Here is a 53,496-nt window from a genome sequence, read left to right as displayed (position 1 = left end):
GTTACTTGAGAGCCAGCCCAAAGCATCCATGAAGTTGCTGTTCTAAACTTGCAATTCAAGCCTATCCAACGTACCACTGAGGTTTTAGGTCCCTTTTTGTATCCCTTTCTACAGAACATTAGCGCATAATGTCTGCAGTAGTTCTAAAGAACTAAAGAGATTTCATTTCACAACACGGCACCGACATGTTCCTGTTTCTGTTTAGTTTGTAAATACTGCAAATTATTAGACTGACGCAGAGAAAGGCTCTGTCTTACCCTCTAGCAGATCCGCTCCAACAAATTCTTACTGAGGAGTCCTGCAATAAATATGTGCTTAAAGTCCTATTTTTTGACACGTAATTGCAGAAGCCTCCAAGTTCCGAGAACCTTTAATACAGGTAAAGAAAACTGAATTTAGGATAAACTAGCTGGAAGTTCTTTTTCTCACCAACTTTTCAACAAGGTACTTGAGTCCATTTCTCAGTACTCGCACTAGCGCTCAGCAAAGACCACAGTATGAGTTATCAACCTCAGCAAAACCATGAACGGAAGACACACCAAGCAGAAAACTTTCATTAAAAAGAGACAGCAGGGGCCTCAAGGCTATCACTTGAAAAAAACGGTGAGGAAAAGAATTTTCGAAGATATTTATGCACCACAGTGCATTCAGCCATGCTATTACTAGGCTTGATCCCTGAAGCTTCATGTGAAACCCTAGCTAGACGAAAATTGTAGCACAATCTTATCCTGGCAAATTCATGCAAACTCATACAGGAAAACATTAGCGTCACTGAAATAGGAAGGGCTCGATAGTGCGATTAACAAGGACCGGGGACACTGTCCTGACTACCTGAGCGAAAAAGGAAAACAGGATCCAGAAAGAAGGTTTGCCTTCAGTCAGCTGTATTTATTAACCATGAAGAAAATTAAGGAACACCGAGGGATTCCGAAGTACTCTTAACTGTATTTGGCAAACATCAACTAGAGCTAAAAGTTCATGATAGTGGTTAAGCAAGACAATGGTTACTACACATGGAACTTAAAACAACCACCTTTATAAAACATTGATTTTACATGGTAAAAATCAGTAAATCTTCACGAAAAAAGAAATATATCCTGGAGTGGCTATTTCCCCACCACCATTACTAGTTCTTCCATGCCACTTATCTTGTGCAATACTGAAAGCTGCAGAGCACTCTGCTGTCTTAGAAAAGTTGAAGGCCACTTTTTATTTTATGGAAGTCATTCTGGGTCCATAACAATCCTCCTGTCACAGGACTATTCAATTCTGCAGAGCTGTGAGAGGAAGAGAAATAAAACACATAAGCACTGAGCTGATTCAGAAGCTCACATCACCAAAGTAGTTTTGATAGCACTTTAAACTTGTTAACAAGTTCTATTTCCAAAACAAAATGTCATTTCTCATTCTTAGCTCTGAACATTTAGCTGCTGGAACATCCTTAGTTTTTTAATCAGTTCGTTCAAGAGAGGCAACAGTGCCAAAGGTACCAAAGCACAAACCAAAGGTTACCAGTCACGAACAATTGCGAGGGAGACATGACTTCAGAAGCAGCCACACAACAATTTTGATCGGAACCTTCGTCTGTCCTTTGCAGCTCGGAATACAAGCTGATCAGGTGAAATGCTAACACAGCAAGTAGTCGACGTGAAAACAGTCTGTCACAAGTTACAAATATTACAGTGCCTACACATTCTGCACACAGAAACTGGCCCTTCCTATGGCTTTACAACGAAGTCACAGGAACGAGTGCATTTACAGAGACTTTAAAGGAAGGTGTTTGGTGACACCCGCAGCACGCTAAGCGAGTTCTAATTTTAGAAGGTGGCTCACTCAAACAGGCGTAAAATCCCTTTTCATTGCAGAAGTTACCCAGCTAGGGCCGAGTCCCAGAAGTCCCCCGAACGATGACCCATTTACACAACTTGCTAACACAGCATACAAAGGAGCAATAAGATCTTATACAGTGCTCCCAGACACAAGGCACTGTGAAACACAAGGCTGAAAGAACAGTTGGAGAACATACGTAAACCTTTCCCTACCCAAAGTTTTACTATGTGAAGGAACTTAAATCACTACCGTGTTGTTAAGTAGGTTGGATAAGGGTTTGGTTTATCATTTTTATTCATTTTATGAGAATGGTGGAGGTGAAAGCTAAATCTTTAAAGGATCCGCTTGAAACCTGGTATCTGACAACGTGAAGGAGAAAAAGGGAAAATCTGGTTGTCTTGTGCATGTTTTTCACTTTCTCTATTCCTTATGCCCAAGGAGAGCCCAGGCACTCCTAGCTACAACCTACTATCCCCCAGGATAAGAATATACTCCCGGCCTAGTCACTGTCTTTACCTTCAGTGCATATTAACCACCCCTCTCACCTACCTGCTTATGCATCTCATCCTTAGGACAACAAAATCCAGTCATTATCCATGACCATTAAATGATGAATCCCATTTTTGAAATGTCAGTGCAGTCACTTGATGCAATCCCTAAAGCAACTGCATGTCAGCAACTCCACCCTCAGAAAACTCTCCAAGTAGTCATTATTGGCCAAATTCGCCCCTGCTGTCAGGTAAAGCTGACACTGGGAGTAAACAAAAAGCACATATGCTTATCACAAAAACCCAAACATCTGCCTGAGGGTGACAGCAGCTATTCAAAGCTTCAGAGGTTGCCACAGCAACGCTAAACACAAACTTTGACAACACACAGGCACAGCATACACCAGAAAACCCACCAAAACCATGGTCTTTTGGGACCACGGAGGAAGGAACTGCAAGCTTCTCCAAAGTATCCAAGCATCACAGGAACTTCTGTCTCATGTTAAAACAAAACCAAAAACCTCTGAAGACAGAAAATAATTTTTGCAAACAAGACTGAGATGTTTGGAAAGGTTTATTTACACAGCAACTTCAGGCTATACACCGAAAAACTCCATGCCTTTTCCAGATGTTCAGTACTGGAATAACTGGCTACCTAGCAGAGGCTGCTGCTCAGAGCTCCTCAGAGACAGATAATTTCTCCTTTAAGGTCAAAACACCTCTCAGACACTCCCTGTTCAGATGAAATACTGCCAGAGGCCTTGCAGACAAAGCCAACACAGAAACACTACAGCTGTCACACCCAGTGTTATGACCCCCACGGTCTTCCTCTGGCTGTTGGAAACTATCCTGAATTCAGCCTGCTAATGGGATAATTTCTCCTCCCTTGCGATGTGTAGTCATCATTCCTGACTTCACGGGCCTGCTGTCATTCCCAGGACAGGGACTCAAGGGACAGACACTGACATCATTCTCTGCCTAACTGTACTGCACGAAGGTTGCCAAGAGCAAGCTCATCACAGCAGATCAACAGCTTTTCAGGAGGGATGAAACTGGAGTATCACCAAGCAGAGTAATAGCACTTTATTACTTGGGATTCCAGGGAGAAAGTGCCTTTTCCATAATCAGTGCTACTTTGTCCCCCAGCCACTTGGTTGCCACTAGTTTTTTTCCAATAGTACATCTGCAAAGACAGCTAGATACGTGACAATGGAGCGCTGCCTCAAAATTCACTGGTTTTGTCTGGATTCAGCTCTTTTTGAACTATTTTGCTTCTCTGAGATTCAGGCTATTCTGTTTTGGAAACAGCATGCTTGTCTTCGGGAAGATCTGATGGCAAACCAGAGAAACTGTGTGTAAAGGGTTCCACAAGAGGCCAAACTGTGTGCTAAGTGGCAAGCAGAAAAACAGGAGCAGGGAAAGAATAAAAAATGACTTATCCAGCAGCCTTGTGGGGGAAAACTTTGTGGATAGCTAGGCTGCTGCTTTCAGCATAGGGAAGGCACATTCTCCAATTTTCCAAACCTCCAGAAACAGCAACAGAAGCAGAAAAAGAAGTGAAACACAGCAATTGAGATGGGCTCTTGATTTTCTCTCAGGACTGAGTTACTCTTTAAAAGGGAAGCGAGGTTGTCAGCTGAAACCTATTTTTCCTGGTATGTAATCAAGTTTTGCTACAGATTCATAGGAACTATTTAGTAAGAAGCACAGACCTGAAACAAGGCAGGCAGAATTCAGGCAGATGTTAAACAACATAGATTAAACGCATGATAAGATCACCAAGTGCTCCATTCTCATCTGTGGACCTGGTCAATTAGGGCTGCAGCAAGAGGTTCTGCTTCTGTTACATGACTTGTCCAAAGCCCTTTTTCCAAATTAATGTCAAACTCCATGCTCCAGGAAACCCTTTCTGCAGTTCATTACCTTCATTTGCTTCAAGTCTGTGGAGCCAGAGAGAAAGACAAAGGTGGCCACAGCTTTTAGAAAGGGCATGTCCCATGGCATATGCTGCAGATGCTTTTTCCAAGCATCTTATGGATATTTTCAAAGTAAAGCATCAGATTTTCACAATCTCTCATACCATACTGCGGTACGCCTATAGTGAGCCTGGCAGAAAGCTCTCTGCAGATGGAGAAGTTGGAGGTCAGTATCAAAGAAGAAGTAAACAGCAAACACCCCTTCTGGAATAGCCCATACAAACCCCTTTTGAAGGGGAAGCAGAAAACCCACGTAGCTGCAATAGAGCGGACAAAGTTTCTACATAGAAGAATACGTGAGAAGTAGCCAAGAAAACCTGTTCCCTTCTGCCGTGGGGCAAGTCAGACGACCTCCCCAGTGCTACATGGCCTTTGGCAAACAGAGAAGCTGCTATGTAAGGGAAATAAGAATGCACAAGCTGCTGTTGTAACACTCCTGTCGAAGCTTGGATTGTTTCCAGGCACAGCTACAGGAATAAATCAGGTTCTGCTCCTTTTTTTTTTTTGTGGTAACAACAGGTTTTCCTCATGTTTCTTTCTGAGTTTTCCTTGGCCTCCTGCCAGGCTGTGATCTGAGTGGCAGAAACCACCTGCCCCTTTCACCCACACAGAGAGATGCAGAAATATGTGTTGCTTTCGGCCTGGTATGTGCTCTTTCATTTTCTACATGGGCATTTTCTAGTAATACAAGCTGCACGACACATTACACTGTTGAAAAAACAGCCAACCGACGCAGCACATGAGGAGAAAAAGAAAACCGCCTCCTTGGCTGAATATATATGAAGCTCTTGCAATTGCTCCTCTCTGTATCTTAGGCCACAGGGAAAACAATTATTGGGGGCAGAGGGGAAAGCAACACCTGCTGGCTTTTTTCAGAGTCTGCACAATGAAGCACTGAAATCTATATATCTGGATCGCAACTTTTTAGTCTGCAATCAATATACAATCAGTCCTGACCACGACTAAACCATATTTCAAAATGCAGTCCAGGCATTCCTTCCTCCGAAGGAACCTAGTGCTACTACTGACAAGGGAAGGAAACGTTAACTGGTCAATTAACTTGATCTAGACTGTTGGAGAATTTGATTTGCCAACACGGGAGACACTTTCCTTTTGACAGATTATTTGCTACTTGTGACCCACTTGCTGAAATGGTTTACTGGCAGCCCTATAAAGAACTCCCAGTCACAGAGGCGAAAGGATAGCATAATACTTGCTAACCTATGAGAACTCTACCATTTAATGAAAATAAAAGATATTTAAAGACTTTGTTTCCCCTGGCCAATCACAGATCAAAAGATCTTCAATTCTGATGCCAGTAATGATTATCCTTTCAAAAATGAGAAGAAAAAAAAAAAAAAAGACATATCTGTTTCTTTTGCAGGATATAAGACTCCAAATACTGTTAGATGAACAGAAGTTGGACAATGAAATCAAATCCACAACCTAAACACGCTCATGTTTGCTCTCTGAGCAGCCAGAACTAGGTGCTTCAGAAGAGAGCACAAAACCAAACAGACGCAATAAAATATATGTATCGCAAAGTTTCTTTTTCCTAATCCCAGGCCCTTTGTGGTTAATTCATATGTCCTCAAATATCCTGCTCCTGAAGACAAGTACTAACTAGATTCCACAGTATAATCTTACTGTTCCTACAAACACCTCAAATTAGTTTTCATTCTGGACAGAAGTGGTTACATGTGGTGGCATCTTTTCAGTTAGTTTTTAGGTTATTACTAAAAGTACTTCAGCAGTTTATTGCTATTATCCATTTTCATTGAGGAAGTAGGAAGAGAAACGAGCAGAGATACCTTCACAGAATCACCGAGGTTGGAAGAAACCTCTTAAGATTGTCTCACCCAATCTCCCCACTTGGGTCGTCTGGAACAGGCTGCCCAGGCCCACGTCCAGCTGGGTTTTGAACGTCTGCAAGGATGAAAACTCTACCACCTCTCTGGGCAATATATTCCAGTATTAACTACCTTTAAAATTCAGAGTGACCCAGCTCAAACAATTTGCTGGCAGCTATGCCTAGCATGCCCTTTTTCTTAAGGGTAAGAAATGTCACCTTTGTATGCTTGCTCCTGCTCTTTGAGGACTCCGCTTTCTGTAATTCAGATTTGTCCCAGGTCTTTCTACTACTGCACTGAGACTGAATTTCTAGAAAACAAACCCAGTATGCTACACCAGGTCACCGCATACTTCTGATGCCATTATATTATTTTTACTGTTTTTTTAAAAAAATCTTTAAATAAACCAATTGAGGTTGTTCTTCCACAGAAAGGTTTCCATGAAGTTGACCTCAGTGACTACCGTTAGCAGTGATCTTGAATACTTTCAAGCTAAGTGAGAGCCATTCCATGCCTATGAGTAGTTTAAATTGTGTCCAATGCTGCATTACAGTGCATTTATTCACGCTCATTTTCATCATCCAATTGCCTGGGTTTAAGGGAAGGGGGAGGGGAAATCACATGCAGCAACATTTAAGATACTACTTCTAACTGAAAAGCATTAATTAGGTGTCTTCAACTAAACGCCCTTTCTTCCATTTCAACAAAATAGTTCTCGATGGTACTGGGAAACCACAAGGCAAACAGTATCAGGCAGTTGGATATCAGAAAGTATCTACCATAAGAAGCAAGCAAAGTATGTCACACCGTTGGAATGTGTGCAGGCAACCAAATTCAGCTGCAAACACAGTCATAAAATACACCGGACTAGGGAAGACCAGATAAACTGGTCATCCTAATCCCCTTTGCAACAGACAAGTGATTTCCAGAATTGTATCTTCCACTTTACCTTGAAGCTGCCTCCATTCTCCTCTATTCCCTTGCTATCTTCTTGGATTCCAACTGTCTCCTTCTGTCACTTCCTAATAAATCCAGGAACCTCTCTCTCATCTCAGGAAGGGACAAAGCCTTCTCCAAAGAAAAAAAAACCCAAGCTTAACACTAATTGCTTCCATTCAAGGAAGGGCCCAACAGCTCTGTTCTGGTAGCACAACTTGGCTTTTGCAGTGCACCACAACACTACTCGCTTGAAAAGTCTGTATTAAACCTGTAATAGTACAGAACAGTGTAGGCAAAATACTGCTGTGGGCTCAAATCAATACGGACGTTAGAGAATGTTTTGAGCCTAATCAGACAGACAAAGCTTAACGTGGAAAACAAAACTTTCTCGCTCAATACAAGACAACCCAGGGCAGATAGAGCTGAGGTAGGATACACACCAGCAGAAGGGATAAAGAGGAATGAACATTTTTACACAACAGCTCAGTCCTATTTTTCTAATACAAAAATCACCTAGACTGGCATGCTAATACTTCACAGCATCAATGAGATTCTCTACTCTGGCAAAGGCTGCCTCTTTATTTCCAGCATTCAAAAGCAGGCTAGAGCCAGCTTCCTGCTCTGCTGGTGCAACCATGGTTTTCTTGAAATGAGCACAGGTCCTTACGTCTTTCAGATTCTGTCGTTAACTGCTCCAGCCCGCTCTCCATTCCCACATCTCCGGCAATAAGGTAACAGGTTTGTCATGAGAAATGGTTTGTCATCTCTGCCTGCTCCTGTTCATGCCTAAATACAATATGAGGAAACATGCCTCCAGCCATCAAACCATGCTCCTTTCCCACAGGTTTGCTTTTTCTCCAATATCAAAAGCAGCTAACAACAATAAATTAAAATTAATCCACCTTCTGGATTTGACAGTGGGTTTCGACTCCTCTTTTTCCTGTCTTTTAGGCTAGAAAAACTCTTTGAACCGCTACTGTCTTGTAGAGCTTTACAGTCATGACACCACCGGTGCCTTAAGGCACTGCAGTACCTTTGTGCCACAAATACAAGCAGCGCAGAAACCAAGGAGGTATGAACAGGAGGAATGGTATGACTCGAAGCAAAGCCTCAGGTTCTTTTGAGGCACCTTCTGGACAACAAGGTCCTGTGACTTAGACGAGAATCATGTAAGGGCAATTACAAATCTTGTAATTGACATTATTTAAAATGAGGTCTCTTCAAAGACGACAGCAGCAAATTCTGATTAAAGCAAGTTTCAAGACAATTTACAAATTCCTAGAAGCAATTAATTATATACCTCTACGGCGTTTTCACCATTGAATATACGATGAAATTGTTTCATATTAAAATATGAAGAAAAGGCATGCCGCAATTGATGCAGAAGACTATTTTCAAGACAATACAAAAAAAACAGCCTATAGTGAGCAGAAATTTCTAAGTGTGACCTGTGCTATTTTAAGTTTCCAGGATACTACTTTTCCAGCATACTTCTGCTATGCTCATCTTAACTGCTACCACGTTGCACCCAAGAAGTGGCTGAACTTTGGGGTCAGCAAGATGATTCTGAATGCACCTGCTTTGTAAATTGCTTTGGTTTTCTCTGCACTAAGAGTTCAAGAAGTACAAATAATTCTGCTACACAGAACAGGCAACAGACTGTGCAGGTCTGCAATGCAGCAGTTAGTAGGGACTCATTCTGCTTCTGCAACACAGTCATGGACTGCAGCAGAAATCAGCTCTTATGCGATTTCTTCAGGAAGTCAGCTACATCGTGTACATCGCTTTTCCTCTTCTTTTATTTCCATAGTATATGAGGAGAGCAGAATACTGCTAAAGTGAATGATACCCTCAACCTTAACTGCAGTAGCAGCTTACAAACAAGCCAGAACAGTCAACCACACTACTCCACACACGCTTCACTACAGCCTCCATAATGATGATTCCAGCTACCGTGCACAGAAAAATCAACTGAGCCCGTGAGGATCAGATTAAGAAACCCCCGCCCATCTCTCGTCAGAGCCTGCCGGCTAGAGGCCAAATGGTACTGATTACTGTAGCCAGTGAGAATTCTGCTGCAGCTCCTTATTCTTACCAGTGACCTCACCTACCCAAACATCAAGTCAAACAGCTTTATGTTTAAAGTCTCTGAGATCAAGTATTTTATCATTTGTGACTACAGTCAGAGTGCTGGCGCTCTGCAGACTAGAAGCAGATATGCAAATTCCAGGAATTTGCCTTATTCCCAACATGGAACCTGTTGCAAGAAAGATGATTCATGGCTGGCCGACGTCAAAGGGCTCTTCCGCTGAATCAAAAGGGTTTTTCTGCATCTAGTATAGACTTACTCTTCTTTTTGGGATGATGAACTATCAGAAGACAAATGGTTACTTGCTCTCTTCACAGTCTGAGAGGAAATTCATGCAGCACTCAAAGCACAGGTCTTGTCAGTGGTTAACATCATTCAAGAGGTCTCAAAAAGGATAACTTATTTAACGTCTCAATATAAAGAGAGGCAGGTTTGGTCCCGCCTCTCACAGAAGTGTTGGAATCAAGGACTTCATTAAGTATTTGAACCATCAGAAAGAGGAGATGTGTGCGTTAATTCCAAACACACACATTACTTGAAAAATCCACGCGAAGCACAGTTAGTAGGTATTAGAGATAGTAGCAGATATTTGGGTCAAACTATTTAGTCAAACAGAAGTAAAAAGGAAATCTCATCCTTAATTTTTCACATCGTATAGCACAAGGCACAGAGAGGCAAATGCGTTTCGTGGTGCAGGGGCAAAGTCCTGCCCACACCATTACTCACTGTGTATTGGGAGACTTCCACTCATCTCCCACTGGCTGGTCAAGCAGGGACATCATGGAATAGTTATCCAACATGAGACCATCAGGGTCATCTGTCTGACCTGGGAGTTTCCCAAGAGGAAAGTCTTTCCATCGTACTTCATCTGGGTAAAAACAGTACATAAACAAGACGTCTAAGCTCCCCAGAGAGATTTCCAGAAAGCAAGATCCCCCCCAAGCCCACAAATACTGTCTCACACAACTCAGCCATTCAACAAAAATGAACTATCTCAGGTATTCAGCAAAAATGTTTGAATTACAGTTTTAACTAATTTTATTTCTCACCTTATTATCTCTTCCAAAGAAAGTCACTCTGCTGTGTGGGACAATGTCCATTAAAAGAAACCCCACAGTATTCTAGAGCAACCCTTCATATTTACCTTCCTCTTTTAAGCATATTTTCGTTTGAAACACACACATTGACTTACATACGTTAATTTTTAAAATTTACTCTGCATACTTCCATAAATGGAAAGAGCCATTTGTACACATATAAAGATACAAAATAGCACCTTTGCATCCAGTAGCTCATTCCTCCGGTGAGACTAAGCATCAGCTTCTTAATGACTTGCTGAGATTAGCAGCTGCACAGCAACAGTGCAACAGTGACTAAAGAAGAACTGAAGCCACAAAAGTAGAAGAGTATAAGGCTGGGGAAGCCTAATTAACCAATAAAGCAATTCTGGACAGACAGGTGGGCTAGCATGAGATGGCAAAGAAAAAGAATATGACAATGTCTTGGAAATTCTGCTCTTTGTTTTTATGAGCACCTATTTCTGTTTCCTCTCCATGACTTCACATTTGTTAAATTTGGCTTCCAATGGGGGCCAGAAACCGCATGATGGGAAACCATCCATCACAACCGATAACATCAGCGAGTCCATTCCTTTATATTGTGGTGCCAAAATTTCAAAGGCAGTTCCCAATAGGGAAATCCCCCTGTAAATTTCATTCTTATTTCACACCTAACTAAATGAAAGATACAAAGTATTACCTGTCGTTGTCAAAACAATAAGATTTCTTAAGCCTATGTGCTTTCTTGATACCAGAACACTTATTTCTGGAATGCTTACTAGCAGCTCAGCAAAGAATAGCAGACAGAAGCCTTCAGAAGATAAGACACTCCACTCCAGAGAGCCAGCAATGATTACACAGACTAGCTGAGACCCCTGCTAATCATGTACAACTTGGCCATTTCCTCCTCTTCGTCTGAAACTGATTTGTTTTGTGTACCTGATATCTGCTCAAAAACCCAAGCACTGCCCTAAAGAACCAGCAGATGTGTTTGTTTTTCCTTTGATACCATTCTTGGGCATTTAATAGAACAAAACATCTTGACAGAGGACAGTGCTTTCTAAGTGTTATTATTTTACAATTAAAAATGGGGCAGAAATAGCATTTGGTAACATCCAATGCAGCTGTAAGGCAAATTACGGTTATATATATTTAACAGGATAAACCCCCTCTTTGGGGAACTACCTAATAAATAGTTGATATACCACATGTTGTCATGGGTTTGTACATCCCTACTGGCTATAGTTTCAAATTGTTTAAGGATGGTAACTACACACGTTATTCAAACAGAAATTAAGTTTACCCACAAACAACTACATAAACAGAATCTTCACAAAAATCAGGTGGTTCAGGACACACTGCGTGTTCCTTCAGCGAGAGCTTTGCTTGATCTGAACGGAAGTCACTGAAGTCACTGGACAATTTTGCTTCTGTTCTCAAAACATCCAGCTCTAACAAGCTGTTCACATCCACATAACTACGCCAAGCTGCTTAGGCAGATCTTTTTTTTTTTTTTTTTTTTTTTTTTGACTTGGGAAAATTTCCCTGTGGGTGGGGTACAAGAGTTCATTGTCTTCTAATGGCTGCTTTTCTTCTTCCTTTAAATATCACTTTACCTCCAAATCCTCTCCACCAACCTCCTCCTCCTGTCTTCAAGTCCCTCCATAAATCACTCATCCAAAATCTTCTTAGCTACAGAACCCTCCGCCCCAATGAGAAAGTATAGCTACCATAATAAAGCTAACAAAACACCAGATATACTGTTTATTCCCTTCAAAAACTTGCCTTGCTCCTTTCTTTTGCTTGCCACCACGTCGTAACAGCAATTTTCCTAGAGCATGGAACTTACGAGCATATGACTGGTGCTTTCCAGCACAGCCAAACTGTGCTTTCAAATACCCCCAACTCTGACAAACAGAAGTCCAAGAAACGTCCGTATTTTCTTTGCCATTCACAGCTGGCATATATGCTGCCCCATCAATTGGATGCACTGAAATTTTAAACAGTTTGGAAAAGCCTGATAAAAAATTGAATGAGGCAGTAACAACATGCTCCTGGAAAAAACACTCACAGTATTTTAAGAGTTTAAGAGAGATGACTCCTGCACATGAACCGAAGACTGGAAAAAAACCCAGTTTCCAGTGATTTGGTATTTAGATGATTTTGAAGTACACTTCAATTCTGGCCAGGCCCAGAGAGCTGAGATGCCTTTGCATTTCAATTAACATATGCCAGTGACGAAGATTGTCTAAGTCTTACAAAGTCATTTTTTACCTGCAGTGATCTGCCAGGCGGACCCTTGCAGTGCTGCCCTTTTCTCAGCAATAGCCACCACGTTACCAGAATGAGCAAGTCCTTCCAAAGGACTTGTTTCAGTTACCATCTCTTCTTCCTCCTCCTCCACCTCCTCTACACCATCATCTCTCTCCAGCTCATCTTCTTGTTTCTCTACAGTCTGCCCTTGATTTTTGACCTGATTTTCTTGCCTGGCCCTCCACTGTAAGCTCTCTATAGTGTAAATTGGCTGTTCGCTGCAGTCTGAAGAGAGGCCGGGACTGGACAAAAGGCCACCCCCTTCTGTGTAAACGGAAGCGAGATAGAGAAGGTTCTTCCGCGAAGAACGTGGCAAGCGAGGTCTCATGATTGTGAGGATCCTAGAAAGGAAAAGGGTAATGTAAAAGTCTTAAAAGCAAAAAAGATTCCAGGTGAAGGTTCATCAAGCTGAGCAGCCTTTTAAGTGTGAGTTTCCTCCAGGACAGCTCGCTCATATCCCTCCTCTAAGAGACCAATCTGATTATTCCCTGGTGGGTGGATGCTGGAATACTCCCTCTTTGTGATTAAAATTAACGACTTGGGATACTTCGAACAGAATTCCTGCTTTGCTGTTTTCATGTGAAAAAGTTACCACCTGTGCTAAACTTGTATCACCTGTGTAAGCAGTCACATCTCTGCTACCAAGTCACTTTTCTTCTGACTAGGTTGCTTCTTTAATACCTCCCCAGATAATATCCGCTTTCATTTTGAAGGTGCAATCCTTTTAAATTGTGCTCCTCCTTCTCTTTGTAGAATCAATGGGGAGATGAGCAGCAACAAGCAGGGCTTTATACGCACCTGCCACAATTTCTACTAGATGTACAGGAGAGGAAGGGAATGCAGCTATAACTCAGCTTACCGCAAGGCAGCTGGCCAAAGCTGTTACAGAGCACTGTTTGCTGTCCCTTTTCTAGGTCACAGGATCAAACTTACAGCTGAAGAAGGTGTGGGGTTGCCCAGCAGGGAGCTTCCAAGCAATTATCAGTCAGTCTTATCCACTGCAGAGGAACTTTATGGAGGAACAGCTCCTTCACGGACACCTGTTTGTTACAGTGCTGTCTTTTCTTCCCTTCAAAGAAGATAATGAAAACAAGGTGCTCAAAATTCATTATAAGTAAGCCCTTCATCCCTTTGCATTTTTACTGGAACACCATCCTCAAACAAGCTTGCACTCCAATCCAAGTCCAAGACCAGATGTACTGACCAAATACATCAAGGTTGTCACAAGGGACTTGCCAACGCACGGGCAGCCAGGTTAGCTCCACAAGACGTGACCACAGTGAGGTGCGGACGTTCCCAAGCTGGTTCTGTGCATGCCATCCCAGACAGGAAAGCCACAAGATGTGTTTGTACAGTACCGTCCCAAATAAATGCATTATACTGCTTCTGGGACCTGAGATCATTCCCGATAGCACTGCAATGAGTAGACTTAATAGCTGGGAACTACTACCATTCAGGGATCTTGGTACATAATAGATATGCTCAGCGCTCACTGAAAGCATCAAACACGAACCCATGACTGCCACAGATACTGGCAAAATCTTGGTGCAGACTGAGGCAGATCAGGAGATGACAGAAGAGGTGGCAAAAATAACCAGCTGGAAATCTCATCAGGGATACACTATATCGCAGTACAGAACTCCTGTTAACAGAATTCCTGTGACACGCTTCGAGTAATTAAAGCTCTTCTGTGCCCCTGTCTCTGGAGTGGAACATACAGTTTGCCAATTTAAACAGTTCTAAGCAGTTAAGAACAGAAAACAAAATATTACTTAGTACTTTTGTGTAAGTTTAGAAGGCATGAAAATCCTGTGATAGGATTAAAAAAGGACAGCAAGACTATATAAGTGTCTTGTAAAGGCAGGCTTCTGTTAAGTGAGGAAAGAACTGGGAACAGGGAACTCATAACAGGTGGCATGTAACGTCTTTATTTGTTATCTGCTATTGTTATTTCCTACAAGTACTAGTATCTGCACTTAAGGGCCTGATTTTTCATGGGAGAAATTGGCTTTTCCTATCTTGAGGAGGCTGCAGCAAAGTTGCCAATAACAATTGCAATTTTTTGCTAAGAAATGCATGATATACATAAGCTGCAGGCTGAAAAGTGCAAGAAATGCAACAATAAAAGCTCTACATTCACATGACAAAATGTAATAATTAGGTTATTGCAGTTTCCATCTAAAGGTCACACCACTCTTCCAGTTTTTGCAACAGTACAGAAGAGACTCTTACATTTTCTTACACCCAGAAATTCCAGACACACTCACCAGCGTTTACTTTGGCAATGCCAGTCAGCATCTCAGAAATCCAGTTGATCAAGAACTGAGGACGGAGTTCTGAAGAGTCAGAACATTCCTTCAACTCCATAAACATTTTCTCTATTAGGATCTGTGTAAAACTTCGGGAAAGGAGGCCTGTCAGCAAAGGCTGCCAAAAGCAGTAAAACGTCTGAGGAATTTTGAACTGCCATACCTCTTTGTTTGCTGCAATAAGAAGAAGAAAAAAGAGAAGCCAAAAATCACCGTTTTGTGATTTTTTGTGAACCGTGGCTGTGACACTTGTTCCAAACTAAAGTAGTTCGTTCTGAGATCACTGGTTCCAGGGTATTTCCTGGGATCCTCGCTGAACCTGGAACTATTATTTTCTTATGCTAGGGAAGTAAAATAAGCAGCAAATTGATAATTAACACAATAGCTCAATAAAAGCAAAAAATACAATGCCTGAACTAATCACATGGTAAACCACAGGAAAATCTACCTGTTTTGTTAATCCCTTTCCAGTTTCAGCTTATCTCACACATAACGAAGAGCTATTCTGTCTAAAAATATACTGCAAAGAGAAAGCACATTGAGCAAAGCAACATAGAATCAAAAAGCTCCTAAATTTTTACTACTGTAATACAGTCACAGAAATTTGAGGATCTTTCTTGGAAAGTTCTTTGGCTGGTGTTTCCAAGAGGTCCCAGGGAAACAGACAAATTATTAATTTTCATTGCCTCTAGGTACCTAATTCTCTTGCAGAAAATCCATGCAACTCCACACATGTGGGCAGCAACATGGAACTAAGATGCAACCGGCAAACGAGGCTCAAAAAAACCCATTTAGATTTGATTCAAACCTTCAATGTAGAAAAGAAACTAGTAGGATTTCATGAAATCAGTAACTATTGCAGATAAGGGCAGAGATGCAAGCTTCAACAGACATTTTGGCCAGGCAGCATTCAGCGCTGAAGAGCTATCCTTCCATGGTAAGAGATTTATGCAAAAGCAATAGCTAAGCATGGCCATAAAGGGGTCTGGAGAACAGATCAAAAGATGTTTAAGGACCCAGATACATGAAAAATATGCAGAGAGTTGTCAGATTTCAATATAATGAGAAAAAAAGAACAGACTTGGACATAACGCTAGCTATGGACTTTTTACTTATGTGGCGCCCAAAACACTAACCTTCATACTTGATATTTAGCATCTTCAGACACTCCATCTTTGGGATGAGAAAGCCATCACTGAGAAGAGCTTCAGCCACTGTCTCCCTAGAGCAATCAGAGAGCCTTATTAACGCCAGTTACTCCTTTACGTATCAAAACACCACTTGCACCAGTTCTGAAACAAGTGTGAGAGCCAAATACCTGGAACTAGGAGGAGGTGATGTAGCTTGTTGTAAGGCACTAAAATCGTATGCCAGTTTTGGGCTGGATATATCCCACTGGACTTGGAGGGAATGTGCAGTTGTGCAAACTGCAGCAGAACCAGAACCTTCAAGGAAACGTTTCTGCTCGAGTTGCAGAGGCAAATACCTTGGTATTTCAAAAGCACAGGAACATTGACCGTACTGAAATACCTATGGTTTGCAGTACGATCCAAGTCGTCTGCCAGCAGGCCAGCCAAGATTTGAGGACCTCTGACCCACAGAGCTAGGTTAAATTTCAGGGGAAAAGCCAAGCCTGTTGACTTGCTGGCAAGGCACACCTTAAGGTGCAGTTCACACAACTATTCAGGACGTAAGTTGCAGTAGGGTCACAACTGCTCTTCCCGACAGCACCTACAGCTCTTTTTTGGATGTCTCCTGCCCTTATAGCTATCCTGTGAACTTCAGTTAGTCTGACAGCACTGAATGGCCCAGCTCAAGGACCACTTCATCTCCTATCAGGCTGGCTTAATGCAAGTGGAAGACTGAGGGGACCCACATAGGTAGGCTGAACTGACACTTGAAGGTAAAATACAGCAAAAGCGACAGAAGTCAAACTCCCACAACTACCCCAATATCCAGCATGGGATTCTCTTGAGTTCTTCTGTTCACACTTCTATCCATGAGCTTCTCTATCCATGCAAAGATACAGCACTAAAATAAACACTCCTCAGAATAAAAATCAAGGTGGCCATTTTCAATCACTGAATAAATTCCACAGAAACAACTGCTTTTGCTCTCAGACTCATTGGATTTGGAATGGTCGTACCCATGTCAAACACGGCATATTTTGGTATGGAATAGATGAGAAAGTTTGTCTTCTCCAATAGGGTTGACTTTCAAATCTAAACATTCAGGCGTGACTTAGATCCAATACAGGAATTTTATAAATACAAACAGCAGCTGAAGACCTCAGAGTGCAGAAACAACACACACAAACACTAGACCACTTTGTCATAAATAGATAACGTGGTGGAAAATCAGAAGGCAAGTGGTAGAATGTAATTTGTTTCTAAAAACAAAATTCAGTTTCAATCCTTCTCTTCTCTGGAAACTCTCTGGAGCTTCTGGAAGCTGTTCCAGCATAATTACCATTATTCCTACATGCAATGACTGCTCATTACCAACTATTAAGGACATCTCCACGCACGTGGCAGCTTTAATGGAGAACCATTTAAGCAGAACAAGATCTGACTAAGAAAGGTCCACCGGGTCAGTTCTCTGAAGCAGACAGCAGAGGATCCTTTGCAGTCAGTTCATTTTGCTTTAGGTCTAAAGGAATCTTCTGCCCTCTGCACAACCCAAATTACAGGGTATGTTGATAGGGGAATGAAAGGCTTTACTCAGAATTACAGGGGCATTCTAAATTAAAAAAGCACTTTCATAGGTCACGACATATTCAAGAGAACTCATAGACTCTGTTATCCCTGAGTCCAAATCCAAGTGTCCGAACCTAATGAAGTCACAACCTTGTCAATGCTTTCCATGCCAGTCTTCCTCCCTCCCGCGTGGTCTATTTTCCGTGAGTGAATAATAAAGAAAAAAAGTCTCTCTTAAATGAAAGCAAGAAGCTGAGTCCTTAAATTAAGCATCTTCAGAAATACACAGGAGACTGCAAGAACAACCCTGTCTTCAGCTGAGAAGGAACGTACCATTAGCCAGTCCTTCAGAAAACTAGATTCTCATAGAGGCCACTGGGAAAGCAGTAGCCCATCTGCATTTGTGATACACGACAGACTCCATGTGACTGAAAGAGTAAACAGTTGCAGCATTCCAGGACAGGTACGAAGCAAAGCAGAAGCAATTACCACAATGGCGTTCAAAAACAACTTCTACAAACCTCTGTGTTCACTTATGTAAACATATACGCACAAATGTATGTTTAAAGCTTGTGGAGTTTCTTTGTGTTTTGGTTTTTTTTTTTGTTGTTGTTTTTTTTTTTTTTTTTTTTTTTAGTAAAAAAGTGACTTGATTATAAGCACTTGCACACTCATTGCTGCTTTGGTAGCGTAATACTATTCATCTTCTCAAACAAATGTCATGGTGGAGAATGGACTGGTAGCAAGGGCTACAGAAGGTAGAGCTTTTATTGAGTTTCTGAAGAAGTAAGAGAATCTGTGACTATTCACACAAGAACATTTAATGGAGAATTCCCCCTAAAGAGAGATAAATCTGCACTTAAGAGAAACGCCATGCCAGACCACTGTGTTTATGTTGCTATATAAAGACCAATAGAAACCAGAGCGCGATAGGGTCTCATTTTCAATACAGTTAACATGGTATTATTAATAAACAGAAGTAGAAGGTACATGTATGAATCCTTTCTGGGAACTGTTTTTAATTATTTTGGGCTCTCAAAGAAAATGTGTAGGTCGTTCTAAAAAGCTGGATATAGGCATGGCCTTTCATTAACTATAAATACAACAGCTTGTGTTCCTTACAAGTTGCATCCAGATGCTGGAATAAAAAATAGCATGAGACAAAGCAGGCACTCAAGGATGAAATATGGGAGTGAGTGCCAATTCCTAGAGTTTGCTCTACCATCCTGAGGCTTCCAACCCACCTCTGTATCCCCCTCCACAAGAAGAACGTACGTGTGATTTGCCTGACTGTTCATCATGCTCAGCGAGCTCAACTTGGTTCTTACTGGGATTTAGCATTTGTCCGTAAGGACACTTGTTTTATGTAAGCCAGTGTAGCGTTTGTTCAGATGCAATGTGGCCTTTGTCCTGTTATTACTCTGAAATGAGCAACACAGTAGAAGTCTTCCAACAGAGGAGAGCTTCAGTAGAAAACACAGATTAATTGAAAAATCATTTTCTCTCTCAATCAAAACTGTATTATTCAAGCAACTTTCTAATGTTAAACAACATAAAGGCCTGGAATAGGATTCTTTATTAAGCCACTTGCATGTTGCAAAACAAATAACTGTATGATATCAGGATTCTCCCTTAAGGATCCAGACAGGAGAACAGGGCAAGTTGGGTTTTGAGACAAGGACCTGGCTGCATGAAGCAAACTCCAAAACTTCCTGAATAAGTCATCCTGGTTCCGTCAGCAGGCTGCCAAGAAGATGGCAAGAGACAAGTGGTTAGTGGGATTTTCTGGCTTTTCCCTCCTCCCCAGCCCAACTTTGACACACAGGTGTTTTTAAAAGTGTAGTGAAGGTAGCAATCTCCCTGCAGTGTTAGTTGGAGCCTTTGCTATGATATATACATGTTCTTGCTGGGGAGGGGAGAAAAAAACCCAACAACTGTATGCTTGTAGGTTTGTTTCTTCTAAACAGCTGGTCTGCAGAAGGGACACTCCAGCAAGGTTCGAGATGTAACTTTTTATTAGTCTTGATTTTCAAGTAAATAATTTGCACGCTGCAGGATTAAAATGGGGAAAGTAGGCATAAAGAAAGCTTAGATATGGGGAAGCATGGCAGCATCTGGCCTACACTGCTTGAGCCAAAAACAGAGATTGAGAATGGATGAAGCAGCTCTTTGATATGACAACAGTCAGTGGAAAATGACTATACCTCAACATCCTGCTAAAATCTGGCTCCAATGACTGCTGCCTCACACTGAAACAACAACTGCGGAGCTGAGCCTGTACTGTCACTCTGGCGAAACATTCCCATGACATCGGTATTATTTCAGGTACTTCACAGAGAGCATTGCAGAAGTGCACCAAAACCCATGCAGAGCTACCACATGATCTTGCCCAGGGGCCTGGAAACCAGCACCACCCCCAGCGGTACCCAGCATCAGAGCTATGCTCAGCACTTGGTTTCCAGTTGTGCTAGCTAGAATGAAGACGACAAAGGCTAAGGGTCACCTATTTGGCTTTGAAGAAAGGTATCAATCAAGTCCCTTGTCCCACTTCTCTCTTTCACTCCTGATAAAGGAATAAGAAACTCGCCAGGAGAAATAATAAGCTGTGACCCGACTTCTACATTCTCCTATAACACACGCCCTCTCCCTACCTGGGCTCTGCCAGCTCCCAAGAATAAGCACATGTGTGAATATAGTCAAACCACTCTGCCAAATCAAGGAAAATGCTTCATTACAGCAGCTGGCCTACCTGACATCTATCATTGATAAGAGCAGAAAAATACAGAAAAGTACCAAAACTAGCAGCATGTAACCTGACACCCAGTTTCTGGGGCTTTCTGGAGTTAATACTGCTTAAAGAAGCAAAAGGAGTGGAGAGAGAGCCTGTAAAATAAAAGGAATAAGGGTTGGAAACCCCTTCCCCAAGTTTGGCCCGAAGTCTGCAATTGTGGAACCAGTACTTACTGGAAATAATACATACACACACACACACAGACACAGACAAAAATAAAAACATTCTTGCCAAAACTTCTCTCTGAACAGTGAACACACAAGGCGGTTAAATGCAACTGCAAAACGCAGTAGCGTCACTGCTGAAGGGTTTGGCTCTTTGCTAGTTTTGCAAGCTGTGAGTTGTGAAACAGTCCTCCTTGGCTGCTGTAAGTGGGGGACTTCCCCGCATATCAGAGCAGGTATTTTAATGAACTTGCCTGATCATTAAGAGCCACTCAGGAAACCATGAAACAGCTAACAGAAACAAAACCCACAAGACAAAAAAAACCCAACATTTTTATAGTCATAGAAACCAGCTTCCTCCTTGTCTTATTTGAAGCCTGTGCTTAAGGGAACCATCAAAAAAGCCTTATTCAATGAAGCACAAGGCAGTGAAGAAAAAGTTCTTATGAAAGCGTTACTGCCAGATTGGGTTACTTAAGAAATGACACATACCCTAGAGACACTATACCATCAGACTTTTTTGTTGGAACGAAGGATCCGGTGATGCTGTTTTTTCACAGATTCTTGTCCCATCTCTGAAGTTTCTTTAGGCCACACCTAGCACCTGCCTTTCATACGCTTACCTAAGTTACTGGGCTGGAATTCCAAACAAAGCTCTGAGAAAACTGACAGTGAAAGCTGGAAATGAAATCACGCTCCCGAGATGTGCCACCTAGTTCTAACACTTTCCCAGATAGATGACAAACTTTTTAAACTGCTTTAGTTTTGGAAGCGGCATCTCCTAAGCACACCAATTCATTGGCTCCCTGTAATCCACGCTATCACATGCACCTGAAGAAGGAAGGATGTAAAACCAATTCTATCCTACTGCCACTTTACCTTCTAAAGAAATGACTGCAAAGCAGTGAAATTCCCAACACATTACGCAGGAGTTAAATGTTTCCTTTATAGTCTACAGCTATCCTAAAATATTTCCGCACATAGGTCTTTTTGAAAGACAGGAAAAGTCTAACCCTTCCATTTGACTTACCAACATATAAGGACACAAGCCTACACACTGCAATAACAACACTGAAGCATCTTAACTACTCATCCGCAATAACAGCTTTCAGAAGAAAAGACTCATGCACAGGCACTTTTGGAACAACAGAAGCTGTTTAACAGAACATGACAACTGCACAGATTCCTTCCAAGCTCGAGGTGGTGTTGGGGGCGGGATGGTTACTTTTCAAGTCTTCTCTACATCTGCCAGACCAGAGTTTCCTGTAGAAACAGTAATGCACAAAAGCCTGCCACATTCTGGTGACATCACCCTGTACAGAACAGCATTCCACTGAACCAGATTCAAGCAGCTTAAAGCCACACTTGAGTTCAAGCCTGTTAAACGGTTCCAGAGGCACCGGGCTGATCGCAGGAAAGCAAAGTCTTTCTTACTTGCCCACCGGCCAGATACACCACACGCAGGCCTACGCAGACTCCCCCCACTATGCTGCTCTCAGAGTATTTGCTCAGCAGCACCCTTCAGAAGCAAGGGAAAAAACATAACCAAGCTTATCAGCAGGAAAGCTAGTTATGACAAGCTGCGATAACTGTTGATAACTGTCGATGCTGTACACAAGCACCACTTTAAGTCAGACTGCTACCAGTATCCTGGAGTTGGGAAGTGCTCCGGAGACATTCAGTCCTCTGCAAAGCAGAAAAGTGGCTATTGACGTTAGGGGGTTTGGGGTTTTGTTCGTTTGTTTTAAAGTTACTGCTTCCAAAGAGAGACCAGAGATTCCCCTTTTTACTGCACACTCCTGGGCCAGCAGCGGCTCCACATTGGGATCATATGTTATAAAACTCATCATGTGCCGTAATCGCTGAACACTGAACAGAACTCCGAAGAGGCTTCCCTTCCCCACATACCTGCCCTCCAGCCAGTGCACAGACAGGCGCAGTAGCGAAGGTTTAATCAACAGCCCTGCGTCAGAATCCCATCCCATTCACTTGCTGTCCATTCTAACAGTTTAGGCACTGCTGAGATGGTGAATTCAGCCTAAAGAGTTCTTCTGAGAATTGCCCATGAAATATATAAAGATATAGTGCGATGTGCTTAAGATAGAAACTTGAGATTATTTAAAGGGAAAAATGTTGGCATGGTTTGGTTGTGCTAGTAGTAAAGAACAAGCATTGCAGAGCCCCGGGAACTGGCTGGGTATTGCAAATGTTTGTATTCTCAAATATGTCATCAGTTCCAAGGGTTTCAAAAATGAGGCTGCCCCAACTCCCCCCTTCACCCCCCAGCACATGGTATTTCGCAGCTTGATGAGGACAACTTGGAAACACTGGTGCTTCAAAGGCCACAAATGCAGTCACTAACATCTAAATTCTAAGTTTGAGTATTCTGGGGGAAGATTTAATTTGATAGATGAAGTATTCTTGATTCTTTCGGAAACCCACACAATTGGGGCTGAATGTACTTTGTGCAGCTGCATGGGACAAATAGCAAGAGCTGACGCAACAGGTGGTTCATAGAAAGATGATGACAAAGAACGGCTAGAATGTGATTTAACACACTTTCAAAGGATACCACAAGTACGTTTTGCAGAATCAGTGCACAGCAAGCGAATCAAAACCACAGTATTTTCCAAATTAAGTACTTGTTTTGATCATATACTTATAGGACAGTACTGTTATGAAAACTAAGTTTTGCACAGACATAAACTAATAGGAGAGCATGCCAACAAGGCAGCATTAGAAAGACCCCAAATACATGACTATCTTAAGATCTTCACTACTTCAGTTCTCCTATATGGAAAGGGACTTCCTATGATCTTTTACCATGCCCTGCGATTTTGAAGAATTCTAACGGTTACTGCGAAATCAAAGTCTACACAAGGTTGCTGGGAGAGCTTTTGAAGACACTGAAGATGCTGACATGCCTTGCGGCCAGCACAGCTAAGTCAGAGACAACACCTGGGAGACCATCCGGCCCAGGAAACATTACTCATTAACGCAGATTAACAACTCAGTCCTCAAAGATGTTGAGGAAATCAACCAATTGCTTTCTCCATGATCAGCTGAACAACACGGCGAAGAGGCAGTGCAACAGGTCTGCTGGCCCAGCTCTGCACTGTACCTTTCACCTCAGTTCCTTATCAGAGATGTACCTGTTCTCTTGCATCAGGTCTTTGATCTGAGCCAAAATCCAGTCCACTTCTGAAGAGGAATCTGACCACAGTTCTCGAGACTTCGAAACAGACTGCACAGTCTGCATAACCTGAGTGAAGGAAAAATCCAAGCATTAACAGAAAATATGCTCCAATGGCGAACAGAAAGGCATTGCTATGAAGAGAAGATGCGTATGCCGTATGGACTTCACAGCACTTCAAAAAACTCACAGAAGTTCCCCTTCCTAGGGATATATTAAAAATTAACATAAGCCATGTCATACTCGGAAAAGGCCTGAATGAAAAAGGCAGCAGCACCAAGAAGTCACAGTCCCGGCATCCTCATTCTGGTTCTAAACCTTGCTCTCCCTGACGTCAGCACAAACCAGGACAGGCTCATTTTGAATCATTAACTCCACATGTGGGGTGGGGATGAGGTTGCCTACTCAGGACAAGGTTTTGCCAGTCATATTATGCATACAGTAGATCAAAATGTCAAATCAACACAGGCATCTAGGCAACCTGTCATCATCTGGGAGCACCTGATGAATAGGAGCAATACACGAATGGAGACTACCAGCTTCTACCAAGAATGGAAGAGAGAATGCTGGAGCTTAGTACTCCTCTGAAAGTTAGTGACTTCTTGGTTTGATATATACCTTATCTGAGTCTGTCCAGCAAGGTAAGACATGCCTTCTACTTATGCTCACAACCTACCCAAGTGGCAATTCTACCATTCACCACCACCTATAAAATATGGGCATGAAGCATGTTACTTCACCAACAAGTATGTAGTAGATTCTTTTCAGAAGACAATAACTACTGAGAGAAAATAAGAAATTATTTTTCCTGCCAGGTAGGAATGTAATATAAAATGAGACTGGAAAACCATTTCATTTTCAGGACTGTGATTACCTCTCAACCTATATATGCAAAGCTATCACTGCACACAAAAGATACATTAGATGACAAATCAAGTATAAACACATGACCTGAAGTGACTAAAGAACCTCTAGCCTACCCATACGAACAATCAGACAACAAAGTACACAGCCCATATGACAGAGCTTATTTTGGCCTAGATTTATATAAACTTTTAAGTATAGTAAGTAGTTAACAAAATAGCTAGAGAATTATCTGGATCAGAGACTGTACAGCTGCACTGTTATAAAGATGACTTAGGTATAAGTGATTCTCCTTCTTATGTGAAAAAGATTAGAGACAGACTATACATTTATGCAGGGGGACTTTGCTCTGAGTCTCCCTGCAGGGACACTAACAAAGATACTGTACAACTCTTGCTATGCCAGTCCAGGGTAAGTGTTTAAATATAAGCCTAAAAAAGCTTCAAGTAGTATTTATTTGATATTTGGAACATCCAATTGCTGTCATGGTTAAGAAATCATTTGGATGCGTCAAACCATCTGCCCTTAAAGGGCACAAGAACAAGCCCACGTCATTTTTTTCAATCCATTTCTAAGTTTCAGAGATTTTTATCAGCTATAATCAGTTTTAAATTACAGGTCTGCTGTTGCACAGAAAAGAGCTTCAGAGGCCAACAAAGGACCAATACGCTTGCATCTCTTCAAATTGGTGGCAACAGTTATTAATGCATAAAAGTAGTATTATGTTTTTTATTAAAGACAAACTAGTTAAGAACTTGCAGGTATCAGCCATAAGGAGTAACATTCCTTGCCGCTGACAGATCTTGGCAAGCCCTTCGCCCACCCTTACTCAGCGTACCTCAGAGTGGCAAAAATGATACGTTAAAGGAAGCTATATCCACAACGCGTATCTACAGAGCATTCATTTTTCACAATTCAGCTGTATTTTGTCACAGTTGACAGACTCAGAAGTGCACCACTTGAAACCATTCCACAAGGAAGGCAGCCTTACAGGGTGAACAGAGAAATTACAAAAGCACAGTATGCAGCATTCAATTAAATTGATGCATATAACATAGAGTTTACTCTTCAGCCTATATTTACACCATTTTGATGGGATAAGGAAAGTTTCACATGAGCTTCGAAACAAAAGCTTTGAAATGACTCTTTAGCAATTGACTGACTGCTCCTTTCCCCCATTCAACCCTGGCCAGTTTAAATTTTGAAGTTGCATTTTCCAATTCAGTCTGAAATACTTTCTTCTGTTCTGTTAATATGTTAAGAGGTCACTCACCACATATAATCAATTTGTCTCCTTTACGACGCAATGTGAAACGTAGAAAATAGGCCAGTACCAACTACGGGAAGGGAAGGATGAACAAAGGAGAATCATGTTATATACTCCAAAACCAAGACAATGAAGGAAACTGGACGTTCATTTTCAACACAATTCCTGACCCTAGTTCTCATTGCTGATTAATTCTACGCTTGACTGGAACGTTAGCACACTTTCTCCTTCAGCCCCTAATGATATTAATTGAAACAAAAGTGAGAGCAGCTCCCCGGTGACAACAGTATGTTGATAATGTCATATCCAAAGACATTTTACAGGGTCTGTAACCCAGCTCTCAACACATCTTAAGAACTGTCCCATTATTGAGAAAGGGAAGCTGAGCAGAGAGAGATTTCTGGGGCAGATTATTCACAAACCTGAACTGCAGCACCTCAACCACTGGGCCACTGCAAAAATATACAATGGACGATAGAAAACATGGGCTAATGACTTCTGAATGACAGCTCTCAATTTCCAGAAACACTAGGATGAACGAAAACAAACTGAGCACTATCCACCTGGACAAGGAAGACTTGGGATCTCCAACAAGCACATACCTCATTTACAAACATGAACAAAGTGTTCACATTAGAAACCATCACAGCTCAATCTGCTCGTTCTCTGCAGTGAAGCTTTACTTTGGCAAGCCATGTATGACAACACTAGGAGTGACATCTGAACAAGGAACTAACCAAGCCTCCCTCCGCACACACGGCAGTCACAGGTCCCTTATGGGCTACGCGCCAGACGGCAGCACTACTTTAGGCGAGAGTACACAACCTGCAAGCGTTGGTAGCACTGTGGACATTGGTGACATACTGCCACCTCTGCAGCACTGATACAAATAGGACTTCTGTATCACTGATGCTTCTGGACAGATTCCAGCTGTGGGAGGATGCTACAGGGAGAAAAAAGGGATCCCTGCAATTACATGAAATAAACTCCTGGCACAGCAACTTAGTTGTGCTAGCACTCAGGTATTTCAAACGAGGCCTGGCCAAGAGCACCAGTTCTTCAGTTTGGGCAAGAATGAAGAGAAAACTTATTGCCCCAAGCAGGAAACAAGAAGAATCAAAAGTGCTGACGATCAGACTGCACTTACCCGAAACTGCTCATTCTTGTAGGATATCAGCACATCTCTGACTTTTTCTAGAAATAAACATAAATATATAGTTTAAACAGGGAATTTTGCATCTGGGTAAGCTGCCTAGTTTTGCTGAATATACACTCAAGAAAAGACATCAGTCAAATGAAGTCATAAATTCTGATTCAGACAACACTCTGAGGACTCCTACAGCTCCCAGACTTTTCCAGTAACATAAATTTTATCAAGTGAGGTTGAACTAGGAGTTCAGTATTTTATCACTGACAGCGGCCAAAGACAGCCAAGTTGGATAAATCCAGACAGCTCCAAAAAAAATATCCCTAAATAGATCAGTTTAGGAAGAAATTGTTCCCGTAGGCAGTTCATGTTCTGATGCATATTTGTATTCCTTATACTTGCATTTTAAATCCATTGCAACAGCACTGTGGCTATTCATAAACCAACCATATGCTTACTGGACTTTACTGAACTTTAATTTACCATCTACATGAAATGTCTTTTCTCTATCTGTGGACCGCTTTTACTGTACCTGAAATAGCACGGTCTTTCAAAAGACTTCACCATTCAGGTGTCATTGTCACCTGCTACCAGGATGCCCACCACCTAGTATCAGCTAGATAAAACTTCAGATGCATTTGAACCGTAGGATTGATATACCATTGCCGTTCCACTACTCTGGACATACATATCACAGAATCTACTGTATCATTCTGTGGTTCTCTATTTCGGCGATGGGGGTGGGGTGTTCTAGGGAGAGGAAGGAATAGCACATGCTTGGATCTCATTCAACATGAAATCAGACAGAAGCCCAGACATACACTCCGACAAGAAAAGTGGTAAGTGCTGCTGCATTCCAAAGTTTAGTACTGCCTCTAGGTTTGGACTGGTCTAATAAATTCGGTATTAAACTCAAAGTGCACAACAAATTAGCTAGTATTTTCTGGATTACAGCTACTGTATCTATGTATGAGTCTGTTACAAAGGAATCTAGAAAAGACTTCCAACAAATCCATAGATCCTAAAGCCAGAAAGATCATTATAGTCACCTAGTGTGACCTTCCAGGGAGCAACACGGGTCACTTCAGCATTTCTGCACACTCTCTGGACCTCGGATTGGGCTGCCGTAATCTGTTGGGCGAGTTACTCCCAATAGGCATGCCAGGTTTTGTCAGAAAAAATTATGATTAATTCGTTTTACTGTTTGAGGTACTGTTTGATACCTCACATGCCTCAAACTCGCAGACCAGCCATCTAATCTGAACTCCTGCTTCCTCCAGTAAGTCATTCAAACTAGAAATCCACTTTGAGAAAAGCTCGTTATTTTGGGTTCAAAGACTTCCGGTGACGGTAAAGCAACCACTGGAACACTTTACCAAAGTTTTCCCATTGTTTTGCACTTTATACCTTAGATTATGTCCAGGTTGAGTTACCTGTGATTTTTTTTTTTTTTAATACTATTGGCAGCTAGCGAGTTTTCTGTCCACATGCAAAGTATTTTGAAACTGGCTGAACTGCCTTTATCCTGCTTTTGCTCAAGTTATGAATCTACAAAGTTTTGAGGGCTATAAAAGGACCATAGCGTCATAGCGTCTTTGTCAGCAGTGGCCTCAATACCAAAACTGCGGCTGTCAAGACGCTACAACTAATTTTCACAATGCTTGGTCCTAAACTACCCCAGTATAACTGTTGCTACTAATTAGGATACTGCATATTCAATAGAGGTAAAAGATTTTATGCTACAAGGTCAGTGAGCAAATACCAAAAAAGTCAGTCACCCCAAGAATCCACCAAGGCCCAAATAAGAACCCCAAAACCTGAGCTGGAGGTATATCTTTATGCATTGTCAGGGCTGGAAGACGACACTTTTAAACTGCTTTCTCTAGCACGGGACATATCCAATCCTTGTATCTGCCATTGTTCTAGGGACACCTACCATGGAATTCCTTGTGTTTCTGACAGGCCTCATGCTGTGGGGTTCGAATCTCCCATGCATCATTGTCCAACTCTGCATTTGCTTCCACCCCTTCCTGCTCCTCTTCCTCGTCCTCACTTTCTTCACACAAGTTATTGCCCAGCTGACGGCTCCAATACGTCTTTCGTAGCCAGTCCAGCACAACATCACAACCTAAGGGAGAACAGAAAACATTCTCTTCTCAGTGAGGTTTTCTTTGTTATTGAAAAAAAACAACAGAGGTGGCACATCGCTAACTTGCATTGTGAAAAGAAATGCTGTTAACGAGTTACAAACCCCGAAATCACATACAACATACAATAAAAAGGTGAATGAGTTTAAAAAAGAAAACAACAAAAAAACACAACAAAAAAAACCCACAACCCAGTATCACAGGCCTGGTCCCACCCACTGTCTTTTTGGCAAAAAAAAGTTTGGACACTGCTATAGTGCTGCACCTCACCCAAGCTAGGCCAAATTTAAGCAGAAACCAAGTCCCAGCAGCGGCATTCTGATGAGAAAATGAGTCAATTCTTTAGTATCACCATGATCAACATAGTGTCTATAACAATAACATTATTTTTTTGTGCAGAAACTACACCAGGCATACATTAGATAGACTGGAAAGAAAACCCCTTTTCTCCCATCACTATTTCACTACCCAACTCAATCCAAGGACCCTGCTGAAGGTTATTTAACTGGCTCCTCAGTGCTTAACCCAAAATTCCCAGGAATCCCTTCAAATGCCGTGAGCTGGTCATTTGTTCAGGCTTGCAGTACCTACTGCATTTCTCCCTAAATGGGATTTTTAAGAGTCTCAGGTATCTCTAAACCACCAGGAAAAGTATTTACCTCCTTCCCCGAGATGAACTTCCTGTGCTGTGAAGAAACACGAGGGCCGAACTATTGTTTCAGGTACTTTTTTCAGGGGAAGGAGGAAGCCTCCGAACACCTGCCCTGTGATGCGCCACAGCCTGGGGCCCCCGGACACAGCTCAGCTGCGCCCACAGGGCTGCGGCAAACCCTCCCGGTGTCTCACACCCTGACAGGAGGAGCGCTGCCTGCCCTGCAGTGCCCCAGAATGGAGGGAGGGGCGCTCCCCTCAGGGCCTGCGACACCGGCATCGCTGCCCCGACCCCACCTCAGGCCGGGCCCTCCCAACGCCGCCCGCAGCACTCACCCTTGCGGCACAGAGCCAGCCGCGGCAGCTTGCCGTGGGTCAGCTCGTGACGGAGATCCACAACCCAGATGGGGATATCCACCTGGAAGAACAGCCACGGGTGTCACCCCACAGCTCCCGCTGCACCACGCCACAACCGCAGGCAGCCCTGCAAGGCTGCAGAGAACCCCTGCCTGGGCGGGAACCGCCTCTTCTGGGCCACTCCTGCACCGCAGCCCCCCAGCTTCCCCCTTCCAGGGTGGGCGAGACCCCCTCCTCTCTCATCCCACTCCTCCCGTGGCCTAGGATCCACACAAACTTGGGATTTTACAGTTTAAGTTCTTCAACATTACTTGCAACAACAGATGTCTTTTTAGACAAAGGTGCTGTGTATAATTTAATGAGACACTGAGCAGCAGTTAAATTACATTTAAACTGATGAAACATTCTGGATGACAGTTTGTATATCAAAGATAGAAATCATATCATATATAATACTCAAATCATACACACTCTAAGTTGCATGCATATTTTGCAGCTTTCCTAAGGACAACTAACTTTAACTATGCAAGACTGCTATTTTTAATCTTGATCAGTTTTAAAAGGTGAGAAGCAGCACCATTCTTAAAAATCCACCAAAAAACCCCCACATTCAATTAATCATTCTCACATAGGGGCCCCAGACAAGACTGCATATATAGGAGAGTCTCAAATACTGCCTGTTCTTCACTTTCAAAACTTGCTGTTCAGACCCAGGTATGATGCTCAGCGCAGCTAGCAATAAAAGGACTCAAACTGGTCCTGCTACTACAATTACACCTTGAACCTTCCCTCCTCCACACAGAAGTGGACAAGGTCACCTCAAGCGAGAGACACGAGATGAAAACGCCTGCAAATGTGATTAAGTGCTTTTTATGTATAACTTTGCTTGTCAAAGGCTAGAATTTATAAACCATAGATTTAGCTCTACTTCTATATCTCAGCAGCTAAGAAACAAAACCGCGTGGTGTATATGCCAAGTGGGACTATTTACATGTAAATCAAGACTTTTAACATGCGATTCACAATGCTTTAATGGTCATCAGCCTTTGTTACTCCTAATCTGACTTTAAAGAACAAAGTTTCAGATCTAGTTACATCAAGCCTCTTTAAAACTTTGCAGTTGGAAAGAACTGGCATCTATATCCATTGTTTGGTTACAAAAGAATGACGCCCCCAACGCCCTCCACCCAGTGTTAACAGACAATGCGTAGGCTCTCTGTATATACACAAGTTAGCGAGTAACTCTTATTAAATATTTACCTCTCTGGCTAATTGTCTCAGAGGAATGCTGACCATTTTCTGTTTCCGTTCTGTGATCAAGTTGACAAACCTGCATGCAGGTTACAGAAGAGATAAATGACTATCAAGAGCTGCAGAGAAACTGGGAACCCCAGAGACAAACCCCCCACATGCTGTACAATAAATACCACGGTCCCAGAGATGCAGAGTGAAATTAGACAGCTGAGTAATGCTACCTGTCCAGGTCCCCCCTCTGACAGCACACAGGCCTTCGAGCCCTACCTTACAAGCGCCAGCCCGTAAGAGAGGATGAGCTCGTGCGACTTCAACCTGCCAGACGAATCCAGGACCTTGCAACGAATCAGTTCAGCGGTGCAATCCACTGCCAGCGGCATTTTGGGACCATACCTAGATATAAAGGAAAAACAGGTGAGCAGTCTCACAAGAATACCTTCCCTCTGCAGAAAGCGTGGCTTTCCGGCTACTTTTGGCGCTGTGGTACACGACAGCCGGAGAAACGGCATGCAGAAAGACAGCAGCACAGGCTCTTCCCAAAAGGCGTTCATTTGGAGCAGTATGCAGGGCTTCTGCCTGCCCTGGCGCGCACGGGGCCAGCCTGCTGCATCAGCTGCGTGCCCGAAGCCCGCTGCCTGGAGCAGGCGCCCTGCAAGACGGGGCTGCCCGCCCGCGCTGCAGACACGGCCCCGGCCGCGGAGCAGCAGCGGGGAGCTGCGGCCGGGCCCCGCGCGCCCTACGGGCCCCGGCAGAGAGCGGCGGGAGCAGCCGGGGCCGGAGGGCCGGCAGGGCCGCTTCAGGGACGGGGCGGCAGCCCAGAAGGCAGCGCCGGCCCCGCGGGGCGCTCCCTGCCCGCGCTGCGCTGCGCTGCGGTGCGGTGCGCGGCCCGTACCGACTCTTCCAGGCCGAGACCCGGTCCAGCGCCTCCTGCTGCAGCCGGCTGTCGCCGCAGTACAGCCCCACCATCACCTGGTCCCACTCCGCCCTGCCCCTCCACGCCACCACAGTCCGCAGCGGCTTGAGCCGCTTGCGGGCCGGGGACAGGCTCCGCCGCCCGCGGCGCCAGGCCCGCTCCGCCCGGCCCGCCATGCCGCCGCCGCCGCCGCCGCCGCTCCCGCCCGCGCCGCGCCTGCGCCCAGCTCCCGCTCCCCGCCCCGCGGCGGGGCCGCTTCCGGGGCGGGGCCGCTTCCGGGGCGGGCGGTGGCGGCCGCCGCGGAGCTGCGCGGCTCCGGGGCGAGGCCTGGGCCGCTCGGCGGCCGTAGGAGGCGTCTCCCAGGTGGGGGCTCCCCTGCGGCGCCCGTGGTCCGGGGCCAGAGGGGCTGGGGGCGCTGAGGGCGGCGCGGAACGGACGCGTTCTGCCCTTGCGGGGAGCGGGGGGCGGTGGGATGGGCCTGGGGTCCGGGCGAGGGGGGCGGCCAGCGGCGTTCCGGGCAGGACGCGGGGCTCGGTGGGCTGTGGAGCGCGGCCCCCGCGGCGGAGGCGGCGGCAGGGACCCCGTGGTGCCCAGGGGATGGGGGCTCGGCGCTGTATCTGCGCGGCCGCACGGAACTGGCGCTGCGGGGACGGCGTCGCCGCCGTGGGCCCGGAGGAGAGCGGGGGGGCGGCTCTCCTGGAGGCGGCGCCTGCCGCAGGGATGCTTCCAGCGGCCCTGGCCTTCCAGCCTCGCCTGGACGTACCCGCACTTGCAGAAGACTCAGCTGCTCTTCTTCCCAGTTGCAGCGTTTTACGGGTTTTTGCAGTAGGCTGAATCAATAAATGATCCGGGCTATAAATCACCTTATTTTTGGAGGCTTTGTTTTTGAACTTCTCTTTTCACTGATCTGTTTGCATAATCCCAGGAATACGCTTGTGTTAGAGGTCAGACAGGAGGTAGGACTGGAAGATGGGATGGGAAAGAAGCACTGGAGGTGGAAGTCCGCAGAAGCTGCTCACGCTGGTTTTGCTAGTAGAAGAGCTACACCTGTAGGTTCTGGTACCTCCCGCACCTAACGACTAGCTTGGTCTTTCCCCAGGGCTGTCAGGACTTCAGGACAGCTTAAGCTTTCTTGTTCAGTATTGTGAAGCAAGATTTTGTTTGCAAAACTGTTAGTCATCATCACTTGCTTTTTATGAACATTCTCTGAAGAAATGCTTATACCGGAAAGATAAAGCTCCTCTTATATTCTAGCACAAATGCAGTTAACAAGCCCCCCCCTAATTTAGACTAATATAGTTGGGACCACGTGCATCTGAATATGAGTGAATGAGAAAAAATTATAGAACTTCTGCCCTGTACGAAATATTTATTTTATTAAGTACCACAGATTATGGGAAAGAAATGCTGAATGAGTTCTGTTAAAATACCATCTTTGAAAAATGCCTCAGTTCATTACAGCTTCAATCTCCTCTGCCCTGCCTGCCCCCAAAAAGTCTGCCTTGTTCTTTGGTGTTAATAAATGTAAGCCAGAATGAAACAAGGGTTTCATTGCTCAAAAGAAGTGTAAGGTTGAGGGAACAGATTTGACATTCGTTGCCAAACTCCCGCAGTGCTTCGTGCAGTGAAAGTGAATTCTCAAGATACGAGGCAGGGAGAAAACTTGGAATAAGGCCCTGTTCTCTGTAAATGGAGTTGCACTTTTCATCTGCTTAAAAAATGCTCTGAAAGAACAAGCTGTTTACTGCAGTCAAAGGGTCTTATTCAGAGCACAGGAACACGATGTGTCATTTCGCTTGCCAGATTATTTCTGGGTTTCAGAAATCAAGTGCGGTGCAAAGGTTGTAAAAGGCAAATACTGCGGTGCTGTGGAACAGATAGAATACATCAAACTCGGTCAGATCACCGTCTTCCAGAACCTCAGAGACGTAACAGAAATTAAATTAAAAGGAGTATTTTTCATTCTTCTTCTCTGTGGAGAGGGAGAAAGATGTGAAGAGTTTGGTGTCTGTTGTAGAGAAGGAAGAGAGCAAGGACTGAACCCGCATAGATTTCACATGCTTCATGTGCTTTCAGAGCCCGGGTCTATGGGGAATTATGCTTCTGCTGGTGCTCTGCTTGCCGTGTCCGGCTACGAGGTTGCTCAGTACAGAACTGGGAGGTAATGGGCTGGTTGCCCAGAATGTCCCACACAAGATTGGCAGCCCTTTGCCATTCCAGTTTCTGCAGCCTTGCTGTGGTGTTGGCTGAGAGAAGAGGCCAGGATTGTCTGTGGTGTCCCTGTAGTACTTGGGGAATCTGGACGGTTAGGGTGAGTGAGGTTACTTGCACCTGCAGGTGAAGTGCCAATGAGGAGCGAAGAACCAGACTGCTATCTAGGTAAAAGGCCTAAATGGAAACCCTATTTTTTAAAAGATATTTCAGAGTGTCAGGGTAATGTTCTTCCTGGAGGAATCAATGACAAAAAATGCATTTAAAATGAGTGGGTGCAAAAGATTAAGCTTTGGGTCATCCAGAAATGAAGAAAAAGCCCTTTGAACCAGAAAAGGAGAGAGCGTGACAAGAAAATGGGAGGTCAGATGGTTTTTTGGTTTGTTTGTTTGCTCCTGTTGTTTTCTATATTATTTTTTGACTCAAACTTGAATAAGGCACAGCCAAGAAAGAACCATGCTCTCTCTGCCTTTCTGTGGCTTGATAGTTTAATCTCTAGTTGGTCCTAAGACATTTGAGCTCCGTGTCTTCCCCAAACGCCATGGCCCTTTGCGATTGTCAGTAGGGCAGCGGGTGGCAGAGTAGTCGGAGCCTGTCTGGCCTGGCAGTTGTTGCCTTCTTGGTTGAGTGCTGTTCCCTGGAGCGGGGAGAGCGACTGCTGATAGGGCAGAGAACAAGGGAGAGGGGCCTCTGCATCTTTTTAGTGCTATTGGCTGGTTTTCTTTTCTGGCGTCTATGAGACTTGAGCTTTGGAGACCAGCCATCGAACATCCTGTTTTCACTGAATTTGTCTCTGTTCTTCCCAGTCTCTTCTCCTTTCTTCTGCCTGCAGAGTTGCTGCAGTAGCACCAAGGTAAGAATATGAAATGGCACTTCTTGGCTCATTTCTCACATGGGGATTGTTATGTTTGAGCAAGAGGTATCTGGCATTCTAAGCAGATAAGGGCAAGGTTAGCTGGGATCTCAAAAATCACTGTGCTCTGTAGAGAGCTAGGCAACAGAGGCCATTAATGTAACTCCAGATTTGCTGAGTGTTGAATTAATCTAACCTGCTTAGAATCACACTGTGTGGATTCCTGTGCAGCAAGTACTAAGGAATGCCTGCTCACTTTTAGTCCTTATGCTCAATCCTGCTCTTGTTGAAGTTAGTGGAAGTTTTAGGGTGAAGCTGCATCAAGCCTCACATATGCTGGGATTGTCAAGGGCAGCAGATGGGCAGCAATTCTCTTGTGCAATGAGTGTGTGACCAAGCTGCAGCTTTCAGCCTTTTCTGATAAAGCTGAACGAGGTGCTGTGTGCAGTTCTTTGCTTCTGGGAGTCTCCCCTCGTGCAGGGCTTGTTTCCCTGCTGATCCTGGATGGGAAGGTTTGTTACAGAAGTGACCTGTTATTCCCATGCTCAGCACTTTCTGCAAAAAAGGGAGGAGGGACAACTGGACTTTCTGTGTGCATGGTCTCAGCACACTGAGCAGCCATCTCCGGGTAAGAGAGTCCAAGCAGGAAAGGCAGGCTTGCTCTGTTACAAGAAGAGAAGGGCCAGAACTAGAAATGCAGGGCATAAGAGGAGGTTGGATGGAAATGTGTAGGAATGGAGGAGGGGAAATGGAGGGGTACAGACAGTCGGAAGTGGATAGGTGTGGGTGAAAGACAGCCCTAGTCACTTCCTCAAGGACGTACTGCCCCTATTCTGCACCTCTCCTGCCTGCTCCTGAGGCTACAGAGATCCTTGGCGTCCCCCCTGCTCTTAGAATAATGCTCATAAAGCAGGGCTCGAGTTTCTCCCAGGTATGTTGGATTTTGAAGAGCAAATCAGGGGATGTATTACAGGAAATAAGCAACTGAACATGCTTTCCAGTGCCAGAGGCCTTGGCAGCAGGTTCTGGTGCTATTCTGAGATGTCAGCCAGGCCTGAAGGAGGAGGCAGTATGTTGTTCTGCGTTTCTGTCTCGTCCAGGAATCCTGCATATGGATTCCAGGTAAGGAGCAGCTTCCTGCAGAGGGAAAGGTGATTTGGCTCAGTGGGACTCTGTACAGGGAAGACTCAAGGAAAAAGCATAACTGAGACAACCTAAATGTTCCCACCAGGCAGCAGGGTCTCTTGTGAAACTTGTTATGCCGGGCTCAACACAGGAGATGATGTTTAAAGGCTTGTTTGGAGAATAAGCTGTTGATGACTGGTTTACCTCTTTGGCACATGGAGGTCTCTGCAAGAAACTGCTTGTGGAGAAAGAAATTGGGGGCGGAGATGGAAGAACTAGATGAGGGGAGAGATAGTGGAAGGAATGTCTTGGGAATGAGTTCTTTACCTGAAATGAGTTTATTGCAATGATTATCTACAGTATGTGAACAAATGTGGTGAAACAGACTCTGGACTGTGTGCTCTGTCCCCATGGGGAGAAGCTGAGAGAGCGAGCAGTGCAAACCAGATGTTTGTCATTTTGTTTGATGCATCTCCTGAAAAGGGCTCAGACAATATGGCCATGGAGCAGCGTCCAGGAACAGGCACTGTACGTGATGGGGAATGGCAGAAGTGCCTTTGTCCCTATAGGAGATGCAGGTTTCAGGTACAAAATGTGCTTTAAAAGCACTGGAATGAGGTACCCTGGAAAACCTTCCTGCTCCAAAACTTTCTTTACTTTACTTCTTTTAATTTGTGTTCTTCTCTTTTTGACTGAAGATAAAGAAGAGCCTATGAGGACTTGTACCTCCCTCACAGATGGAAGGCTCCAAGGAAAAAATCATCCTGAATATTGGGGGAGTCAGATATGAGACATACAGCAGCACCCTCCGGACCTTCCCAGGGACCAAGCTGTGCAGCCTAACAGAGCCCCATGCCCCAAGCATCTACGACTATGATCCCACCACCAAAGAGTTCTTTTTTGATAGGAGTGCTGAGATCTTCAGCTACGTGTTGAACTATTATAGGACCAAACATTTCCACTGCCCCATTGATACCTGTAGGTCAGTCTTAGAAGAAGAGCTGGCTTTCTGGGAAATAAATGAGACACAGCTAGCATCCTGCTGCTGGCTGAAGCTGAATAACAAAGAGGTGCAGCCAGAGGAGTTTAACGTTTGGGATGAAAATGAACAGACTGATGACCAGTGCCTCATAGTCCAGACAGAAAGAAGGGATTTCAGCTGGCGAACCAGGTGGCAGCCAAAGATCTGGTCTATATTCGAAAAACCCTTTTCCTCTTTCAGTGCTAAGGTAATACTATATGTGGAGATGGGCACAGCCTGTGTCCTTTGGGAATACTGGAATGGGCCCATGAAAAATGCTAATGGGTTCATAGCTTTGATAAGTACGCTTTGAGTCCCAGATTAAAAAAGAAAAGAAAATTCTCTCTTCTCATTAACAGACACCTCCTTCTTCTCTCCTCTTGTCCCTGTTCTCTGTACAAAATGCATGCTCCATGCCTCTTTAAAATGTCAGGCATGCAGAACAACAAAGACAAGTCAGAGACTGCAGGGGATGTTTTCTGTGTTGCTGGTATTTCTGGAGCCAACATTTAGTGCTGAAGAGGCCCTCTGTGAGTCTGTCCGCATTACTCCAGCTGTCAGACATTTCCCCTTGCTTACAAACTCCGATGTAGGAGTTGAGGTGGTTTGTTCTTTGACTCCAGTCTTCTCTATTATTTTTCAAATCTGGAAGGAGAAAGTGCACTCCATGTGAGCAAAACGATGGTGATTTGAGAAGGATTAGTCTGGGATTGTGCCACTGTGCCGGTGGAGGGGGTCGTGGGGTTGTGGTGGGGCAGTGAGGTTATCCGATACTTGTTTGTTGGACTAATGGCATGTGTGCCCTTTCCTCCCTCTGCAGTGCTTGGCTTTTGTTTCTCTGCTGTTCATCGTTGGAATTGTCATCATATTCTGTGAGGAGACCAAGGCACAATTTGAGTTCTTTACTGCTAACTTCACCTCTGTTGGCTATTCTGAGGTCTCCCACGACAACCGTGAGCCCTATTACCACCAAGCTGCCTACTTGCTTCATCTGGAGCTTTTCTGTGTCCTCTGGTTTACTTTTGAGTTCTCTGTGAGATTTTGTTTCTGCCCAGACAAGAAGTTGTTCTTCCAAAACCCCCTGAACGTGGTTGACTTCCTCTCCCTCTTCCCAGTTTATATTGAGCTCTTTGTGGCTGGGCAGATTCAAAGAATGCCAAGCCTGGGGCTTTGGTTGGGCTTTGTTCGCATTGTCTATCTCCTCAAACTCCTGAAGATATCCAAGCTGATAGAAACGCCACTGATCCTCAGGGTTCTGTGCTACACCCTCAAGTCTATCCTTAGAGAGATTTGCATCCTGCTGATGATTTTGGCCTTTGAGACGGTCTTCTTTGGCGCTCTCTTTTTCTATGGGGAGCTGCTGGGGAGCCATCCGTCCTACACAGGGGAGCTGCACTTCACTGACATTCTTGTTTGCTTCTGGTGGGCTTTGATCACACTGACTACAGTGGGCTACGGAGATATTATCCCTCTCACTACAGTTGGCCAAGTGACGGCAGCCTTAGCTGCGGTATTCGGCATGTTAACTATTATCATCCCAATACCCATTTTCCTGGTGAAATTTAAAAGCTATTATGACATTGCTATCTTCAAACAGAAGCTGAAAAGGAGCAAGAAACATTAACACTTCAGAACCTCTGTTCCCCTTTGCCTTTAGCAGTAAACCTTCAGCGTGGTTTATTCCCTTTGATGGGAAGGGAGTGCAAGTAGTTCTTACTGCAGTTACTTGCTGCCTTAGCATATTTCAAACCATTGGTGAGGCCTCAGGTTGCAGTACTTGATACACAACTGATCAGACCTGTTGAATGCCATGGGTCTTTCCCATATTGCACTTCATCCCATGCTCTTTTAAATGCCACAGTTTCTCTCTCTCATCTAGCTGTTCAGCGGCTGTGATGCTGCGTTATATCCTGAATGTGCACCACATAGCCCAGTTCCATGACCTGGGGCCACAGTGTACTCCCTCAGCTGGCATACAACCCATGATGCTAGCTGTGCCCTCCATCGCCTGGCAGACCATAATCTCATTTTGCATGCTGGGAAAGAAAATCTGCGCATGGTCCTGCTCTGACAGTGAGGAGGAAGCATGGCTATTTTTTTTTTAACATCGTTCTGTTTCTTCATTTTCCCGAAACAAGCCGGTACACCTGATTTGCCTGCGCTCACGCACTGGTGTACAGAAGGGAGCAGGCTGAACTGAGTATCTGTGGTCCTGAGAGCCAGCACTGTTTGATAGCCTGCTTTGCGGGCTCACAGGAATTGCTGTGGCGTTCGGGTACCAGCAAGGGAGCCCTCCAACAGCAAATCCTTTTTGGCGCTGCTGAAGTCAATGGCAACCTTTCCTTGACCTCGGTGAGATCAAAATTTCATTGGACACTTGCAGTGGATCAACGCATTTCAACAGTTCTTGATTTTTATGTAACAAAGGCACTGAGCTATTAGCCAAAATATCTATATGGTTTTTGCTGTTCGAAAGGAAGAGCTTAATCTACAGTACTCAATATAATTTTAATGTCATTTACTTTCTTAAGGCATAGATATGAACTAGCAATATTTATCTTTTAACTGGATAGTCTTAATTGTTACCTGTGTTTAATTTTGAAATAACAAATATCGTTGAGGTTTGAAAAAAACCCACATCCCACTGTTTATATAGCAGGATGATGTGCTAAGATTATTTTGTTTAATAAGTAAAAATTTCTGTATACAATAACATGTATTTAAATTTCATTAAGGCTGTATTTTAATTGCCATTTTGATGAAGTTTTGTCTGTCCCTAAGAAGAGGTCGTGCTCCCAGGTGAAGGTAAGCACAAGGATGAAACAACCCCTAACACAAGCTCATCTGCCACCAGCTCAGTGCAGCAAACTGAGCCCTTGGTGATGAGTCCTGGAGCTAGAAATCGTGGAGGAGATGCTTTCCCAGCACAGGCTGTTCATGTCAGCCTGGCTGCCGTGCCGTCACTTTTTTCATAGCTGGGCCGTGGACACACAAACCTTACAGAGGGCATGGCAGGCTCTTCCTGAAAAAGGGGGAGCGGATACGAGCTTTGACAGCAGACTGTAGCAGATTTCAGTGTTGAGAGGGCAGGGGTTCACAACAGAGAGCAAGAGAAACTGGTGGCATTTTACATCACTGCACTGCCCCCACCCAAACCTTCAACTTCCCAGCAGCTGTTAATACGCTTTTATTTTGAATCAGAATAAAAAGTCAAAAACTGGGTATCTCTTAAGAATCAGGTTGTCAGGATGCAGTGGGGGCCAGCACAGGAGTCAAGCACAAAGCCACAACCCCCGGAGCAGGGTCCTTCCATCTTTATTGATCAGAAAGTAAAAAAAAAACCCCATTTTTCATAGAATCATAGAATATCTCAAGTTGGAAGGGACCCATAAGGATCATCGAGTCCAATCCCTGCTCCTCGCCAGACTACCTAAAACTAAATCATATGTGAAAGAGCACTTTTGACTTCTTTCATGAAAATATCAGTAAAAAGAATACATTCCTGCAAAACAGCGTAGGATTTCCCAGCAGAAAACTCCCTTGCACATGCTGACCAGTGCTGCTAACTTGTGCTGACCTCTGAATCAGCATGCAGTAGATACAGCTGCCCCTCCTTCCATGTTCCCAGTGCTCCCCAGTGTGGAAGGATGAGGAGTTACTTGTCACTGGGAAACGACCACAGCTTCACACAGTGCAAAAGTGATGGGGAACAGGGGCCTGTTCTTGGCAATACGGCTTTGCCAAAGCAGCTGTCCCTTCCCCTGTCTAGACCACGCTTCTCTCTCTCTCGTGGAGCCTCTTAGCTGCAGATTTCTGAAGCAAGAGGAGCGCTGCGAGGAGTTGTGCTTCAGTGAGCGATGAGGGAAGAGCCCTGCTGCCTGCTGGTGTTAGCCACCCCGAGAGCAGTTTGGGGGACAATTCCCTGAGGCCTCCAGTGCAGCCCAACAATGTCGTGAGGCTGACTCTAATCTACGGCTTGCTTGCATTTCTTTGAAACAAATCTCCATCCCACCATTTATTTGGGAGCAAAGTAAGAAGTGAATATCCTTCCCTCACCCCCGCCTCGCACGAAGTGGACCCTCTGCGCGCTCTGTGCTAGCAGTGTTAGAATCGTATCCACATCTATTCACGTGGTTCTTGGCAGCCAGAATGGTTTCGTAGTGTAGATCAGGTTGTAGTTTTAGGCTATTGCTTTTTGGCTATTAAAAAGCTTGTGACCGAGTGCACAATTCTCTCCTTTCACATTGCTGCCTCAGAGGTATATTTAATAATAATAATTAGAGTGCACAGGACTCTTCAGCTTTAAAGTGCTTCCTTAAGATGAGCTAATTAGTCCACACAACTTACCAGTGGATAAACCCTTACAATTTGTCTTTGGGATTATTAAAGAGAGGAAAGCCTCAACCCCTCATTCAGCAAAGCATTTGAGATTGTGCTTCATTTTAAGCATGTCTGGGAGTGAAGTACATGTTTAAGTGGGTGTAAGATCCCAGCTACCTGCCTGGGGCAAAAGCTTCCCATTTATTCTGGACCGGGATAGACCCACGCTGTAAGATAATGAATGTGTGAGCATTGCTGGGGTAGTCTTTCCCTCACAGCCCTGATATTAGCTGCCTCAGGTAATAACATCGTGGGTAATAAGACTGAGGACATAGCACCAGTGGCTTTAATGCAGTTTGTATCAGCTTGTCACTGACCACAGATACGTATTTGAGTAACATAAACTGGTGAAGTCACATCTTCATGGTTCCTGTTCCTTCCACTAACTGCTGGAAATTGCACTTTACACTTGCAGCGTAGAAGCAGGGTGTAAGTGCCTCTGACTATTTTTTTCTAAAAGCTTTTCCTGCCTTTATGAACTGGAGATCTGCAATTTCTAAATGTGCTGAACAGAGCCATGGGGCTCTGAGAAAGGCTTCCTGCATCCTAGTAGTTGTGCAGAGTGACTGTCTCAGGCTTTTTGCTTTTCCACTGGGGAGATTTCTTGGCATGATTTAAAGCTGTCCGTGTTGCTGATGTTGCATGAATGGAGAGAAATAGACAATAGAAATAAAAGTATTTTATTTGCTGCCCTCTCCCTTCCTACCCTGTTCATGCCTAGACTTAGCAGGATAAGACAAGAAAGGAGCAGGGAGATGCAGCAGAAAAGGGAAGAACACAGTTGCATCAGCCAAGCCTCCATTACCTCCAGCAGCTGGGACAAGCGTGGCCTCATTCTCTGCCTTTGGTTCTATCAATCAGCTGTGCCTGAGGCTGGGCTGACAACTTAGAGTCTCAGCAAGGATAAACAAACACACCACTTCATTATCCAGCATTTTTTCAGCTCCAGAGAAGTATCATTTGGGCTGAGGATAATTCATGCCAAGGTCAAGATGGGGAACCCTCTCACTGAACAGGGGATGGGAGATGGATGTCTCCCATATCGGAGTCATGTGTTCCTCAAACAGGATGCAAAGTCCTTCCTATGTGCAAAAGAACGCGAACGTCCCACTGAGTGAGCTTCCTAGGGCCTGTTTCTGGGAAGCACCCAGTTATGCTCTACCAGAGGGCTTCAGGGAGAGGACGCTCCTGTGGTTTCAGGGGGTGCCCTTTCCGCTATTTTGTGGCTGCGGTCAGAGGAGCTCATGGCCAACACACGCTAACAATCATACACAGAAAGTAAGGATTTTAGAGCAGGAAGCCCGCTCTTTGCAAATCGATCACAGTTGCTGAAGGTGTCAGAAAGAAGACCTTTCTCCAAAAAGATGGCTAGACGTAAGACACAGACCAGGATCTTCACATGGTTGCAAGCTATGAAATTCCTGTGTCATGGAAAACCAAGGGCTCAAGGAACAGAGACAGGGCTCTTGTGGGTCTCTACCATTTCCTTGCAGCAGGATAAGTCTGCATACAGTCTAGCAAGAGACAGGTTAGAAATTAGCCTGACGGTACACCCTGCTGCTCCAGTCTTTCTTTCTGTATGTTATACACCCTGGCCCTTTTTACTTATAAAATAAGTCCAATTCTCTGCTGAACAGGCAGAAATTCTGTGGTCTCAGGGATACCCTATGTCAGGTTAAGTGCATACTGTGCTAAAAAAGAAAATCTTTAGAGTGAATTGCCTTTTCAGTTTCATTGGATACCTTGTCTTGTGACAGACTGTAGAAAGGAGACCCCAGCTTATCCTGAGGTATGCTTCTTTTGCACATCTTCGTTCACAGAAAACTCTAATATTTGCCATCTTTCTCATCTCAGACTTTGTTCCACATTGCTGTAAATGACCTGTCTCTTCATACACCCTCCTTCAGCTCCAGCAATCCTGATATCTACTCTAGAGTTAGCCACCCCTAGCTACTCCTTACAGTCCCCCAGCTCCAAGCTGCTTGGGCGAGCTCTGCTAGCCCCGTGCAGTAGCTATGAGCTGGAAGGATATATTCGTGCTGTATCCTTCAGGGAAACGTGAACTGCCCCAAAGCCAATCAGTCTAGCAGTGCTCCTGTTTTCCCTCATTGGAATCCCTTGTCTCCTGGATACTTCCTTACATCTTCCTCCTTCTTCCCTCCATATTAGCAAGCTGGAAAGGACAGAAGGTCTAACATTCGTGCTGTGCATCCGTGGTCCAAGCAGTGCCTGAATCCCAGCCCAGCCCCAGCACCTTCACTCAACCGCTGACTGAAACCTGATGTTGGCCTCAAACTGCGGCACCGTCTCTGGGTAAAGTCCACTTGCAGCCTTCCTCTGACCCAGCCCCTGAAAGTGTGGCCTCCTCCTCCTTAGAGTCCATCCGCCTATGCCATGTATTTTCAGATGTGCCTCTGTGGCACAGTTTGCCCAGCCACAGAGCAATTTAGAAGCAAAACCTTGCCAGGGAGATCTCCCCCGTACCTCATCCGTGCTAGGGAGGGGAGCGTTTCTTTTCCCTTTCTGCAGCTCCGAGGGTTGCGTCCTCTCGCGCCTCAGCAGGCCACGTTGCTGACTGGTGCCCGGGCCGCTGTGCTCACACAGCGTGTGCGGGGCCGGCAGGGGAACTGTGCTCTGTGTGAGCCATATGAGGGGAATCGTCCCGTCAAAATGCGCCTGTCTGGCTCCCTCCCCGCTTCCCTTTTTCCTCCTTCAGTGCTGTCACCTTGTAGTATTTTAATCGGAGGAAGCAGATATATCAAGGAAGTCAATGGCAGGGGCGAGGTGGGCGGGGGGGCGGAGAGGAAGAGGAGGAAAATCACATCACAGCCCAGTCTGCCAGGGTAAATACTTGATGATTTCCTGTTATTGTAGCCTAAAATGTAGCATGACATCATTTGCGGGCCTCCCAGAATCACCCAGAAGGAGGAAAAGCCAGCATTCCCAGCCCGCCCCCAGTGTGAATCCAGGAGATTCAGACCCTATAAGGCAGTGAAGCTCTGCAAGCAGCAAAGATAGAGTTTCGAAAGCTTTCTTGTTCTTGGCAACGTGGAAATTTCACAAACAGGAAAAACTGCTTTTACTTTTCCTAAAGGGGAACCGTTTATGCCTCATGAAATATTGATGCCTTGAACCATGGTTACTTTAGAAGCAGAGCTGAAATATAAGAAATGCTCTTAGCTGAGGACAAGCACAGGGGAGCCCCTCACCAAAATCACGTCAGTTCATCGTTCCCAGCCGTCCACTTTTTTATAGTACCCACTTTTGTTCCAAATCTCTCTGCAAACAAGGTAGTTAAGTCAAAAGCTGTGGATTATATAAAACAGTCCAATATGGAATTAATTTGATAATTTTGAAAGGTGAAGCTAGCCCTCAGTACAGCAGAGATTGCCAGTGAAATGTTCTTCCTCCTTTCCTGAGCATTAAATCAATAGAGACATTTACCCAGAAAGTGAAGAGCCAAGCTCTTCTGAGCCTGGATACACGAACTATCCTGGAATTTGACCCAATGGGTCAGATTTGTGTCTCAGTTACAGTTAATCCTGAACCACTGCACTCAGTCTGCACCACTGTAAGGAAGAACAGAATCAGGTCCACAGAGACGGACAGGCTCGTAACTTTTCTGAGAGGGACAATACCTAGGCTGATTCCACACCGCACCCCTCAGCTGCCCTTTGGGCAGCCTTTCAGATAGACCACAGTGGGATAGCTGCAAAATTTGTTTTTTCCTAAGCAAGGCAACAAGCTTCATAAATACAGTGCTGTACTTGTAATCATTGGTACTCATACTCCCCCTTGCACACCTGCCAACTGCTTGGCAAGCATCAGTAATTATAGTGTAACTTTTTGTTCTTGAAACAGGAGAAATTAGTGTTTTCATGTTATATGTGAGGAAACTGAGGCACTGAGATTAAATGAACCGTGACCTTACGGAACAGAATGTATTCTCTTAATGTGGACTTAAACCAATCCTACAGCTCCAAATAGTATCAGAAAATTAGATTTGTCTTACCATAAAGTAGACTTGAAAAGTCTGAAGAAAGTCAGCCTAGAGAAGAATGATACAAGCAAGTATAGTAAGCAAAGCGCACTTGGGACTGACAAAAAATAACAACCATGTATAAGTTTTCCTGTTATTACTCTCACTTGGACTTACTGGAATACAAAAGTGGGTTGTTCCCCGTGAGCTATTTTTGGATAGGAGAACCAAGCCATTCAATTCTTCACCATGTTGAGCTCCTTTCAAAGCTATATATACAAGATGATTATCACTCGTTAAGTAGTTTGCTCTTCATTCCCAGTGCTGCAGGGTGCAGCACTGGGAACTGAGGTGAACTTAAATTTATGCACAACTATGTCGGGGCCCTGCATCCAATGAAATGAAGGGCTAGGTTCTGATGACAGCATCAGGAACCAGCATATTTACGCCCAGCTCTGCCGTGAGCAAATCACCAGCAGAGCAAATGGCTCAGATAGCACTGCGATAGCTGTGGGGTGTCGAGGCCTCGACTTAACTTCTATGATTCTGTTATGCTGAGCCAGCAGCAGCAGGGCTGAGTACCTGGCGACAGACGGATGATTGCAGTTCTCTGTGTGTGGGTAGCTGCGGAGTTTTGCGTGGTGTGAATGTTCATCTACGATGCTCTCTTGTGTGTTTCTAGGATGTCGCTCCTTGTCTGTGCAGGAGAAAGTCTGGGTCGCGTGCTGAGTCTTTCTCATTTCATTCCCGCAGCACAGGAGTGATTTGCCTACACAAGGCTGCTCTTCATGCCTGCTTACGCGCTGCAGGCTGCTTCAGTTCTCTGCAGGGCAGGTTAGTGTCACAGGATTTTTGACATAGCTAGCCTTTGATGCTAAATATTTCCCATTTCGGTTTTATGGCACGATGTGGTGCCATGTTTCCCGAGTATGACAAATGGCACAGTACTGTGATGTAGTATGATTGGGATTTATGAGAATACTTCATCCCTTGTGACAAATACAAAATGGTGCAGAGGGACGATTAGTAAAGATGACAAAAGTAGAAATGATAGCAGTTTAGGTTATGATGATGCGTTTGGGAGAGCAGCAGTGTGCTTGATTCCCACTGATTTGTACAGGATTATCTCTGCTTATAGCCAGGGTGAATCATCCTGGAAAGTTTGACTCCATTTATTGTGGAAAGCTAGGCAAAAACAAAGTGGAAGAGAATCTGAAAGAGCAGTCATTCATCAGGGCAGTAAATCCAGGTTTAAGACTCCAAGTATCAGACCGGACACACATTGGCCTGGTGATACAAGGAGCCGGTCCAGAGGCGGCTCTTTCTTTCTTCTGATTCAAATTTATTAAAAAAACATTGATGAACTTGTTTGTGCCAGGAAGATGGATCAAACATCACCTGTCCATGCCCCTACAGATTTAAAACAGATCAAATCTCGTCTCTGCTGAAGTGTGCTGGCATTAACGCATGAAGTCAGCAAAACTCAAAATGACCCAGCTAATCAGACAGAAATGGCCTTGCCTGCTCCAGAGGAACAGTTTACTGTCGGCGATCCAGAATTAGTGGATCCAGTGTTAGTGTTGACAGAAACACAGCCTGTGTGAAAGGAAATCTTCTAAAAAGCAATAAATACCTGATTTGTGTTTTCTAGGTCTACTTCCTCTAAATAATGTAAAATGGAAACTGCAGGAAAATGCAACTGGAGGCAAACTGACACACCTCACATACATGGTTTGGCAAACCAGAAAGTACGAGGTAGTATTTAATGTACTTTTTTACCTGAAGGTTTAAGGCTCCTGGTGAAAGACATTACCCCAGTGCTGCAGATATAGTGCCCGAGACATGGAAAGGACGAATGGCTTCTTCAGATTGGGGCAGAGTTTGGATCAATACCCAGAGTGATGCTCAGTACCTGGAATATACTACCACTCAGGGAGGACCATGTAGCTAACCACGAAGAAAGGGAACGCGGCTCTGAAAGCGATGACTAAAAATCCACTTGACTGAATGTCACACAAACCAGAGGACTTAGACTGTGTTTAAGAAGCTAGCCAAGATTGCTTGGGTTGAACTTCTCCAGACAACATCGTTAATGCTGGTTTGACCTTATTAAAGGCCACAATAGGGAACTACAAAACACTCCCAAACTGTTTCATCATCTATCTGCTAACTTAGAAGGAGAAAAAAATTGCCAAAGGAGCGTCCTGCTTAAGCCTGTTCTAGAATTTTATGCCTCTCTGTTGTATATTGACTAAAAGAGTCCACTAGGCTGGGTTCTTGAGTCTCTGTTTTTCACATTCGTTAGCAGGAACCAGGAAACCTTCTCTGTATTTTGTTCTTAGTGAATGCCACCGAATGGTGTCAGAGAGGGTGAAAAAGAAGAGTCCCTTGCTACCTGTGTAAGAAGAGAGCCTTTGGACACTGTCTGTACGGGGCGGCTGTACAGATCAGCAGCTTTCCCTGGGTCAGCATGTCCATGTATCGGTGGCTACCGGAGCCCCCAGGGCACTCTGGATCTGGGTACGTGAATGCAAGCGGGCGGCACAATTCCGGCAGCGAGCTAACCTAAGATCAATATGCCTGACCAAGGCCCTTTTCAGGAGAGACTGGAAAAAGGTTCAGGTGATTTGAACATATATTCTGTCCCCACGCTTGGCCTTTTGGGTGCCCTGAAGTCAATAGACAAGATTCACATGACAAGTGGAGAGAGATAAAATTAATGTCAGTGTCCAACAAATTGACCTTGTGAAGTAACCTGAGAGAAACCCAGGGAAGGTGCTGGCTTTCTAAGCTCTGCAGCTTACTGGTGTATTTGTGTTTTGGCCTGCTGTGGACATGCGGAGCCCCGGGGCAGGGACGGAGCAAGCACAGCGGGGTGTGGCGGCAGGACTAATAAAGTAGGTTCGTCTATGTAGGGTTGGGGGGGGGGGGAGGGAAGGGGATGGCCACTACATCAAGCCAGGATATGTGATGTATCATATGGCATAGGAAGCTCTGGGTGCGCCCGCCAACACATACCATTTCAATTAATTCAAAATCATCTGCAACTTCACGGAAAGGAGGAAAAAGCCTGAGGAAAAAAAGAGTTTTCTGTGGTCGCTTGTGGTGGAGGAAGCAGCTTCCTAATCTCATTCTGTTTGAAGTAGGTGTCAGCAGCCTACACATGTCTGCAAGTCAGTGCTTTTGTCTGCATCCAGGGGAGAAATGGGCCAGGTCACCCAAGGCCAAGGAATGTCTTGGGAGATCAGCTGCTCAGCAACCCAGAAAAGTAGGTGGGCACTGTTTTTTGACATGTTTTGTATGTATCTAAGGAACAGGATCTTCTGGCCAGAAATAAAAGGTCCCAAAGGTCAGTCTCAAGGCCTCCTCGGAGCTCTGTGAGAGGCAGGTTGCTTCTCGCTGTAGAGGGACAGAGACTTCAGCGCCACGAACCACGGGGCCGCGCTGATACAGCCAGTAACGGGTGATGCAGCAAACCGCTGCACCCTCGGCCATCCCACCCCGCCTCGGCAAGGATGGTGCTCTGTGAGCCCAGGGAGACTCGCTGCCCTGCCCGGGGGCCTCGTCCTGCCATGCCGGGAGGAGGCAGCCTGACCCTGGCCCTGCTGCTTCTCTCCCGGATCATCACAGAAAGACAAACGGCACATGCACAAACCCCCCAGTGCAGCACTTTGTCCCTCAGCCCTGGGACTGTTGGAAGGCCATCCACCTCCTTGGCTTCAGTGAGGACTTCTGATATCTCCCTGGTATATATCTTCTGATATCTTGAGGAGCCATCCTTTTTCCTTAACGATTATGTTTAGCTAGCCTTTCACTGAGAGGGACTTTGGTATCTTGATGGCCCTGTGGTTTCTAAAAGAGAATTACCCAGAGAGCTTTTGTGTTTTCAAAGCACTGCAGAAACATCAGTAAGCTAATCCTCCCTGCCCCAGGGCTGCTGAGGATGGGGGTTTCTTGGGGGGGGAAGGGGGAAGGCTCCTGGGCTTGGGGATCTTCTGAAAAAATGTGTTTGGGCTAGAAAAACTAGTTTTGACATTGGGGGCTTTTTTTTTCCTTGTCATTTTAACTGAGGGGATTTTCTTTTCTTAAAAACAAAAAACCGAAACAAACAGAAACAGATTAAGTGAGAGAAAAAATATTGTAAGACAAAGTAAAAAAAGTTATGGCTGTGTTTTAAAAGTGGCAGTCTGTGTTCCCTATGAACAGAGAAGAATTGTCCTGAAACAGAACAGGCATAATTGGGACTGAGTGTCTGCTTCTCTACGTCTGTCGCCGAAGACAGCCGCTTGTGGAACAGAGAACAGCTAAGAACACAGTATGTATGTATGTATCTATGTATGTACCTACCTATCTATCTGTTATCTATCTATCTATTGATCTACCCACCTATCCATTCCTCTTTTTTATAACCCACTCACTCTGCTGGTACAAATATCCTAAATGCCTTAATTCTCTGCATTTTAAGATCAGAGATGCCACGTGTTTAGTAAAAACCCAAGAAGAATACATGTTGCCATCTGCCGTGCCTGTGTGGCTGGGCGGGGCGGTGTGTGCTGCGCGGTGCGTCACCGTGTTCTGCTGTGGGGAACAGAAGAACGGGGTGCAGAGCGTGGGGGAGCTGGGGCTGCCCGGGGGTGCACGTCTCTCAGTCCTGCCAGCCTGACTGCCGATCACGCCGTGTAGTGTTCACAGTGTGGGAAGGAATTCCCTTCGCCTGTGAGTGAATCAGCTGGGTGGGAGAGGTAGCATGAACATTCCCAGATTAGACTCCTGCGGCTCTAGGCGTCTCCCGCACAATAACGTTCTGGGGTTTTTGAGTCTGCTTCACGACCTAGCCCAGAAAGAGCTGCGATACTTACCTAGGCAACATTGCCATGGGTCAGGGCTTCGTGTTCACCTGGAAAAAAACAGGAGCCAAGAGTAATATCTTCAGTATATAATGTTCCTGCATTGGAATAAAAATGGCTGGCAACTGCCGGTATATTTTTAAGGTTTCCAAAAATAGATTTAAATCTCAGGCAAAATGAATGGAGCCAAGACTTAGATGGAAAGAACTGGTAAAGGGTTGTTTGTCTGAAACGGTTAGTGCTGAGATCATCTTCCACATTATATGCCACTACCTGGAAACACGGACCAGTTTTCTTTTCCCTCTTTAAGGCTGTCTGAGCCCTGTGTTCCAATGCATTGATTCACTTGACCAAGTTTCAGTACGGTGGGGAGAGTTGACTTAATGTTAGCGGGGAGGCTGAGCGCTCCCTCCCTGCTCTGCTTCTGCTCCGTAGGAGCTGGAATGCCTGCAGCACCGACTCGGAGCCCTGGAGAAGCAGAAGGGAGTTAGATTGTAGGCAGCTGCTCTGTGTGTGTGGGAGAGAAGGTTTTCGAATCACGGCGGCAGGTGAGAGAGGTCAGGGAGAGATGAGTGGGAGCAGGGGCTAACTGGAGGGTAAAACCTCTGGGGAGGTGCACACTGACGTCCAGGAGGAATCTGATGTCAGTCAGTGAAGCCCGAGTCCACGGGTGAGCCTATCCTATGGCATTTTGCAGAGGGGAGAAGGAGAATTTAGGAGCCAGCTTCAGAACTGCGGTTTGGTGCTCAGTGCACCTGTGGGCTAGCCTGGCTCAGCTGGCCTGAGGCTGAAGGTGCTATTTGGCTGCATTTAAGACTGCCTTCCTTGGAGGTTACTGTCCCCGCAGAGGTGCCAGTAAATCTTCATGTCTCCTTGCTCCCTAACTCAGTGCTGCCACCCTCATCCGGGTTAAAATCCATCCTGCGAAAAATGTTTGAACAGGTTCAATAGTCATACAAGCGAGCCTGGATCATTTTGACAGGTAAGCATGTCTACATTAACAAGTAGCGTGGTGTGGCGGGAGCAGATCTGGAAAACAAGAGAGCTGCTGCTGAATATTTAACATTCACGCTAAATGTGTTTCAGAGGGAGCTTATTTTGGACTTGCGCTGTTCTGGTCCAGTTAACTGAATGCTTGCCAATAGCTGGAGCACAATAGATGCACCCCTGGAAGCGCATCTTCTGGCTTATTTTCATCCAAAAGGAATTCAGTTCACCAGGTGTGAGACTGCACCATGATGGGAAAGAAAATGCAGCGAATAGGAAATTAACTTCAAAACCAAACTCCTGATCTGAACTAAAAAACTAATGTAGATGCGGCTTACTTATATAGTTTGGTGGCTGAGGAGCTGGTAATCTCCAGGAGAGCCAGAGGTGGGGATGATGGGGGTGTATGAAAACTTCTTAACCCAGCCCAGTTACAGCCTGAACGCCACATCGGTCTGCAGCTGAACGCACTGCAGCCAAACCCCCAGCCACATCAGAGCCAGGGCTGCCCGGGGGTTAGCACACAGCCTGTTCACTGGCTGCTGCTTCGGGGGGATAAGTGCTACTTACGATAGATGATTCTTGGAGGAATAATTCTGCTCCCTCTCCCACAGTGGCCCCACTGTGCCGTTGATGAATGCAAAGGGGAGACAGGCTTAGGCTGGGAACATCGAGGTGATGGGATGTTTGCTTGGGCCTCCCTGTGCGTGTGAGAAGCCAGTGAGCAGCATTTTGCAAACGTGAACCAGGGTCACGGAACAGATTGTGCATGCAAGAGCCTACGCACTGCTGCCCCAGGGCGCTAAATGCTCTGGACCTAAAGAAAGAAGAGGGCACGGAGAACCGTCCAGGAGTTGAAGGGCTGGTTTTTACCGAGTTTAACATAGACCCAGACTTCATCAAACTGCAACTTTGTGCTGAGGGCTGGCGATGGTACGGCAGCAGCTTATTTAACGGTCTGTAGAAACCGCTGCTCTGGCTGCGGCAAGGTCTGCCACTCGCTCGCTGGTTCCCTTACCCACGCATGCAGACTCACACAGCACAGGGACTGCACCCTGCCGCCCCTGGGGCTACTGCACGCTCAGGTAGGAACAAGGCCAGGCTCTGTGACTCTCTCACTCTGATTGAGTTTCAAATCTCACAAGTAAGCAAGGCAGCTTTTAGGCCAACAGGCTACACCACCCACTGTCTAGGACGATCAGGATGCACAAGTGAATGTGCTCGAATACTGAGCTGTTCAGATCCTATTGTCCAGGTGCATTTCTACCTGTGCAGAGTGAATGGGCCAGATACATGACCCTGACTTCCCAGCTGTTCTCGACACCTATGCAACATGAGCACAGAGACACTTTCCAAGCAAAGGGGCATATTTTAGACCATTACTGCGCATGACGGTACAAAGTACTAAGATGTGGAGGGTGAGGCTCCATAATCATCTACATCTGTTGTGCAAATTTGCAGTTGGTGGGATTTGGATCAGACTCTTGTGCAGTTTTTCCCTTTTTATGTATCACAGAGCCTGGACAAGAAAAACAGCTGCTGTTCTTGTCCTGCCATCTGCCTCTCTGGTTCTTGCTGTTAGCAGTGCTCTGAAGTACTTCAGCTATAAAACCTCAAAAGACTTTAAAAATAAACTCTTTGCACCGACAGCTTCAAAAAATATCCCGGAAACAATTCTTTTAAATTAAGAATTTAGATAATATGTAGAAACATGTATTTATAAATAATTAACATAAAGTATAGATTTTGCAGTGTTGCCCGAAACCTTAAGATGACAACTTTGTCAGCCCCCTCTAA

General features: G+C 44.9%; 2 protein-coding genes and 1 long non-coding RNA gene across 7 annotated transcripts; 2 read left to right on the top strand and 1 right to left on the bottom strand.

The window, feature by feature from the left end:
- Window positions 1-862: 862 nt before the first annotated feature.
- LAS1L (LAS1 like ribosome biogenesis factor) lies at window positions 863-32,494 on the bottom strand. 3 transcript variants are annotated; one of them, XM_087749287.1, is made up of 13 exons: window positions 32,276-32,494; window positions 31,651-31,776; window positions 31,390-31,459; window positions 30,109-30,190; window positions 28,911-29,102; window positions 26,975-27,021; window positions 23,656-23,765; window positions 15,989-16,074; window positions 14,811-15,026; window positions 13,477-13,612; window positions 12,505-12,884; window positions 9,899-10,040; window positions 863-1,277 (listed from the first exon to the last, which is right to left on the bottom strand). In XM_087749287.1, exons 1-13 carry the CDS (start codon window positions 32,470-32,472, stop codon window positions 1,187-1,189), a joined length of 1,875 nt encoding a protein of 624 aa, XP_087605413.1. In that variant the 5' UTR covers window positions 32,473-32,494; the 3' UTR covers window positions 863-1,186. The 3 variants fall into 3 exon arrangements, 2 of the variants coding, with proteins under 2 accessions (XP_087605413.1, XP_087605412.1); XM_087749286.1 differs by lacking the exon at window positions 863-1,277 and adding an exon at window positions 1,301-4,258 and having other exon boundaries at window positions 32,276-32,492; XR_015702804.1 differs by lacking the exon at window positions 863-1,277 and adding an exon at window positions 10,449-10,556 and having other exon boundaries at window positions 9,903-10,040; window positions 32,276-32,492.
- A 106-nt stretch (window positions 32,495-32,600) lies between these two features.
- Window positions 32,601-40,236, top strand: LOC104012828 (voltage-gated potassium channel KCNC1-like). 3 transcript variants are annotated; one of them, XM_087749289.1, is made up of 3 exons: window positions 32,601-32,659; window positions 37,184-37,714; window positions 38,327-40,236. In XM_087749289.1, the coding sequence occupies exons 2-3, from the start codon at window positions 37,223-37,225 to the stop codon at window positions 39,128-39,130; spliced, it is 1,296 nt and encodes a 431-aa protein (XP_087605415.1). In that variant the 5' UTR covers window positions 32,601-32,659; window positions 37,184-37,222; the 3' UTR covers window positions 39,131-40,236. The 3 variants fall into 3 exon arrangements, with proteins under 3 accessions (XP_087605415.1, XP_087605414.1, XP_087605416.1); XM_087749288.1 differs by lacking the exon at window positions 32,601-32,659 and adding an exon at window positions 35,244-35,360; XM_087749290.1 differs by lacking the exon at window positions 32,601-32,659 and adding an exon at window positions 37,018-37,070.
- A 2,833-nt stretch (window positions 40,237-43,069) lies between these two features.
- LOC148056772 (uncharacterized) lies at window positions 43,070-48,743 on the top strand. The gene is made up of 3 exons (XR_015702805.1): window positions 43,070-44,199; window positions 46,619-46,699; window positions 47,517-48,743. It is a non-coding gene; the product is annotated as an uncharacterized LOC148056772 (long non-coding RNA).
- Window positions 48,744-53,496: the final 4,753 nt, after the last annotated feature.

This window comes from Nipponia nippon, unplaced genomic scaffold (assembly GCF_047370975.1).
Source record: "Nipponia nippon isolate SJK-2023a ecotype South Korea unplaced genomic scaffold, ASM4737097v1 scaffold_12, whole genome shotgun sequence".
NCBI classification, from domain to species: Eukaryota; Metazoa; Chordata; class Aves; order Pelecaniformes; family Threskiornithidae; genus Nipponia; species Nipponia nippon.
This window is presented reverse-complemented; position numbering and strand designations above follow the sequence as displayed.

Bases quoted from the DNA above. Each gene is read 5' to 3' on its own strand.
- LAS1L (XM_087749286.1), bottom strand. From the start codon at position 32,472: ATGGCGGGCCGGGCGGAGCGGGCCTGGCGCCGCGGGCGGCGGAGCCTG. The intron at 13,613-14,810 runs GTGAGTGTGTCT...TCTTCTTTGAAG, and splicing joins CATTGCCAAAGTAAACGCTG to GGAAGAAAAGACAGCACTGT. The intron at 4,259-9,898 runs GTGAGTAATGGT...CTGGCTCCACAG, and splicing joins TGGAAGTCTCCCAATACACA to ACTTGAAGCAAATGAAGGTA.
- LOC104012828 (XM_087749289.1), top strand. From the start codon at position 37,223: ATGGAAGGCTCCAAGGAAAAAATCATCCTGAATATTGGGGGAGTCAGA. The intron at 37,715-38,326 runs GTAATACTATAT...CTCCCTCTGCAG, and splicing joins TTTCCTCTTTCAGTGCTAAG to TGCTTGGCTTTTGTTTCTCT.